General features: G+C 32.7%; 1 protein-coding gene and 1 long non-coding RNA gene across 2 annotated transcripts; one reads left to right on the top strand and one right to left on the bottom strand.

Annotated features, from left to right (window-relative positions):
- The first annotated feature begins 40,371 nt into the window (after positions 1 to 40,371).
- LOC136269637 (microfibril-associated glycoprotein 4-like) lies at positions 40,372 to 66,664 on the top strand. The gene is made up of 5 exons (XM_066071404.1): positions 40,372 to 40,830; positions 62,955 to 63,103; positions 63,561 to 63,657; positions 64,025 to 64,195; positions 65,342 to 66,664. Exons 1-5 carry the CDS (start codon positions 40,515 to 40,517, stop codon positions 65,581 to 65,583), a joined length of 975 nt encoding a protein of 324 aa, XP_065927476.1. The 5' UTR covers positions 40,372 to 40,514; the 3' UTR covers positions 65,584 to 66,664.
- LOC105323479 (uncharacterized) lies at positions 45,503 to 57,159 on the bottom strand. The gene is made up of 5 exons (XR_010709317.1): positions 56,836 to 57,159; positions 50,512 to 50,592; positions 50,163 to 50,245; positions 46,549 to 46,634; positions 45,503 to 46,007 (listed from the first exon to the last, which is right to left on the bottom strand). It is a non-coding gene; the product is annotated as an uncharacterized lncRNA (long non-coding RNA).
- Positions 66,665 to 72,089: the final 5,425 nt, after the last annotated feature.

Here is a 72,089-nt window from a genome sequence, read left to right as displayed (position 1 = left end):
CGACAAAACAAAACACTTATTAGGTTTGTTACTGACTGTTTAAAGAAATTTGTGGGGTCGGTAAAGTCCATAGAAGGCTCGGACTTCCAGTAACAAACCTAATAAGTAATAATGTGCGGTATGGTCAAATATCTGCCCCCGATTTCAACCAATTTTTAAATAGTATCGTATAAAAATGAAATCTTCACAAATCATTGTAAAGAGGATGCCTATAACTTTAATCTTGATTTTAGTCATCATTGCTCACTCGCTGTTTATCTATGACGTCACCTTAATGACCTAATTCCCGCAAATTTGCAAACAAATGAAGATATTCTCATTTTTGCTCTATATTTTGCATTCGGAAATATAGAGCGCAGGTCTGCTCAAGTGCGATTTTAACATATGTTTTTCTTTAGATAGTTATACATATCATACTAAAAAATGTTACTTGAGCAAGCCTGCGCTCGATGTTTTCCAGTCGAAAAATCATCGGAAAACACCCATATTTTGCCACAAAACATCAATTTATCAAAATAATGCAATATTCATGAAGTCATTTCTACATTATGACGTCACTGTGGTGATAACCTTTTACACCTTTATTTCCAATATGATTTTAGCTATCTTTCACCTTATTTTAAAGCTCTTTCTAGAACTTTGATTTTGGGGGGTAAAAATTGCAAAAAACCGCACTTAGTCCTTTGTTAATGATAAAAAAAAAATTCAAAATTTTAAAGGTGAATCTTTATTTTTGAATAAACCCTTTGAAATCACACTAAGATTTTAGTTATCAAACTTGCAATTCACGAGATATGAAATATGAGTTATGGATGGACTACCTTAATATCAACATGGTGTGCAAAATTGATGTATCTATTTCGTAAATGCCCGAATTAATATGCATTGTCAACCCGTGCACACACGGGTTAAAGTCTAGTAATAATCAAATTAGTTGAATATCGTGTGCATTGTAAATCTATGATAATTTGCTCTCCCTGGGTATATCCATCCCCACCATTATTCCTTTAAATTCAGTGTGTTTTACGATTTGATTTGGTAAAAATGAAACGGTTAAGAGAGATTTTAGCCCTGAATTAAAACTCAATAATCAAAATACAGGTACCACTAGCATAGAGTTTGGACGCCTTCCAAGACTTCCTACCACATGTCTAGAATCCAAACATGCAAAGTGTATTGTAGTTTAATACATACCCATTAGTTTTCCTTTCTTGATACTGTCAAATGTTCAGATTGTGATCTCGACGAACTTAATCTTGCTGAAAGTACCAAATAATTTCACTCTATCAATGAATGTACATGTAGGTCAAACCTGGACAGATCGCTTTCGCTGGCGTCGAGTCATCTTCCTCCATCTCTGATGAGAATTATTCAGCTATAATATCAAAATATGTGATTGGTCTGCCAAAGAGAGCGTCCACGTTCGCACTAGACCATCCTTTTTCTGAGCTTTAGCAACTTTTATGTGGCGACTGGTCTTCTCAGCATTCAAAATCAAATCCACGTTTCCTCCGCATTGCCGAAAACTTAACTGATTTTTATGTCGTAAAATAAGAATTTTGGGTTAAATTAAGTCTTATTATCATTTCTATTCACGTTTTATTTTAAAAAGAAAAAAAAACTACGAAATCCTTTCCACTATAAAATTTCTTGTTTAATACCTTTGAATTGAACCAACAGATTCAACGACCACGATTTGGTTTACGTCATTCGGAGTAGATTCAAACAAATGAGCAGTTTGGTCTTTAGTATAGACCTGCTTTGCTTTTGAATCACTTAGATTTTATGAATGTTAAAATTTGATTTCTAGGAATCTTTTTTGAATGACATAGAGTTGATGTTTTTTTTAACATTACCCTAAAACCATCAGGATCATCTCAATTCAACATCATGATATACTCGTGATGCAACTGATTAATTTTCAATAAATGCAGTAATTGGGACATTAAGTTTATGACTGATTTTTAACTCATTAGATTTCGGTGTCGCTAAGAAACTTGATTTTATACTCACCAAATTGTGCTACCGATCAACACCTGTCAGTACTTGCATATAGACTTTAAAATGAATTTTTCTCTTAATAAATGAATGATTCAAAAGACAGAAAAGATTATGATTTAAATATATTATGTCATATATTTTTTTTTTTAGGAAAAAAGTTATTTATGTGAAATACGATGCATCGACTACAAAATAATGACTTGTCTTGAAAATTTAATTAAATATCCAAAGTAAATCAATGTTTTATTTATTTATTATTCTAATTCTTTAATCGTGGTAATAGAGAACTAAATTATAACCAAATCAATTCAACTGGTATCAGATTATTTTTTTAACCTGATAACAAGATTGGATATCTACAATTGATGCACATTGTTTACATCACACTCATGAAAAATAAAATGGAATATACATCCATTTATTATACAGGAATCTAACAGGTAGTTTTGTAACTTTAAATTGGTTCTCACTCTCATCAGATTCTTGTATTTCTTGAATTGGAACAGTTGATCCCTTTACATTCTCAACATCCACCTGAACACGCTATGCCATTTTTTCGACAGCTTCATTTCTTATGGTCGTAGTTGGTTTACAATTGCACTGGATGATTTTCAATAGGAATTCAGGTGCAGGTGGTTTAGAAATTTCAGTAGGCAGAAGTGTGTCAGTTATAAGAGTCCAACCCCATTCTGTAGGATCAAAGTCTGCCACTGATATGTCTTTCCAGTACTGGCAGTGTAAGTAAACTCGCACTGAATGAAATATGGCATTATCAGAAGTATGTGCAAGTAACTGCACTTGGACCACGGCATTCTTTTTAGATGACATTGCTTTTGTCGTGAACTTTCTCCATCTGAGAATGTATAAACCCTCTAGCGATACTTTACCATACAGGTTTACCAATGCTTCTTCTCCTGCCTATATTATATCTTCTTTGCTAAAATTTTCTTGCAAAAATACAGCTTCTTGCTATTTTAGATAAATGTCATTATCTTTTTCAAGGCAGCAGGTTTTCTTATGTCATTCAAACGACTAGTTGTGTAACACCCTTATAAAGCATGAATAAACAAGAGTTGACAACAACTTCCAAGAACTGACTTTGCTTTTGATATATCCCAAACTCTGTTGTTTTGCAGTGGTGAAAAAAAAATTGTCTACCTTCTTTTGCATAAGGCGACAGCAGAACTAGCAAATCAGTGTCTATTCCACATACAACCACCGTGTAATCATCTGCCTTTATTAACAGCTGTCAGATGTATCAACAAATCTGCATCACCCTAATTTGTATAGCTTCGATATTGCTCTCTTCTAGTTCTCGTACAAGGAGTTCAGCAAAGCGTTGCTTGCTTGATATATTCAGAAGAAACGCTTTCTTCTTTATTCTCACTGGCATATTCTCAGTAAGTTATTGAGTTTGTTTGAATTCCTTTGGTGCGCCTCATGTGAGTCATATCTTTAGTTGACGTGCCGATGTAACCATCCATTACAATGATGGGATTTTGAAAGTGCCTTTGACATAATCAACATATTTTAAGCAAATCTTGGAAAATGTCTCGGCTTTGGACCATGAGATCCTCCATCGATTACATTTAATAGATTGGTTGTTGGAAGTTTTTCAGCATGGCAATCATGTACTTCATATAGCTTCACCAAGCCTGGCTTTTTCTTTGATTTAAACATTGGTGACGGAAAGGTTGAAAGTTTATAGTGAAACAACTCAGCTGTTGTGTTTCTGATTCAACAGTTGTCAACCTCTGAAACATTATCTTAGGATCAATTTGCGAGAATTGTGTGACATAAGTGTTCGACGTTCGTTTTATATCAAGTATTTACTGCACACAATGTCTTTTTTTTAGCATTATCATTTACCGGTTTTCCACAAAATGGACATTCTTCTTGAAAACTTAATTGCATTTCTGATCAAACAGATTTGGATGGAATAGGGATTACCGGTGATGTTGATTTTCCTCTAAACTCTTCATAATTATGGGATTGACATAAGAGCGTCGGGATTCCTCATGAAGAATCTATCCAGCCCTAGTAGATATATAATCACCTCTTTCAGAATTCGCATTGTTAACACCAATGCTTCCCTTTTCACGTAATTCAATTGTTTTCCCTGTATCCTGATCTTTCTTGCAGAAAACACACTTTCTATAATATCTTATTCAATTCAAAGTGTTTTTAGTTTTTAAATCATTTGAATTGAAGAATATTATTTACAAAAAATTGTTTCATCCATGTATGTGCATAAATTAAAAAAAATAGACTTGAAGAATTATAAATCAAACTGAATTTCAAAAACTGCTTTAGAATTTGTACCGTGTACCTTATATGCGTATAAATTGCATAAAATTGTCACACTTGGCTCACCGGATTTTTATCAAACATATGAAGTCGATTTTACGTTCAATAAGAAATTAAGCATGGGACTTTTTGGCATCTCCTTTAAAATATTTTATCTCAGATTATGGAACTAATGTTAAATATAAGGAATATGGCACTGGGCGATAATTGTGGTTTGCAAGTTTAGCTAGTTGCCTACTTGTTTGAATTTATGTCGTTAACTTCTTACACAAAGCAGCAAATAAAAAAAAAGTTACCGGGTAACCCAACTTTTATGTACTTATGTAACAGGAATGATCAATGAAGCTTATCTAAAATCAATGAAAATGCTTTTACAGTGTCTCAGCGACTTGTGAAGTGATACGTCACTGACTTGTGTCATCATAACCTCGTAATTTCCTGTGTATAGAGGACAAACCACACAAAACATTAAAATTCAAATTTTACAATTCGTGGTCACATTAAAGATCCCCTTTTCAACGTCTTCAGCAAATGATATTTGTGTGTAGTTTTAATATGTTGTTTACTCTGTAATGTAGTATAACTTAAAGCAGAAAAAACTTTTTGTAGCAATTTTCCTGGTATCATTTTGTATATTGACTAGACTAGGGGACCAGGCAAAATTTATCACTATGGTGGGACTGGTACAAACAGGCATGGGACAATGACTTTTTCATAAAGGAAAAGCGTGTGACCAAAACTTTTTTTTAGCATTAAGTACCTATGGGACAAACGCTTTTTGAAAATGAGTCGACTAAAGAAAAAAATTATTACTTTAAACATATTTTCTTTTTTAAAGACAAAAATCTTTTTAAAAACTTATTCAAGAGGGAGTTACTCCCCTTGTTATCCGAAACCGTCACTTGTTTCCTATAACTTACCTTTAAATCACACTAACATTCTCTGAAACGATATCGTGTCTTCAAATTAGAAAACTTGTGCAATTCTGCGTAAAACGATGCCTCATATTGCCAATTTCATTGAGGTTTAAGAAAAATACGGCCATTTAAGTAAACCAACCATTTGAACTTTTCTTTATTTAAATTAACATTAATTCATAGGGCTCTCCTTCAGTAAAACCTAACTACTTAATCTTTTTATATCAATCGTTGTTCAACCTCCTTTGATAAGAAACCATACATACATCTACATGATATTATCATGATAAAAGCATCACATTACGTAGAAATACCCTTACATGTATACGCACCCCCTATCTTCAGATTTTCATAAAAAAACATTAGTTTGAAACATTTACTTAATATTTTACTTAATATTAGGAAACTTGAGGCAATTTCCTTAAGTCATTTCTCAAATACATATTTGAAATAATCATCACTGATGCTAGCAATTACTATTTTTTTGGTAAATTGGATGATTTGTAGCATTTTAAAAATCACAAATAGATTTACTGTCCTGCATGAGGTTTGTTGTTTCCATTAAAAAGGAAAAAAACAATCGTATTTAGTGAGTACATGTATCATATCTACCAGTTCATATATTCTTGTTTCTAGTCTCCTTTTGTCAAACCATGCTAAAACAGTTAGACCTACAAGTGTGATGCCCGTCGTAACTTAAACAAATTTCAAACACATCCGGGTAGATGGAGATGGATGAGAATTCCATGAGAAATTTACATGTGTTTCTAAATTTTTTATGCATATACTAGCATACAATAAAAATATGTTGATTCTTGTTCATTTCAAAATAAGTAATCACAGCAGATGTTGTTTGTAGGTCAAATGTACATTTACATATCCTACATGTATTGTTAATGAAGAAAATTGGAAAGGGGGTCTTTTTCATGTAAATACATCTGAAATATCACTTTTTGACTGGAGGGAGCATGAACTTGGATATTTAGAGACTTTGTATACTATTGTAATTGCATCTATCTACATATTGTAAGCTTCATTTGAAAGAGAATATTCTTTCCCAAAAATGGGGTTATATTTTTCAGGTTGCTTAATGTCATTTCATAGAATTAAATAGCAAAATTGCTGCAAATTTATAAATTTAATGATTAAATTGTTTAAAACTGTTTCAAAGTATTTACTCTTATCTCAGTAATTAACTTAAGCCTATTAATTGTCACCGGGATATGAAATCCATACTTATATTGCCAATTTACTCACGTTGTGGCCATTCTATATGCATTTAACAGGGAGTTATTCCCTTCCATGTACATTCACTGTACTTATAGTGTATAAAAATAATTGTTTACATTGTACTTCTTGTAATTTTGGTTGCTACAGTCTCCTGAATATGAAGATGCATATTCATGGGTCAGTAACTTTTTTTTAAGCCTACAGGCTACACATATTTTTTTTCAAAGTGAAAGCCATAGGACTTGTCAATTTTTTTAATAAATATTTTTTTGTACGTCTCCCATCTTAGTGATAAATTTTGCCTGGTCCCTAATATTATAAGTATAACAGATTTTTGAAAATATCGAAGACTGTAAATCATCTGGTGTTTAAATAGAAATTATAATTAAAAAAACACAGACCATCTCTTGTCTAATGTGACATGCCACTAATTTCACATGAGGAAAGACCGCAAACTCTTTTTTTAAATTGTTATCCTGTTGTAAAGAAATTATGCCACTCAAAGCAAAGAACAACAGCCCGTAATCGGTTGTTTAGATTTCGAATATGTTCAATATGCCGATGCCGTACAGAAGTTTGACGCTCATCCCACGACAATTGATCAAAAAGATAAATCACCCTGTTGGAAATATACTTGAGTAAGCATATTTCATTTTCTTCTAAGGAAATGATATAATAATACGATCTAACTAATCAGAGTTAAATCCACTTATCAAAGGGAAATCATGTTTAGATTTTATCATATTTACATCTTATTTTATTATCAACTATACATCTCGGCACATATTTCACAACTATTGTTTCCACAATAACCTGCTTCTCCTGGTATTAGCCTTACCATCGACCTTACATTTTGGGCTATTAGCCAAACCTGTGACGTCATTCTGTACTTGCATTAGTCATCCTTCAAAAAATTCAAGAAGTAAGACGTGTTTTTGTTTCAAGTTCTATCCATTTTGTAATGCTAATAGTTATGCCGTCGTTTTGTGTAAATTATTTTGTTACGACAAATTCTAATAAAAATTTTTAATTCTCTTTCAATCGCCGATGACAATTTAAAGTTTAGATTTTTATGGATTTAATCTGTTCGTAATACGGCACATGTAGCCATTGCTTCAAAATAAAACGCAGCACACGTAGCAATTGCTCGATCGTGCACGTGTTTTCAAAAACATCCGACGATTATTTTGTTTTATCTTACAAAATATATATGTTTTGATTTATATTTTTTTTAATTTTCAATGAGTAAACTATGTCAAAGAGGAAAGCTCGAGAGGCCCCACCTGCACCATGTGCAAAGCCGTGCGACCAGAAGCGCGTCGCAACAGACAGCTCTGATGGTCCCCAGCGTAGTGTGAATATTGTTGATTTGTCCACCTCACCTAACCTAGGTAGGGAAACCGTGTCAACCCAAAAGCAAACAGCAGCGCTGAACAGAGAGTAGTTGGATGAGGTGACACGGGCAGTGATTGCCGCCATGTCTAGTAGAGCAGACACCTCTCTTCCCCAGAACGAGATGACCCAGGATGCATCCGTAGAGTATCTAAGTACTGACATCCTACCTACACTAGCAATAAGTAACAATCAAAAGTTACCATAATGACCTTGGGCACAATGTTTCGAATAATCTCAAGCTAAAAATAGCTATCAGCGAGTATGTTAACTTGGGGCTTTTAGTCGATCGCACTAATGAATCTGATCCTAATGACGATACAAAATACTTCTCTATGCAATGTGGCAACATTTCCTTGTCGTCCAAATACAAACCCAAGGTTATTACTGATATTCAGGTATGGAATTTTCATTTCTGGTTTATGCCTCTATATATGTCCTAGCACACCCCGAGTGCAGTACAGCTTTATTCAAGTATATGCATACTATGAGGCTAGGGGCTAGTCGTGCAAAAGTTCTCCGTTGGAGAAATTATGACATAAAATTCCGTTTGAAAAAAGAATGTAATCCAAATATGTCATTTGCTATTGTTGACCAAGAGTTGTGGCTTTTATATATGTACAGCCTTCTGGCTGTTCAAGGGTCTGTGACACAACACACCCCTTAAATGTTATGAATTCAATTATAAAGGTTAATGAAACAAAAATGTATGTCAATACAAGTATGAGTGCATTTTGGGTTCTTTAAATCACCCCTATATCAAATGCAGACGCGGTTCAGGTTTTATTCAAATTACAGGCCAAACAGCGCCCTCAGTTACCTAGAATGCAGTCAACCACGTCCACCTATGCTAGACCTGCCCTACCTCAGCGTCCCATAGCCCCACAAGCAAATCACCAGTTTAGACCTTAGCAGCATTGCGCACTCTCCGGTTAATATTCTAAACTTAAGTAGATATCTCGGTCACTATCCAGATTTTAAATATGGGTTTAAGCTTGGTTACCAGGGTCCAATGGTTGCATCAGATGCTAAAAACCTTAAATCTTTGTATTGTTTGCAGCGGGAAGCTATGCAGTCCGTCAACAAGGAGCTAAGTTTGGGAAGGGTTGCGGGCCCCTTTGTGTTTTCACCACTTCCTAATCTAATGTTGTAACCGGTGGGCATGGTACCTAAAAAAATTGGCCCATTTCGACTCATTCACCACCTATCATACCCATCTGGATCTAGTGTTAATTACTTTATTGACAAAAGTTTGTGTTCATTATCAGTCAAATATTCCTCTTTTGATGAAGCCCTTTGTATGTTAGCTAATCTGGGCCCCGGGGCACAAATAGCTCGCCTTGATATTGAAAGTGCCTTTAGATTGTTATCGATTGATTTTAAGTTGTTAGGTTTCAAGATACAAGACATGATTTTTATTGACAAGTGTTTACCATTTGGCTGCTCTGGTAACTGTGCTAAGTTTAAGAAATGTTCAACATTTTTAGAATGGGTATTAAGGGACAGGTCAAGATGTTGCAACATTTTTTTACTAGCTGGAAAAGCTGGATCACAGGGCTGTGTCTATCTGATGGGTGTTTTTAGGGAAAGAACTATATATGATAAGAGTTGAATTTGGCCCCCTTAATTAGCCATTTTTTAAGTGTTTCGGGTACAATGAAATGTTAACTAATTTTTTTGAAGAGTTGATATAACATATATTTTTCATCTATTTATTTGATCTATTTGCACTCACTGGCAGTATCTGACGTCAGAAGTGACGCCATTTCTATAATGCAATCAAAATCAGCCAAAAATTGACATTTTTCGTATCTATTTACGAATGGGAAATATAGAGCGCATGCTTGAACAAGGAAAATTTTTTTGTCACTTATTAGTCTTGGCTAGATACATCTCTGATTAAAATATTTTATTTGTTCAAGAATGCGCTCTATGTTTTCGGAAGGAAAAACTGCTTGAAAACAAGCTGTTTTACGCTAACAATGCAAAAATGGCGGGAAAAGGTTGTCTTTACAATGTCATTGTTCTAAATTGTGGGCACTTGAACCAAAATGAATATTATGTAAACACATCACATACATATCTGTACTAAGAAAACAAAGAATGATAGTAAAATAATGATGTTCATTTTAGGGGGCCATTTTAGGCCCTTATCATATATAGTCCTTTGTGCAGAGTTAGGAGTCCCATTAGCTGAAGACAAAACTCTTGGTCCTGCAAACTGTCTAGTGTACCTTGGCTTAGAAATTAACACATCTAGTATGACTGTTAAGATCCCCTTGGACAAAATTCAGCAGTTAAAGTTCAAGTTGTTGCATATTTTACAAAAACGCAAAGTTACTTTACTAGAGCTTCAAGAATAAACTGGGTTGCTGACCTTCTGTATTCGTGCTCTCCCAGCTGGTAGGGCATTTGTTAGAAGGATGTATGATGCATCCTGTGGGCTGTCGCGTCCTTATCACAGGTGTAGGGTTACTGAGGATATGAGCAGGGATATTGACACTTGGTTAATGTTTCTTGAAAATTTCAATAGAGTTTCATCATATAGATTGGTCAATTGGTCAAATGAATTTGATCTCCAGTTATATACAGATAGTGCAGGTAATGCTGATTTGGGATGCGGGGCTGTTTTCGGTCATCATTGGGCATACTTGAATTGGCCTGACATTTGAAATGCATCGGATATCTTCTCAGACATAACATTTTTGGAGCTAGTTCCTATAACTATGGCTTTTGCAATTTGGGGCAGCAATTTGTCTGGTAAAAGGTAAAAGGCTAATAATTCATACTGATAATGAAACCTTAGTTTCAATTCTCAATTTAAATACCTCAAAGTCCAAAAGAGTCATGTATTTCCTTAGGCAATTACTTTTGCAAGGTCTGATGCTTAATATTCAGTTCAAGGCTAAACATATAGCAGGGATATACAATGTTCAAGCATATTCTCTTTCCCGCCAGCAATGGAATCGATTCAAGGCCAGTTTTCCAGGAGCAAACAGCCAGCTATCATCAATTCCTGCATCATTTCTGGACATGATTTACAGCTAAGATCCCAGGAGCTTCTAAGTTATGCTTTGTCAAACAATAGCTGCAAACGATATGTAATTGCAGTAAACGCATTGCATTTGTTTTGTCGAGTCTATCAAGGTCGGCCAGTTTGGCCCCCATCTCAGTCAGATTTAGTAAATTTTGTGTCATACTTATCACAGCGGAAATTTTCAGCCAACACAATTAAAACATATATTGCAGGTATTTCCTACCATTGTAAATAACATGGCTTCCCAGACAGGACCAAAGATTTCTTACTTAAAAAAGTTTTGCTGGGCCTGAGCCGCAGCAATCCCCACCATGACACTAGAAAACCAATTACCTTGCAGATTTTAACCAGCATGGTCCAGACCCTCCCAAGCATCTGTCATTCATATTATGAATCTACACTTTTTACAACTATATTTGTTACAGCATTCTTTGGGTTTTTCAGAATGGGCGAGTTAGTACAAAACACAAAGCAGGATGTGGGACATGCTATCCAAGTGCAAAATGTGTCATAGTCACCACTGGACAACAAAATTAAAATTGTCCATCATTCAAAGACTGATCAGGCGGGTAGGGGGGGGGGCTGCTATTCAACATAAGTCTACACATAAGATTGTTTGTCCTGCGTCCTGTATTAGGTTATATTTACAGTTGAGGCCGAAGTGTAGGGGTCATTATTTTGTCATATTTCAGGAAGTCCGGTGACTTGATACCAGGTAGTATCAGTTTCAATATGTTACTCGAGAAATTAGGTTTAGACACAAGGGTGTACAAGACACATTCATTCCGTATTGGTGCAGCATCTAATGCTTGGGCGTCAGGAGCAAGTCAGCAGTCTTTCCCAATTGAGGGTAGATGGAAATCTTCTTGTTTGCTTAATTATATAAGACAGTAGCTCCTCTAAAAAATGTTAAGGTATTGAAGGTGACAGCCTTATCTCATGTTTTTATTTACATGCACGTCACTTTTTTAGATTATACAAGAATATGGATTGTTGGGTCATCCATCATTAAACATGCTTTTTGTCTTGCAAGGAAGTTTTGCGGGGGAACTGATTTACAGCTAAGTAGACACAAGGCATCCATTTTCTGGCGGGCAAAGGGGACATGAGGTGGGGTGAACTTTACTCTAGGTTAAAGACTTTGCTTAAGGTAGAAGATACACCTCAGATATTGGTCATACATTTCGGAGGCAATAATATCCCTATGCAAAACGGGGCTAAATCAATAGAACAGCGATTTAGTATTGTTAAAACCTTGGAAAAACTTTCTAAACTGATGTCATCCACCACTTTAGTTTGGTCCCAGATTCTGCCCAGGGGTGTATGGATGGGTGGGAGGAATCCAGTAGCTTTAGAAGAGATTAGGAAGCAAACAAATAGGGCTGTTGCATCTGCTCTAAAAAAGTTGGGTGGAAATATATAAAATATCAAGAGCTGCGCATTGATTACCCTGGTTTGTTTGCCACGGACAAGGTACATCTTTTTGGCCTGGGAAATGTTATATGTCTGCATTGCTTGCAACAAGCACTACAAATTTTTTTGTCTGACCCTACTGTGTTTGCATCGCCTAGAGTAGGGGAAGAGGGGCCATGGCTGCGCTATGACTAATTGGGTCTTAGTTACTCACACTTGACGGTGACTTCATACTGTTGTTATTTCACCTAGTCCAATTGGTCTCAGTCATGTTGATTTGAGAAACATTTTGTGTAAGTGTTTTCTTACTTGGTCAATTTTCAGACCATATAACTATTGATAAACCATTGTTTTACATAATCATTGCAAGTAAGGGCAGTATTTCACTCCTACAACAAGTAGTTGTCTTATACGCTTATGCCTTTGGGCATTATTCTTCCCTGCCCTCGTGCTTTGATCTCGCTTTCTAATTTTTAATAGCTTAATGGTATGTAATGATTAAATTTCAACCTATAGCCCTCGTTCATGAGTGTAGCTCTATTTGTGGCGCAGACTATGCTGTGCATACTCTCGAAACGACATTTTGGCATACCAGTAGTGCTTACGTCAACATTATCAATTGACAGTTATTTGCATTTGTATTTATATTATGGACTAGGTGAGCAAACAGTTGAGCATATGTTCCCAGGGCTCAAGCTCTTGATTTGCTTGTTTGTTAGGGACTGTATATAAGGCAAGAATTGATGCCTGGCTCCCACATTTTTTAAGCAGCCATGGCCAATCATCGCCAAATAAAACTTAAAATAAGAAAATGTGTAGTTGTTTCTCATTGGGCAATTCCCCAAGCTTGTTTTGTTTTCTGTATTTCATCTTTGATAAATGTATATCAGTTTACAAAGAGGCAGAACTCGCGACTCCTTGTTACAATAATGCGTAAGCAGAGTAACTAAACCTTTTACCAGGTGTATAGACAGTTTTCAGTTTCTAATGAGGATCACAAAGATACACTTTATCTTGCACAATGGAAATTAAGGTGTCTATAATTGCAATTACAGTCACTTTATGCATATGAATTTAATTATACTACGCTATGGTATGTAATTTTAATAATACATTGGTAAAGCTATGTAATGCTTTGAGATCTTTATGCTATGACATGAGAAATTGAAATAATATGGTATGCTATATTTTGTTTCGCTTTGCTATGGAATTTAAACAAAATCTTTATACAGATAAGTAGCAATCATTTCTTATATACACAACTTAAAAGACAGATTTAGCATTGATTTGAAATAAAAGAATTTATTTTGTTAAAAAAGATGACAAAAATTAAAGAGTGAATATAATTGGTGCAGCTTTTGAAAACTTTCTTTTATATATATATATATATATATATATATATATATATATATATATATATATATATATATATATATATATATATATATATATATATATATATATATATAAACAATTGATGGCTTGAAATACCAGTACATAATGAATACAACGGCAAATGTAAAGATTGTTACAAAATTGTGTGTAATTGTAAGTAATCATATTATAACGCAAATCACGAAAATAAATGTTATGTCATATTTCCAAAATTTTGCATGCAAATAGAAATACATCAAATGTCTCATATAAAAGTAAAAAAAAAAAGTTGGAGTCACATCTGAAAAAATTAAGATATGGCATGAACTAAGCAAATTTTAGATAAAAATTGAGTTTTTCTTGACTTCTATGAAATATAATCCACATATACCAAACATATCGATAGAAATTTCGAAATACTGTTTAAAAATGTTTTTAGAACATGAATATATCATAACACACAAACTGAATGTTTAGTCTGCGCTGAAAATTTTGAGGCTAAAATAACAGTACTCTTAAACTATTGATTTATAAAAATTGTCCATTTTCTTCTTGAAAACCTTCTCCGCCACAAAATTTAGTCCCTTACTGAACTCTGTTAATATATATAATTTTCTTTTAACAATTTAACTAATTCAATACGGTTTTTTTGGTTTGGTTTATTTGACATTGTAAAACATGAATATACAAATAGATTTAATACATAATTTTTAGATAATAGGTGACATGAAAAAAGTTACCCAAAAGGAGAGAAGCGAATCTCTTTCAAATGATACCATGCATGAATATTTACACAATATTTAATGAATAGGGAAGCTGTCAATGGTTAGGAATATTGACGTAAATCTTTGAAAAATGTTTGACGCAAGGGTCAAATGTATTTTTTATGGAATTAAAACTTTAAAATTGAGAATTAGGGTTACTATGTGATCGAAATCTACCAGCCTTTCAGATTAGCATGCATTACTTGATTTGATTTTTCATCATAAATTAAAGCCATTAAAATAATTATCTTAAACGAGGCGTGTCCGGTATGCATTGTGTATTCTAAGATACCTCAAAAGCATTTGACTCAAAAAGTGAAATGAACATTACATCTCTCTAGTGTATTCTCCGGAATTCGAAGTACATAATTGATATAATTTATGAATCAATTTCTGACATGCACCACCATACGCCTGTTTAAGTACATATATTATGTACTTTCAAAATATGCTTAATTGCAAAATTCACCAGCAATAGCAAAATATCCAATCGTATATCGGCCATCAGTTTTTATTGTTTCCCTGAAATTTAAGACATTTAAGACATTACCTTGCCTGTTTAAGTCATAGGTGGGCAATACTTTGTTGAATCTTTGACAGACTATGTACCAGTCCTAAATTCTTTCTCCAACTGAAAGAGTATCATCATCAACGAAAACGCGCAAAGCGTTATTGCGCTATGCTTAAATACACATAACATATCAAACAGTCACCGTGGTGGCACAAGATGTAAATGATTTGTGTAAAAAAGCTTAGTTTTGTGTTAAATTTTACTGGTAGGGAGATTTATTTATCTGTAAGAACCAACTCGGTTAAGGCTCATTATATCACAGTTGCTGATCCGTCCAAGCGCTGCAATTCTTTTCTGTTGTATTTTGCAAGATTCACTACACGGTAGAATGGGTATCAAGAAGCATAATCTAATTGTATTAAAAATGTGTTTATACTTTTTATCTTTTACTATCCATATCATTAAAATGAACAAATATTATTTTCAAAGTTTTCAATTTGGTATTTTGGTAATGCTTTAACTGGCTATCAACTGAAAATTCCAAACGTCAGGTAATCGATTTATACCGCATAACATTAAAATTGAGCCATTAAAATAAAAACGACAACAGCTTGTGCTGTATAGTTTTCACTCCTTGTTTTTATGGAACGTCTATCAAATCCGTAATGTTGCAAGATTAATATGTAGCCTCCTATTTAAACAGTCACCATAACTAGCTTTGATATTCGTGTCTATCTGATCGGTTATTTTTCATTATTACAACGCATATTATTATAATGTAGCAGGTTTTGGAACGTAAACTTGGAACGACTGCTTTCTTTATTGATTGAACGACGGAACGTTCATCAGAAAGTGTGTCGTATTATTACGAATAGCATTGTTGCTTTTTTATCTAATCAGTTTCCTCGGCAAGCATCTTCCTAAGACAATACCCTTACTTCATTGAATTTCATAGTTATAGTAAAAGGTGTAAAACTGTTTTAAATAGTTGAATGCACCTATGAAAAATAGGGATCTAATCATATTTAGAATCATTTTTTTATCCGATATATAATATTTTCTGTTTCAATATTTATATCATTTTCCTTGATTAATTTTTATTTTCATTTATTTAAAAGTCTTTAAAAGGAGTCTTTTTTAACAATTTCATTTGTATACTTTATTTTTTTCACTTCCATTAATAACACGATTACAACTTTCTTTTAATACAAGATAAACTTGTAAAAACACTAAGACATAAGTCTGTATTCAGTTTATGGTCTCAAGACCTTCGATATCTAACAGCGTCGAGGTACATTGTATATCTAATATTCAAAATACATGATTCAAAATACGAGATTCGATTTTCAAAATTCAACATCTTAATAAACCAATAAAATCATGAATATAAAATAACCTAGTGACCACAAACTGTTCTTACTAAAGATCATCCAAACTTGTATTGCTTACAAATCAATGTTTTATTATCTGTAATTTAAAGTTGCAGCGACATTAATGTTGATAGGCTAATAGTGTTTATTCGTTCGTTTATCATGCATGATCGTTTATGTATCTCTCTTGCTCGTTCGTGTATCAGAAAGATAAGTTTGCATTTCATACCATTCTTATCATGTGTAATCGTGTGGAGTTTTTCGTTTCGTTTTTGTTCTGAAGAATGGTGACACTTATAAAAAAAACAACAAAAAACAATGGCGAGAAAGTTTAAAAAAAAAACAAAACAAAAAAAACAAACCCACTACCTTTAAGCATTATCAAAAAATGTTTTTGATAATTCTTTGCTTTCCGAAAGATCTAGGTTCGAAATATGTTCCTATAACTTATTTATTGGTTTCATATTTAGATAAAACATTCATTAAAAATATTGAATTAAATGTCCTAAAGAATAACAGCAAACAAACAAATGACAATATCCGCACAAATAGTCCAGATTAGGTGAATTTAAAGTGCTATCGGCTTTACAATTTTTATTACCTTTTGCCATGAGTGAGCTTTGTCCGGCTATGCGTTATGTAGAAGTATATGTACACATACGTTTGTATTGGGTCTTTTGAACATCAATCAACAATTATTAATAGCTATTAAATATTTCAGCAGTTTTGATTCTCATCAGGAGTTGCAATAAAAAATTGTTTTTTGAGGTGAGACCTGAGATCCTGTTGCATTTAAAATTCTAAATATGATATCCTAATACTTTTAAATTATTTTATTTTAAGTCCTTGGGACAATTATTGAATTTAATAACTAATATTTCAGGGTTATGTAATGTTTTAGAGTCTTCTTGAGGATGCTTTTCGCTCGATTTTTTTGTTTGAAATTTGAATTCATTTCTAGAAAAGAGTTACCTTGCTTTGGCAGATGCACCTTAAAATCATCAACTGATGTAACATATTCATAGTTGTAGGGTCGATAGTATTTCTTGCTTGTCTAATGCAATCTCCCTTTACAAAAAAATTAAAACAGTTAGACTGTAAGCACTCCTAGAGTTGATTGTAGATTTCATGAATAACTTTATGTTCAGCTTGAATTTTGTAACCTTTGTAAACGGTATAATTTATAAAGTTTACAAAGTACGCAGAGACTATAAAGTTGAATTGCTTGTGACAATGATGTTAAAAAAAATAATAGTGATATTAAAACAAATCGGAAATGCATAAAAATGGGTCAGTCAAGACAAAGAAACTAACAAGCCTATCGTTGACAACAAACCGTCACTAAAATGTGGCCATCTATATTTTCTATCTCGCAATGAAATACAACGATAAGAAAAATAGGACAGTACTGTGATCACTTTCTTGTCCTATCCTAACAAAAAAAAACTTACATTAAAGACACTACAGAGTTTATCAATGAGAGCCTCACGCCGCCGTCAAACGCCTTATTAATTGCATGACAGGCATGTATACTAACAAAGAAATTCAATCAACTTTCCTTATTGGTGCACAAGGAAAACACGCGGGCTTATAGAATGAATTCGGACGTTCCATATCCAAAATCCAAGGAACTACATCATTTTTTATTGAAAATATTAACTTGAAAATTTTAAAGAATAAAACCATTAGCACAGGCATAGGTGCAGTTTCAAATTTATAAATGTTTGACATATAAATGTGTCAAAACATACGGCACATTGTTACGCAATTTTATTCTATGCTAGCATTTTTTTTTCACGTAAGATACCGTACCGGGATGAAGGTGTCATTATATTAAAAAACGCCGTAAAAAAAGATGATTTTATACTTTGGTATAAGAATGTGTTTTTGAGTGGAGTGGCGCTTTTTCGATAAAATTATATTGTTATTAGCGTTTTTAAGCACTCATTCTTTAAATAGATTTGTGTAAAAAAATCACTAAAACCGGAATTCTCACGTTCGTAATGGGCAATTTATTAGATTGGATGTCAATTTATCCTTTTATATAAAATCTTCATGCTATGTCAATCATTAAAATCAGAAAAAAAAATAATATTGGAAGTAAAAAATATAACCAAATATCTTTTTGATTTAAGATTACTCTAGAGGAAAAGCAATATTAATTTTAGTTTTGATATTAATCAAGTGGTATAAAGTGATATGCAATGTGATTGTTTTTTATTTTTTCATTAAAAAATAGAAAATTGGGTTAATTTGTCGTACCTTGACACTACGCCTCTTCTTTAATAGACTTGATTAATCTCTTTAAGGGGTATGGAACAAATATTCCGAAAGTACCATTCTACACAACACTGTGGCTATTAGAAGTAGTGCTCATTTAAATCAGACCAAATATATGTATACTTATGGACAGGTCATGTGGTCTGATATAGAATGGCATACTGCAAAAATTGAAATACCATATCTGGTGCCTATCATTGCGTATTTGAAAGTACTTAAAGTTTTCCAGCAAAGGTCTTAGAGAGAGAGAGAGAGAGAGAGAGAGAGAGAGAGAGAGAGAGAGAGAGAGAGAGAGAGAGAGAGCACATAATAAATAAACCTTGTACATGTTTTAGTACCTTTTAATCAACTTGCAAAATGGGTCGGTTTCTCAGGGGGTAAAGAGTGCTTAAATTCAGAGACACGCACAGATTTAAATGTGGTATTATTTTTTTTTAAAGAAATTCAAATATGTGATCTAATTGCATTAAATAATGAGCGACATTTACCAAATGTGTATATAATTATCTAATCTGATAAGGCAGAATGAATTGTTTACTTGATCAATATATTATAATACCTCGTATAGTGAGTGACATATAATATCTGACCATAGGGAGTCTAAGACATATTAGACATTTTCATGTTTAGCCTATAACAGTCATCTTTTATCTATTGTAAAATTCTCCTTTATATTCAAAGAATTTAAATATAATTTTCCCTTTTAACATTTATCATGATTGTGAGGTAATTATGCTCGTGGACATATTTGTTATTGAGCACTTTTCACTACTGATAAACAACCTCTTCAGATTCCATGCTTGTGATTTTCGTTGAAAAGGGGGAAACTACCTTGTTTTTATCTGCTAAACTAGTGCAGATGTTAAGGCGGGGGTGGGGGGGGGGGGTTGGAGTTTCTAAGATAGATCAATTATATTCATTGATGAACAAATTGACTTGAGGTACCCTTTTATATTCTCTTTTATTTCATTCAGCCTCTTAAAAACTGATTCTATCTCCCAATCCGGTCGATAAATTATTCAAGAGTCAGAATAAAAAAAATCAAATATATCATGCCATTAATTCAAGAGTTCTTTGAAGTTTGTTAAGGACGATACATGTCCTAAAGAAATGGTCATTTCTTAAAGTTTTAATTAAAATATTTCATTAAATACATGACTGAAATTTGTTATATAAGAATTTGACAAAAGACCATCATAGTAAAAGTCCAGTTCCACGAAATTTTCCTTCTTCAAACTAAACAACTTGCAAAATATTTTATATTAATTTTATAGGAGTTGGTTTTTAAGGATTGTAATTGTTTATAATTTTTATAATTGAAAGTATTTAAAAATTTTTTTTTTAATGAATGAATGAATATTTACATTTCAAATTGACATTTCAAAAATATTGAAATTAAATCTCAGTTTTAATTGTTAACAACAGAAAGTTTGCAAAATACAAGTACCTATATTAATTTTGAGCTATTATACAGGAACGCAATGAGACGACTTTACTGTACACTCAGTTCACCTATGGCGAGCAATGTTTAGAATACAGTAAATGCATGAAGAACAACAGTGACGCATGTAATGCTGTATTAGGAAGTTGCCACTGTAGAACTGTATGGAACGGAAGTGACTGTTCACAAAACGTCGCCGAGTGTGAGGAGGGAGTCAGAACGCGACATTGAAAAGACGCTAGAGGAATTCCAAGAAGATGTCCAGGATTTTCAACTCTCTGCGTGTTGTTTATTAAATTAGGAAGTATTTTGGTGGACTATAAAAACATAGAAGTCAAAAAATTAAGTTTGAATTTGGGGTGGCAAACAGAATGCTGAAAATTCTAAAGGGGGAACACAATTTTCAGATTTTGAAACAAGAAGCTCGTGTCATCGGAGTAACCATGAAGGATACTAATAGATCATCTTTTACTTTTACAACCACTCCGTCGCCTTGTTTTTGCTGTTCTTCTGGGTACCACTGTAAAGATTCTTCAAATGAGGCAGAGTGTTATTGGATGACTCATCTGATATCATCACCATCTCAGTTTGCGTAGGCGTTCCCCTTTTGATAGCGGTCATAATGTCAGTATCATCGCGTCGAAACAAAAGGAAAACTGGAAAACTGAAAGAAGAAATCGACTACGACGAAAAGCTATTTGTGATGCTTACAGGGAATTTTCCACAACTCGAACACTCACCTTCAAGTGAATATGACTTCATTGACCACAATCAATGTATGATGTTTGTTTCATTGATATGTGGCGTATGACTCCCAACTTTTTGGGGGACTTTCAAAAAGATTAATTATTTGGAGCTGACGACGAGTTCCTTGTCAAAAGACAAAATCTTGACCCTGGCATGTATTTTGCTTACTAAGAAGATTGAAATTGATATATCTTTAACTTTTATACCCTGCTAAAAGAAATATAAGGAATTGTTGATATGTGATAAGCGTAAAACTTAATTATTGTTCATTTTATGAAGTTATATAAGATTAATAAATATGAAATATTAAATCAATTTTGATATGATGCCCTTATCCTATAATTCTCATATGAGAATTATATGATTCTCATATGATGCCTACGATATGATTCTGATATGATGCCCTTTTTTTATCTCATATTAGTGCAATTACATAAGAATCAAATCATTTTGATATGAGAATGATATGTGGCGAAATCCCCTTTGTTTGCTTTTTCCATAAAAATAAGCACATTATGACTAGAAATAAACAGTTTCTTAAAGGACAAGATACCCTTCTTTTTCATTCATTTTTATAATAAAAATAAACATTATTAATTTTAATAGAAAAACAAGAGAGAAGAATAACTTCTTAAACCTATAAATAACTTAAAAAGCAATTTAAGTGTTCTCTGAAAAATAAAGAGGTTTTGTATAAAACATCCAAATCCTAATGTACCAGAACACGTTGCTTCTTTAAAACTAAAGAATTTTGATTGAGCAACGTGTTCTCGCAATTGCGACAAACAAATTCTCTGAATTTTAGGTTAAAAAACATTTTTTTGTATAAAATATTCATTGTGTAATGCACTACTCTGTCCAGATCAATTGAAATTGCCTCAGATGATTGTAATGAGAAAAAAAATCTGTAATTTAGGAACAAAATAAAACATGTATTCTGTAATTGACAATGTTTATTTTATAATGTGCAATTACGTGTTAATCAATGAAAATTGCGATGGGGAATTGCAATGGAAGAATTCTACGAATTCAAAATAAAAACATAGGGCATTTTGTATTAAATAGTTATTTTAAATGTATGATTCCGGTAAAACCAATTAAAATTTGTACAGAGGATTGCAATGACTCTCTGAATTCTCTGAACTTTAAGAGTAATAAAAATATTTTATCTATAAAATTTTCATTTATAGTGTTCTATATCGTGTTAAACAATCGACATTGGTGCAAAGAATTACAATCAAATATTTCTCTGAATTTTACATCAAACAAACAGGATGATTGCTATTTCATTACAAGTATATCAATCAGAACAAAACACGAATGACGCAGATGACTGCATTAAAAGACGACCCGGTAATCTAAATAAAAATCACAATTTTTTAAAGACTGCAATTTCAGAAAAAAAAACAATCTAGATGTTTTCCTTTAGATGACGGCATTTGCTACATAATAATGAAAGTTACAAGTTTAAGAAATTAAAAGCAATGTTGACTTCTGCATGTTTCTACAGCACAGAGTTAATTTGAACCAAATCAAATTCAACAACTTCAAATTTTACGTTAATAATGCCATTGTTAATTAATGAAAACGTGTTTTGCTTAAGTAAATACATGTATATGATTGAACAATCTTCAAGTAGTACCGGAAGCGATATATTTTCCCACAATTGAAAAATTCAAATTACATACAGAGACATTGTTATACCTAAGTTAAATGTTAAAAAAAGTGACACACTGAAATGAACATATTTTGAACCAATGCTTTACTTGTCCCCCCTACCCCGTTTAAAAGAAAAAAAGAGATGATTGTTTGAAAGACTGTATATAGTACTGTGTAACTTTGTATAAAGAAATGATCCAAAAGAACAGAATCGGTATTGAAAGGTGTTACCCCTGCAGCGTCCTGAAAGAAAGTGAATTAGTGCATCTTTCTATACAAAGAGAGTCGCTAGAATTCCCGCGTTTAATTTCATTAGTCAAATGATGACACCGACATTACGTGACCAAATAGAGCATTCTCTATGTCTTGATAATACACATTAAAAAATGCGATAACTCGTAAGCCGGAAATTGTAAAATCAATATATATACAAAACATTTTAAGTAAACATAAATGTCCTTTATAGGAGCATGTAAACAATCTCAATGAAAACAGGATATTAGCAATCAATGCAAAGTTGGAATATGATCCATATCGCTCTCTTTGTCTGTCTGTCTGTCTGTCTCTCTCTCTGTCTGTCTGTCTCTCTCTCTCCACACACACTGATAAGAATTTTCTTGATTTACGAAACTCGTTCTTTTTTCGCTTGGCAAGAATGTTTGGATGAGTCTGCCCCCTCCTTTTCAACGTTTAAAAACGATGTTACTTGCGTGTGTGATGACCATAGTTATTCAAAATTACAAATCACAGAGCGGGGCCATTATGGTCATATAGTGTAAACGTATTTGTTGTTTACAAAATCTTCTTTACTACTGGTTAAACTGAATAGAAACTAAATGCATATTAGAAAGACCATAAAGATGAAAATTGTAAATTTTATGTGACTTAAAGTTCTGGCTGTTAAGGGGGCCGGGAAGAGGGTGGGCGAAAAGAATGGCATTTTTTGTAGAAAAGGATAAATAATCCAATTTTAGGTGATAAAAAATGAAGCTATTTATCAGAAATGAAATATCACATCTTTTGGAGCAAGACAAACATTCAGTTAATTTCAATCTGTAGCGCCCGGTCTGAAAAAAGGGTTGACGACCTGTAACTTACAAATTACAATTCCTTTGTCTAAAAAAAATTGAAATAGGAATGCAAGGGTGTAATGAAAACATTTCTTTGATTTTTAAGTTGAAAAGAGTGTTGATTGAAGCAATTTCATTGTCTTATTCTAATCATATTGATTTTTTCCAAGTCTGAAAAATAGTTAATGAATTTTAAGATTGATAGCTAGTGTTGTATTTTCACGGTCTTATGCTGGAAACTAGAATTTTGTACGGAGACTATTACATCATTTCAATTATTATCAGCTCAAACATATTCGTTTTCATTTTTACCTACCTACGTTTACCTACGTTCATTATGAACGCAGGAGCTGCTGCTTCTCTATGTTCATCTCGGTAGTCTCATGATCATCAGACACTACTGAATTCAAAATCCACTGATATTCCCAAAAATTGACTGATATTGTCTGACATCTACTGTATAACCACTGTACCCTACTGTAAATCCACTGTACACCCACTGTACAGAGCTACTGTACCACACTGTTTCCCATTGTACCCCTCTGTACAGAGCCACTGTACTCCACTGTACTTCACTGGACAGCACAGTACCTACCCACTGACCAGCACTGTACCTCACTGTACACCACTGTACGGGGCACTGACCAGCACTGTACCCCACTGTACACCACTGTACGGGGCACTGACCAGCACTGTACCCCACTGTACACCACTGTACAGGGTACTGACAAATACTGTACACCACTGTAACCCACTGTACCTAGTTTTTATTTTATAAGTTATTATGTTTAAACAATGAATTGAATATTTACTTTATTTGAGACCAAAATCTGGATTTGTTTTGCTTCTTTCCTATTGCTTACAAGAGAGAAAATGGGCTTCTATTTCTTTAAGTTCATATATAATTACATGCGCGGTCAGAATTCTTTCCAGGGAAAGGGCAGGGATACTTGTTTTCTGGGGGAGCTTAGACATATTTTGGATAGTTGTACTATGTAAGTTTAAAAAAAATTAAATTATCCTCTGAAACCCCCCCCCCCCCCATCCTCCGATCCACGCATGTATTTATCTAAAAACTCGGAATCCAATTATCATACAAAATATAGCAACTTATTCAATAAAAAGGGGAAAATATTTTTATATATTTCAAAATCAATGTTTTAGTAACTAAATATCTATTTGATTTTTTTTTCGATGAATTTCATTTAATCAATATTGTCAAATAAATATTAGTATATATGTTACATTAAAGTTTTAAAATTAAGAGAATTTAAAACTATGAATTACAATTTATAGATAGTTTTAAATTATCTGAATCATAAAACGTTAATGTAACATATATGTGGAGGAGGGACAACTTTTTAAACGATAAAAAAAAAATCCACCATATTGCTCAACATACTGAGTTTTTTTTCAAAAGAGGGAAGATAACTGGTCTGGACTTTAAAATGTCTTTGAAGTTTTACTTCACAGGAAGATCAGCGAGTCAGTATCTGTGTATAGTATACATACTTTCAGTAGATCAAAAGGTGTGAATGTCCCAATATTCAACCTTGTAAATTGTCAGTCTGACACCTTGTTCAAGATATTATGTAATTCCCTTATAAGGGTATTTGTGGTCTTTAGATTATTAAATCCATTTGAAATATATTTTTTTAAAAACATACCATGTATGAGTAAACGAAATACTCTTTATATTAATCATTTTAGATGCGTTTTTTTATTATTTAAATCAAGTCGGATATTAAATATGTTAAACATTTATAAATCCCCCCCCCCCCCCGCACCAGTCGCTGATATCAAAATAAGTATTGTGTTAAATTAAAAATGAAATATGGTGATAGCGAACAGTGTTCAAATAATATTTCACCCTATTACGGTACTTTTAATTATATACTTTTGAATTTGAACACTGTTCATTATCAACACATGTAATACATATACATGTATCTTCTCTTGCACAGCTAAGAATGTTGCCATGATATACATGTAGTAACAGTTTTAATAAGAAAAAATATACCCCCTCCTTCCCTCCCTCCTCTCTCTCTCTCTCTCTCTCTCTCTCATGTTGTAACTATTCTCCTCCAAAGTCAGGAAGGCATACATAAGCCCCCCCTGCCCCCCCCCCCCCCCCCCGCGCAATATTTTTGCTGCATCACAATTTAATTTTAGCATCTCTTTAATTATAAGCGACACCTTAATTAATAGGCAAACATGTTTATTTTCTCTTTTCGTAATAAGTGAATTGTGTAAAGGTCGGATAAATGAGAAAAATAGTTTTGTTATTCAGTAATTGAAAATACGCAATTTATTTTTGAATCATGTTGAGTGTATATGACCTAATAAATTTCACGACGATGAATGAGCATGCAGCCCAAAACATGCATACACAATTTTCTTTTTTAAAACAAACTTATGAGCTATTAAAGCTGCATTTACTGATTATACACTCAATTGGAACTTGTTGCACGAAAACGTCACTCCATGGAAAACGAACTCCATTTGTTGTCATCGTATAATGGCTGCCTTTACATTCAAGTGAATATTTTTACTGATCGTATGGTTTTCTTATACAATTATATTTGTTAAAATTAACGTCTTTAACAATGTCAAGTGCTAAACACAATGAACTGAGTTAAATCTTTAAAGCAGAATTAGTTTACTGAATTTTTTAGATTGTGCTGTACACACGTGCTCGGACGACATTTCCTTATAAAATCGCTTCGTATGGTCATTAAAACAAAAAGATATTCAAACTATGACGAATTCTGACTAATTATTTATATCTTGTGTAATATTTGCTTCCTGTGTATAGTGATTACCAGCGTTCACGATCGCAGGTAGACTTCCAGCCCCGGAGGCTTTCACACCTCTAGAAATTAAGCCCCGCCCTCACCGGAGATTTACCCCCTAAACAATTCGGCCTTTAAAACGATATTTCTTTTTTTCTTCTGTTTTTTTCTTCATTTACTGAAACCAGTATATTGTATCATAGCAAACATTTCAAATCTTCTATATAATCATTATTCATCTCTCTCTCTCTCTCTCTCTCTCTCTCTCTCTCTCTGCTAACGTACGAATATTTCAGTATTTAAATAAAGTACTACCGGTATCATGTAGTAATGTTGACAGCGGCTAAATCTACATATTGGCATTAAAAAAGTTACAGTATGTATTTATCTTTACTTTTGGGATAATGTCCATGGATTCAAATGGTTTGAAGTTCGTTATTCAATGATTGTCTTAAAAATTATTAATGATTGAAAGTCAACGCTAAAAAGTAATATTTTATATCGACAGAGTACTGTCTCCTTCTTTGTGTATGTCTACAGAAAAAAATCTTTTGTCTGTCTGGGAACAACGAAAAACCCGGAACTAACATAAAGGCTCAGACTATACACACGGCCGGGTGACTGTGTTAAGGTGTGAAAACTGACCACCTGTGTATATGTGTTGGGGCCTAGGAATATGGATGTAAACGTCGGGGAAATACACTGTTAAAAACAAAAAAATCTGAATTTTCACTTTTGATTAAAACAAATCATTATGGTTGCCGGGTGCATTGGGATCATAATCATTTAAAATCTGTCTTAAAAGATTATTATAATTTACTTACATGTAGGACTAGTTTCATGTAATGTTTGCACAAAAGTGGGATTTATTATTTCTATTTAATAGTGATTACACATCGAGGTCAAAATTAAAAAAAATGCATTAATTTTTATAACCGATTGCTTAACATGAATCGTTTCGACATAACACAGTACTGCCAGGGGTATCAAGTGGATTCGGGAAGAAAAAGGGGGGGGGGGTGTGATATTATCGATATAATAACATTTCATTTTTCGACTTAAAGTTTGCAGATATTTTTCTAAAACCACGGAGTTGGTTGGCAACAATAAACGTAAAACATACAGAAAAATAATCGATATGTAAAAGAAGCAGATTAATAGACAATCAATTTCTTATTATTCTAATCAATTTCTGATAAATGGATCTCTCTCTCTCTCTCTCTCTCATGAATTTTCTAGTGCTAAAACTTGAGGCCCGAGTCAGAAAGGTAAAAGCACGTTTAAATCCCCTTACGGCATCACAACCGCCACTTCCAACATAGATTTTATTGTGAACTTTTCTACGCTTGCAAATGACACCAATACAATATTGTCAGAAAGTGATATACCTGAAATATCTCTCTCTCTCTCTCTCTCTCTCTCTCTCTCTCTCTCTCTCTCTCTCTCTCTCTCTCTTCTCTCTCATTATACAAAAAAGTGTGTAGCGTAGGGCATTTTATATATCTTATTTCTTAAACATTTAAAAGTAAATCATATATTACGAAAACTATACACTCAGCTACGCATATTACAAGATGTTACAACCTTCCTTGATTTAAATCCTTCCTTTTATTTCTTGCTGAAATTATAATGATACAGTTAATTACCGCTTAATATGTCACTGATGTTTAACATTTATAATGTATTCTGCAGTAGGTGTTATTTTGTAAAATTAAAACCCGACATTTGCAATGTATATTTAAATATTTTAATCAAAAGAAATCAATTAACAAATGAGCTAGAAACTCGCACGCTATCTTCAAAATGTACCTGTGTAGTCAAGCGGGCAGTCTTGATATTTGGACATGTGTACAAAAAAAAACAAGCATGGATATATTTTGTGGATTCTGTGTTTAATTGACTGTTTTTAGTGGCTTAAACACAGCTTATGGGACACAGAAAATTAACAACCCGATCATTTAATCGAGGGCTTGTCATATATCATCAATAAGAAATGATTATGTAACCTTGCTGGTGGGGGAGGGGGGGGGGGGGTATTTTCGAATGACTGGCAGAATGAACATAATGACATGTACTATTTTAATAATCAGATTCAACATGAATCAAAGTACTGATAGTACTGTTAGACGGTGGCGCCGTTTGAAAGTGGCATATTACATGTATGATATTCAGTAATTATTGATGTCGAAAATCCAAAGCCACTATCCCATACATGTACTAATACTTAACGCTTACTCGCACAACTGGTCGTGAGTTTTCTACATGAATAATTCTGTGGAAATTGTAGTTGTGATCACAATCCAAACTTTACAAATGTTGTCGTCTCTCTTTATCGTCATCTTTTGGGGAAAAACCCATAGATTTATCACAGTAGCCTTTGTAGTATAGAAGTTTGTATCTTTATGTTTGTATCTATATCAGTTGACATTAAAACTCCGTTTTAGGTAATACATGTACTACATGTTTGTATTTTGATTGCCCCAGAATGACTCATTAAATATGTGGGTTGCCACCACATATTGAATGAATAATTAAAATCCAATCCAAAGCGATTTCATCACAGTACGCCCAAATATTTGATTGTATAAAGAAGGGGATTTTTGGGGGGTTTTCCCTTTTGACATTTGGGTTGACCCCGTAAAGGGGAACAACTTTTGAAAAGTGTGGATTGGATATAATAAATGGATAAAATACTTATCAGGTTTTTAATGATTATTTGGTAGACATGTAGTATGTTTATTGTCCCTCTCGACAGCGTTTTCCGTTAATTTCTTCACGGGGAAACAGTTGCAGTTTTGTGAACCATCAACTTGCTTTTGTCTTCATAGTCAGTTGATACATTTAGGTGTAAAGAAAACAGAATAGTTTACAAGAACCTGTTTGATAAAACTGGTATTGCTTGTCATCATGAAACAGAAGAGTCAATCAATATTTTATCTTCGACTTTAGTGGATCCATTTGCTCACAGCGAAAGCGAATAAAAAATTGAAAAAAAAAATATCATACAATAGACAGTCGCGGCAGTTTTATTAATCATTAATTGTATTTAGCTATAAGATTCATTCAAACCATTTGAATGGATTTGGGAAAGTCACATGTATATTTTATCGCTTCTCATTTGTTCACAGCGAAAGTGAATAAAAATTCAAAAAAAATATCATACAATAGACAGTCGCAGCAGTTTTATTAATCATTAATTGTATTTAGCTATAGATTCATTCAAACCATTTGAATGGATTCGGGAAAGTCACATGTATATTTTATCGCTTCTCATTTGTTCACAGCGAAAGTGAATAAAAATTCAAAAAAAATATCATACAATAGACAGTCGCAGCAGTTTCATTAATGATTAATTGTATTTAGCTTTAGATTCATTCAAACCATTTGAATGGATTTGGGAAAGTCACATGTATATTTTATCGCTTCTCATTTGTTCACAGCGAAAGTGAATAAAAATTTGAAAAAAAAATATCATACAATAAACAGTCGCGGCAGTTTCATTAATCATTAATTGTATTTAGCTATAGATTCATTCAAATCATTTGAATGGATTTGGGAAAGTCACAAGTATATTTTATCGCTTCTCAGTACACTTTAACTCGCATAATTTACTTGCTACATTAAACTCTTCTAGTAAACTTACAACAAATATTGATTAATTATTCAAAATTAGTTTTCAAAAAAACCAAACAAACAAAATCCAAGTTGAACGCATGTTTTTCTGACCGTACAGCTGTGTATATAAATATCATTTTATTCTTTGCATGTACTATATACACTATATCTAGGGTTCGCAAATCCCAGCAATATTTCCGGTAAGCTATAGTTCTGTAGCTCAGCGGAAAACAACAGTCATCTATGAAGCACATTTTTTGCCTTCATGTTTCATTATTTATCGCAAATATAGCATGGATGTATACGCTATGGCTGATGTAGCATTTCGTTGAGTGATGACACTTTCTAACCGTTGTGTATTTCGATTGCAAGTCGCAACAAACTGGCGCATTTATATAGAAGGCCTGCCTATTATGGAAACAAATGTCGAAGAAAGCTCATAATAGAGTTGTACTCGCGAGATAAAAATTATTTGAGAACAAAAGGGGCGATATTTACGTACATGTGTAATAATGTAATCTGTTAGTGAAAAAATCCCCCCAAAACCAAAGAAAAGGTTCTCTAATAGCAGAGACGTCGACGGGCGCATATGGATTAAAGTCACAGAATGAGATTGTACTTCGCTCATCAAATTGCGTTATTCAGTTTATTGCGAAAAAATTCGTCAGAAACTGGTTAGTGAACAAAACTATTATCTCTTACATTACTCTTCACAATGTACAATAAATGTATATGGAATATTGCATGAGTTGAACCGATTGTTTTTTCTCACAAAAAAAGCTAGCGTTTGCTGCAAATTATTTTAATTTAGAGATACACGAGCTGACACGCCGTGAAATCCATAAGACGTTTTCAGGCACGTAGCATCGTTTTTGAAAGTGGGGGGGGGGGGGGGGGGCAGACTCATCCAAAAAATCTTGACAAGCAAATAAAAAACCAAAAAAAAAAAAAAAACCGGAAGCTTTTAAGTTTCCCAAAATCTTCAAAATCCTAATCCGTGTGGGGGGGGGGGGGGGGGGGGGACTTTATAACTTCATTTTCACTACTCATTTCCTTATTTTCATATAAATTTTTTACATACTCCCACAAACAAGTGGGGGCCAACTCCATGATTATTCCATTTTTTATATGTAAATTTTAAAAAACTTGCTGCTGCGAAAAAAAGTGGGGGTGGGGGGGGGGGGGCAGGCCCCCCATGCCCCCCTGATGCTACATGCCTGGTTTTACAGCATATGTCTTTAATCCCTTATTTGCTTACAAAAAATCTGAACTGAAAATCTTTGAAACATCGTAAAATGTGGTTTGTTTATATATGTAAAATTGCAAAATGGCGACTCGATTTGCACGTGAATTTTACAATCTGAGGTCGATCGATTAGCGTGTTTGAGAAAAAGTCAGTAGCAAGTAAAGCGTCAAATTCAGTAGTAAATATTGTCTGATGAATATTGAGGTTCCTGTAATAAAATTGATGTTCCTACAGACTGAGTGGGTTACAAAATAAGGTTCATGTAAATCACAGGTCAGTCCAAAATTAAACACATTTGTATCGTAAATTTCAAGTTTTTTGTATGTTTGAAAACACATGCACACTTGTAGAAGAAAGTGTGTCATTGATCGGTTGAAGTTCAATAAAATGTAATTTATGTAATATTTATTGTCAGTATCTGTTGTGAATTCTTTGGAATAAGCTACAACAAAATAAATATTCTGCCTCAACTAAAATTAATGCGTTGAAAAATTGCTTGTTTAAATAGTGTGTTTCTGACAATTGTTTACATCATAAAAAACAAGAAGCGATTATTGTGAAATCTCTTAGCAAATTATTGCAGTGATATAGTTTATGCAGCCCTGATACAGACTTTAACGTCACAACTGGCAGTTGGTGCATAAATTATCGATACCGCGTAAGCAGACAGGGTAACGGCCAATTTAAAATAAAACACAATTTCATAAATATTATTTAAACATATGTACAAAATAATTAGCAGCTATAATGCTTAAAATATCTGATAAGATTAAAATTAGTTCTCATACTGAAATCGACACATAGATAAAACATTGTCTGTAACAGAGTTATCGTTCCTTATCCGCTAGGGTCCCTGTGAGAAATACTCTTCCGGTCAGGACGGTAGCAATAGACCGTGGCTATTTATAGCCACCGTCTAAAAATTCAATACTTTCACCTTATAGCTAGGGAAATTATCATAATTTTATGATCGTAACATTCAATAATAATAGACATTTACTGATAAAGAAAACATATTAAATACATTTAACGACCTGTTGCATTCTTCTGTCAAGTTATCTGTATACATAATGATAATGCTATATACAGCATGATAAAAAAATATCGAAGAAAAAAAATATACTGAAGATTTAAAAATCTGATATTTTTCTCAAATTAATAGTACAGTGCCGTACAGTGGGGTACAGTGCTGGTCAGTGCCCGGTGCAGTGGCGTACAGTGGGGTACAGTGCTGGTCAGTGCCCTGTACAGTGGCGTACAGTGGGGTACAGTGGAAGTCAGTAGGACTGTACAGTGGTGTACAGTGGGATACAGTGCTGTTCAGTAGCAATGTACAGTGGGGTACAGTGGGATACAGTGGAAGTCAGTGAAATGTACAGTGAGGTACAGTCAATGTACAGTGGATGTCAGACAATGTCAGTCAATATTTGGGAATATCAGTGGATTTTGAATTCAGTAGTGAGACTGTGTGATAGCCTGGTCATTTCCTTTAAATGTTCCATAATCAACAGTGTAGTCATATTTCATTGGATGGTTTTTACAATATCTATCTAGTCTGTTTTCGAATGTCTTGACTTTGGTGGCAGATACAACATGTTCAGGAAGGCTGTTCCATGTGTCAGCTACACGGTTTGTGAAGAAGTATTTCCGAACATCTAGTTTACATCTCTGCTTTGCCACTTTCATATTATGTTCCCTGGTGTTACTTGTATTCAAGATAAACATTTGTTTTGTTGTTCTTTTATCATATATCCCAGCTATTATTTTTTATGCTTCTATCATATCTCCACGTAAACGTCTAAATTTAAGTGTTTGTAATTTCAGTATTTCCTGTCTTTCCTGATAACTTTTCTCTGACAGATGAGGTATCATTTTTGTGGGTCTTCTTTGTACATTCTCAATAGATTCAGTGTCTTTACATTTATAGGGGTTCCTAGCTGCAATAATGTAGCCCTCTCCGATTTTTTTTTTATATCTGATGTTTACTGGAGAGGGCTACAATTCCACAGGATCTCCGTAATGGTGCAAAATTAATTTTTTAATGCAGCTGACTTCGGTCTGAAAAGATCGATTTTATATTTGACTTCCTTTAGATAAAATGATTTTTTAATACAGGTTGAACAAATTAACCGTATATAAACCAAAACCAGATAAAACACATCAGCATGTTTACCAGTCGTCTTTTTCAGCAGCCATGACAGTTCTCGCGTGATTTTATGGGATGTACCCTTGGACTTTTGATGGGCCTGATAACGTGAATGTCAGTGTAAATAATCGATCTTTCCTCGTTATATCACTAAAACATCATTTAAAGAAATGGTATATAATGGAAAATTCATATTTACCGCTTTAATTTTGTTTAAAATAGGGGAATTCCTATATTCAGTTCAAGATCCGCTCCTGAATTCTCATTGGCTGTTCAAAAATAAAACCGGTCAAGGTCAGTAAACATGGCGAACAAATACAAATTATGTTGTTGACATACACGAAAAATTATGGAACGCCATAGCTGCCTTATGTGGCTATTTAATATGTAGATGGTGCTTTATTATATTATGCTGTGGTTATTTCATGTGAAGATGGTGCTTTAATATATGAAGATGGTGCCTTATTATATGAAGGTGGTGCTTTATTATATGAAGATGGTGCTTTTTTATATGAAGATGGTGCTTTATTATATGAAGATGGTGTTTTTTTATATGAAGATGGTGCTTTATTATATGAAGGTGATGCCTTATTATATGTAGATGGTGCTTTTTTATGTGATGATGGTGCTTTGTTATATGAAGATGGTGCTTTATTATATGAAGATGGTGCTTTTTTATGTGATAGTGCTTTTTTATGTGATGGTGCTTTTTAATGTGAAGATGGTCACTCGGAACTTTATTTTTGAAGACTGAGTTAAACATTTATTATCTCGAAATTTTGAAACTAGAACAAAATTGATACAGTTAAAATCCATTTAATACACAATTGCTAGTTTCTCTTTTTTAGCATAATAAGTATTTTTGTTATACTTTCATGTTAAATACTGAAATCTGATTAGTTTAGACGCAGTTCATAATGTGTCCTATTACCCTCAGCGTTAGCAACGCACTTAGCAACGGGTAACATTAAAAATTGTTACATGCGCGAAAATCATGCGCGTACGGTTCGCCTTAGAATTCACGTTATTCCTACCTAAAAGCAGTGATGTTTTCTTTAAAATTGAGACATTCAGTATAACAAAATAAATAGTGGCTGTTTGGGAGGATAACAGTTGAAATTGACATCCCTCGAAAACCATTGTCAACCTCCGCTTCGCGTCGGTTGACAATGGTTTTCTCGGGGTGTCGGTTTCAACTGTTACCCTCCCAAACAGCCACTATTTATATAATGTTATGAGATGAACTGTCCGACTTAATCTCAACAGAATTGACAAATATGATTAATTGAATAATACAATATTTTGTCATTATTTCTTACAAATTTCTTTTGCCTTTACCACTTATAAAATGGCCTTCTTTGAGCTATATTATAATATAGTAGACCTTTCCCTGTGACTTTCCCTTACTTTATCTTCAAGTCAAATCCTATCACCTAGGGCATCAGTCTGTTTAAAATCAGATCCTCAATCCGTTCCTTTATTTGTTTTTTTTTTATAATGTTTTGTTTTGAAACACTCAGAATGTGAGATCTTCCTCCAACTCACCACTTAGGTTAAAGAGGAACGGTCATCAATGACGAAGACTGACTGGGCGATGACAATAACAAAATCAAAGTACTGAAGAACTGACGAGAGTAATAGAAAATTGTATGGATCCAAGCAATATTGAACTGTATAGTCTCGTTCAACCAAACGCTCGGCTGACACCGCAAATCTCCGACAAGCAAGGGAGACTCTCTGCTTGTCGGAGATTTACGGAGACAGCCGAGCGTCGAGTTGAACGAGACTATATTGAACTCTGGCGTAGGAATACATACGACTACAAAAAATATCTAAATTGTTCGTACCATATAAAATCTGACTATTTTCAAGCTATTTATAAATAAGTTTCCTTGAACAACAATTATTTAGCATACATTACATCGAATTTATCAATTATGTTCAAGAACTAAGTCTCGTCAGCAGCGATGATTTGTGATGAGGTCCAAACACTGTTTCACTTTCGGTTTGTCTGAGTAACTGCATAGGAGAGTTGATTAAAATAAACTCCCAATTAAGAGCGGATCAAAGATCTTATTTTAATCAGATTGCTAGGGCATAACCTTCGCTTAAACACAAATAATTATTAAATTCAATTTTCTGCTTTTCAGGATAATGTTACTAGGCTTTAATTCTTGTAATATTCCGTCATTATATAGTTGTCACTTAATAGATGTAAGTTCGGTTGGGGTAAAGTCGTACACGGCTAGATCTTCTCGATAGCTTATATACTAATTGTGCTAAAAAAAGAGGAACTAGCAATAGTGTATCAAATGGATTTTGATCGCATAAATTTGTTGTTTGACTTTCAATATTTCGAGATAATACATAAATGTTTAACCTAGTATTCAAAAATAAGAGGAGTTCCGAGTGACCACCTTCACATTAAAAAGCACCATCATATAAAAAAGCACCATCATATAAAAAAGCACCATCATATAATAAAGCACCATCTTCACATAAAAAAGCACCTTCACATATAATAAGGCATCATCACATAAAAAAGCACCATCTTCATATAATAAAGCACCATCTTCATATAATAAAGCTCCACCTTCATATAACAAAGCACCATCTTCATATAAAAAAGCACCACCTTCATATAACAAAGCACCATCTTCATATAAAAAAGCACCATCTTCATATAATAAAGCACCATCTTCATATAATAAAGCACCACCTTCATATGATACAGCACCATCTTCACATGAAATAACCACAGCATAATATAATAAAGCACCATCTTCACATGAAATAGGCACATAAGGCAGCTATGGCGTTCCATAAAAAATAACCGATATATGGACTATACTTGATATTTTTGGATTAATTTATGCCATATACATCTACAACGTTTGAGTTCAGGTAAGAAATGCAATTGTTATTGTAATTTATAAACGATTTGAGACGAAATCGTTGCGGGAGTGAATCACTCCCGCACTTGCACCATTATGGAGATCCTATGGAGTTGTAGCCCTCTCCCCAAAAAAAAAACAAAAAACGGGAAAGGGCTACATTATTGCAGCTAATGGGTTCCATACACTGTTCGCATATTCTAGATGAGGTCTCACCAATGCCTTGAATAATAAACAGAATGATGTATAATCTAGTGAGCAGAATGTTCGTCGGAAAATGCCAACTATTTGATTTGCCTTGTTAATCTGTGTTTGAATATGTTTATCAAAACATAAGTGACTATCAATGTTGACCCCAATATCCTTTTCTGATTCCACTGATTCTAGAGTTGTTGTGGTTCCATCAGACTTCTTCATGATGTATCTGTAGTTGTCTTTTTCTTTCCATTTGTTGTGAACTTTCAGCACCTTGCATTTGTCTGGGTGGAATCGTAACATCCATTCAGTACTCCAGTCAAAAAGATTGTTCAAATCATGTTGTAAGGTTTCAACGTTTTTTTTGGTTCTAATGTCACTAAACAGTTTGGTGTCATCAGCAAATAGAAACACTTCTGATTTTACACATTCAGGTAAGTCATTGATAAAAAAGACGAACAAGATAGGACCTAGGACAGAGCCCTGCGGAATCCCACTTGTGACTTTGTGCCATTTCGAGTAGTTTCCAGGGATGTGTACTCGTTGTTTCCTTTCACTTAGGAAGCTCTCAATCCACCGGCATGTCATTAAGCTTATACCATATTGCTTTAGTTACAAAAGGCGCCTGTAGGGGACTTTATCAAATGATTTTCATAAAGTCCATGTATATGGAGTGAACAGTTCCTCCTTTATCTAGGATTTGTGTCGATCTGTCAAGAACATTTAAAAGTTGTAATGAGGTGGATCTGCCTCCAATAAATCCAAACTGTTTGTCGCTGAATAGATTTTGAGTGTTCATATGTTCTACTATCTTCCTCCGGATTAGTTTTTCCATAACCTTGCATAGAACACTGGTGAGACTAACTGGTCGGTAATTGGACGGTGAAGTTTTATCTCCTTTTTTGAATAATGCTGATATCTGACCAATTTTCCATTGATGTGGTACAATTCCGCTACTAAAACTTTCGTTGAAAATCAGGCAAAGCGGGGCATCAATAACATCTGCCAATTCAAACAACACTTTCGGATGTACTAGGTCTGGGCCAGGTGATTTGGTCGTGTTTAGTTCTTTAAATATCTTATTTATGTCTTCTCTGGTGATGGGCGCATCAGATGATGTTTCATTACAGTAACTCTTTCCAGAACCAAGTGGGTTTTCTGTTTCTGACGTGAATACACTGCTGAAGAATTCTGCAAGAATTTCTGCTTTCTCAGAGTCTGTTGTAGCAACGAAGGGAGTTCCGTTGACTTCAGTGTGTAGCTCTGATATGCCAGATACGGATTTGCGTTTTTTGAGTTCACATATTTCCAAAAGTTTTTACAGTTAGACTTGGCAGTTTCAGCAATTTCTCTTACCTCATTTTTCGTTCCTTTCTCGTTACTGTTTTTACCTTGTTCCTCGCTTTACAGTAATCTCTGTGGTGTTTACTGTCTCTAGTTTCCATATAACGGGTCCACAGTCTGTGTTTCCTTCTAATACAATTTCTAGTATCATTTGATAGCGGCATCTTTCCTTTTTCTTTTTTCTTTTTTTTTTTACCACGTTTGCTCTTTGGGATACAGGTGTCCATTGATTTCAGTAGTCTCTCCATGAATATGTCTATCATATCCTCAGTACACATTCCACTCAAAAGATTTTGCCAATCAGAGTCTAATTCATTCCTAAACTTATCATAGTCGCCTTTGAAATAATTGTATTTCTCACTTATGATAGATTCATAGTCAATGTAACATCTATAGTCAAATTTAAGAACACAGTGGTCACTGGAGCCCAGTGGATTGTCAAATATAATTATAGATACCCGATTTTTACCAGTATAAGGTCGAGGACTGACGGTTCCTGGTTTATTCGATATCTTGTAGGTTTATCAACCAACTGATCAAAGTAACAATCCCGAATACATTCAATAAACTTCATGTCTATTTCATCTTTTCCTCTCCAGTCTGCCAAATCAATTTTAGGGAAGTTGAAGTCTCCAGTTATTAAAATATGACTGAACCTATCCTCTAGTTTACTGGCTTGGTTTAGTAATTTTTGTAAAACCACTGTTAATAATCAACTAAGCTAATTAAAATTAGATCTTAGATGCATCACAATGTTTTCTTGATGTAATTGAAATGCAGTCCTGGTTGACTAAGTATTATCCGGATTTCATTAATACCTTGCCAGCAGACAAACTACTATTTTGCATTTCCATTAATGTGTACTATCGTGTGGCCAGTTTACGCCCAGTACAATGTCTCACCAATGCATTGTTATATCATTTTATCCACAAGTAAAATTACATACGATAAATGACGTAACATTGCACTGGCGGGAAATGGTACTTGGCAAGAACTAGTTGAACGCCAGTAGTTTCTTTGTGGCAATGCACTTTTACAAAAGTTACACCCTTTGAAAAAATGTACAAAGTTTATTAAAATGTGGGCCCAAATTAATCCCCATTTAAAAAAGTGCGTTAATAAATACCAAGTGAACCCACCTGGAAGAAAATATTTATTGAAAATAAAAATTCCAAGTATTACATGTACGACCATAGCCCGCACATTTTTATAGTGCCTTAATAATGACGAACTCCACGAAACAATAGAATTATTTTTATTCAAAGCGCGTTAACTTGATTTTAAAGACCGGGTCTGGGGTATAAATAGCAGCCATTGAGGAAAATGGAAGTTTATATTTCTTGCCACTTTCCACATCAGAGAAGAAATTTCTGAATTTACACTTTAATCAGCAAAAACAATAAAAAAAAATTTGCCATGCAACTTAAGTAAACTGAAAGGTATTTCTAGATAGTAAATTAGTAATTATTTATGCATTACTACTTAGGAAATTCTTATTAAAAATTAGAAGTCGAGAAATTTAAATTTCCTCTAATTGATTAACAGATGAGAAATCGGCATTTTGTTTACATTCTAACCGGAAATGCCTAGTGGTGAATGGCGGGGCAGCTTGTCCTACCTCAACACTAAATAACACTAACAAAACTAACACTAACACTAACAAAACTGATAACACTAAGTAATCCCTCTTAATTGATTTATTACTGTTTCATCACTGGTAATCATAAACAAAGAGAAAGAACACACACTTGTGTAACGATGGAGAGTCAGTCCTGCAGTTTTACTCTCAAGTTCACTTATCTGTTTACGCATGGGGCCAAATTTAAACTTGAGCTTGTAATGTACTACAGTGAACTACAGTGTGAAACCTTAAGATTTGATTTAATAAATTGTATGTGAATATTTTTTTTAAATAATTTTCTAATAATCAAAGATAAGGCCCATATGGAGAATCATCAGGTAAATATAGTTTTTCCTCCCTGGAACCTCTTTCACATTTTCAGATTTGGAGGCTGATTTATTAACATTTGGCGGTAGGGATTCCCCTTTGTGTCAGAGCTCATGTGCATTAGCCTATTTGACCTAACGCACATTGTTGTTGATAAGATTTATTCTGACCATTGAATCGATTGTTTGTTTTGTTTTTTTAAGTTTAAAGTATTTTCTAAATAATTATATGTATGTGAAGAAACGATGCTTACTATGATAGATGTTTCATCAAAGCTCTAGATGATAAAAACAAAACAACATGCTTGTGTTGGCAGTGATCAATTAAGAAGTACATGCATGTTTAGATGCTTATAACTTAAAGTACGAAAGGCAGGAACAAGAACTATGCTCACCGTTTCTTTATTAAATGACCCTAAAGATTATGTAGTTCTCTGATCATCACGTGATTCTGGTATGTAGCTATCTATTAATAAATTCTTGCTGCATTGTTATCAATTTGGAGGAGGGGCCTGCTTCCTTTTATGCTTAATTGCCGTCTGTGTTAATATTCAACTAGGTCAGCCCCGGTCTTTAAATTTACCAATGTGCAGAAGGCGTTTTCACCAATAGACACACTATACTTTGTTTATATGTTGTGTTATCATTAAAAAGCTACTTTAATGTTCATTAAAATTACCTCATTAATTTAAATGATATATCCATTACGTTGGATTTAGTTGGTGCTAGTTAGAGCAAATACAGACTTCAGTGTAGACTGGGTTCGACGATTACTTGAAAAGCTGTATCGAAATAATATAAAACAGTTATATTAGGGAAATCATGACACCCGTCGTCGATGGACTATGTTTGCTGTTTTCGTTTCTGTCGATATCCGAGGCCATGATGTGCCAACAATATAGAGTAAATCTTGAGGTTGACAACAAAGTATCTCAACAGGCACCTTCTGAAAACTTACACGATGTTTCCTTCGCGACTTGTTCCCGTTCGTGTATAAAGGGATGCGAATGTTTTAGCTTTAACACTCAGTCAAATATGTGCAGATTTTTTATGTATAGCAGCTCATGTGATCCCTCTAATATGACGGTCAGCGAAGCCGGGTGGAGATCATACACAATTTATGAAACAAAACCACCAGGTAGGACATAAGTATATCTCGTATTTATTTCAGTATATCATAAATGTGCAATAATAAGTACATATTTTTTTGAACACCTTGATTCTTATCAAACAGTCTGTTCAAAGTTTATTTATTTCATTTTGAATTGTTTTTCTTTTTTACACTAATTTGTCATTATGTCTAATGGTCAAATCTATCAATCATTTTTTATAAATATCAAAAACAATAATGTTTTAAATGAGTGTAATAGTCTTGTGTAACGTATACATGTAATTGATTACATGTACTGTAAAACAATGTAAACAATTATATACCAAAGGTTTCATAAAAAACCTATTAAAATTTGATATGCAACAATTTTGGGAAAAAATATCACACTAGCTAGACGTATACATCTTACATTTATTGTCAATGTTTGGGAACTGGCAACATTTCTGATTGATACAAATATATCACTGCTTAGTTATTTTACTTTAAAATCAAATATTCAGTTAAAGAAGAGTTCACTACACTATGCAAAATACCTTACAAATAAATGAAGATCTTAATGCATTATACATTCTTGGTTTCATAAAATTGAATAAAATACATTCAAGCAATGCCGAAATTTGCATTAGGTAAAAATGTATAAAAATGTTTATTTAAAAAGAATAGAATTCAAATTGTCACCTAAATATACATTTGCCATCTGGAGTCGCGAAACGTGATAAGATAAATGGCTGAATTAAAATTTATAAATGGACACATTTTGATCAATCAGGAAGACATTTAAAAAAACAACAATATTTTATATTGGAACTTGTTTAGAAGAACATTCGTAGTGAAATAATTTATATTTTTGAATAATTTGAAATGATATCAGCAACTTTATATTTTCAGTTACTCGCTATAATAAGCTATGAAATATTAATCTAGAATTACATATGGTATAAATATAATAATGTGCATATCTCAGGATATCGTACCGATTTATGGAATAGAGCTGAAATTACTTATATATCTCTGGGAATTTTAGTGCCATATTTCAATATAAAGGTACATTAAATATTAAAGCATAGTAAGTTTTAGTAAAATATCATTTTTCCAGTTGGTACGTTTACAATGCTTCAGTTCGGCATTTTAATTAAGTAACCAAAAGTTAAGTGTCATTTGTTGATTTATAACCGCGTTACGGAGCTTACAGTTTTTCGCATTGTAAACAAAGTTTTTTTTAACATTTTGAATGCTGAAGTAAAAATTCTAGTTTTAAGCCTAAAATGAATGTGTTAAACGTTATGAAATGTTTATGTATGCTTAAAATGAATAGCAAGATAGACAAATCAGATTGATCAGATTTTTACTGGTATATCGAACCATTGTAAACAAAAACAGCGCATGCGTTGTAGCAACCTCTAATGATAGACCGTCCACTAATGATATACTGTTGCATTAGTGGTCAGGATGTTGACCACTGATGATATAATTTTATCATTAACAAACAATTTAACCATCCGCTAATGATATAATTTCAGATTTATATCATTAGAGGTCAAAAACCGTAACCTCTAATGATATGGAAAAAAAATGAGAAATAAGTACTACCTTGACCACTAATGATACACATTTGCAAACATTTTCAATTGCATCAATTGATGGATTTGCAACCTTAACTACTTAAGAAAGTATGAAAAAGATCAGCTACATTATAAACATTTCGTTCACATTCTCAAAGAAGGTGTTGATACTGACGCCGATCGCTCTAAAGTAATCAATCGACTGCCAACTTCACGCCTGATCAAGGTATTTAGCGAATCAAAATTGACATCCGAGTTAATAAATGAAAATTTGAACCCCCGTTGTTAACTCGTACTGCACTTAATATTCAGATTCGAATATTTTATTAAAAAGAGATAAAAATAAATTTAAAATAAAAATTAATTTAAGAAATTATAAAAAAGTGATTTAGTTATAAAAGGTAGTAAAGGAAACTAATAACTGAAAGAGGCGCAGTTGACAGATTTGATGAAATTACTATGTGGGTGTCAGGTGATGTATGGCTATGAGACGTTCGTTTTAGTGAAGTCCATTTGTTTGTTCATGCCATTAGGTCTGAATGATTTGAATCTGTGCATCCATAACTTTTCCTCGCTTTTCCTATCTGCGTCTGTTCAATGAGGATTATGGTCAATAACCAATACTGTCATGTCTTCCCATTTGTGGCCACTTGTATTTAAATGTTCCCCGACGGGCTCCTTGAGTGTTTTTGTCTTTATGGTAGAGCGGTGGTTATTGATCCTTCTGCGGAGGTCACATGTTTCACCAACGTATTGCTTAGAGCAGACTTTGCAACTGATGAGATAGATGCAGTTGTCTCTGCGGCAAGAAGTGTTGCCAAATATCTTATAGGTGCGACCCGTGATTGGGCTTTTAAAACTGTCCGATAAAAACATTTAAAGAAAAGCAATTTTACGATCTTAAAAATTATTGTAAAACTTCGAACATTGAGACCAAATGTCGTGAAATTAATACCCGGGGTCATTTTTCAACAGCTTGAAAAATGTTTTTCAAACCTCTTATGACATCGACACGTTGAAAATTGACCTTGTCAAAAATTGACTCCGACTTCAGAGGTTTGAACTGTCTTTGAACAGAAGTGTAACTTGCTCCTTACAGTCTAACTGTACATGTATGTACTTTGAGGTTTCAATTTCAAAACTATAATTCTTTCATACTGTCCGCTATATTTGCCGACTTTGATGATTTGACATTTGTCTGTAGCAAGTAAATACTTATATTATCTTTTTATGTATTTACTTTGCTTTACTATGCAAAAACATGAACGTTATATAATACACACTAATACACACACACACACACACCCACACACACACACACACACACACACACACACACACACACACACACACACACACACACACATACTCGTAAAGACATGAAACTCACTACACATGACTTTTCACCAGAAAGTCACTACACTATTTTCTAAGGGTCGTGAAGAAAAAATTTGAGCAAATTTATAAAAGACTGTCTACTCTTATTAGCCTAGGGGGCTGATAATTCGTAAATTCATTATATTAAAAATTTGGGTTTTCCCCTGAACTCCACTACATCAGACCACGTGACCCACCAGTTAGACACACATGATTTTCACTACATTGTCAGGTTTGAAATACACACATGAAACTGACTACTTACATTAATTTTACTTATTTATCCCATCTTCTCATTATCAAATGATTTGATACACCATATATTCTTTGTACAGTTTCTAAAGAATTATAGCACACAAGTTTTGTGATTTATAGTGGATTTTAAATAACGTATGTGGCAACGCACTTTGAGAAAAGTACACACTTAAAAAAAATAAAACGCGTTAAACTTAGGACTAAGCTAACGCAGTTTGAAAAAAAAAAATTCAAAGTGCGTTATGAAGGAACTTCAACATTTTTTATTATCGAAACACTTAACGCACTTTAAAAAAATATGTTTAAATAGAAAAATGTGGAATTTAATTTCTAATTTGCTGATTGTATGATGAATTGTTAACACTAGTAAATCTCATTAACCGTCTTTAAGAACGGGGGTGGGTGTGGGTTAGCCAATCATACAGGTCAATTACCAGTGCATCATTTACTAGTAATTGATTTCAGGAAGAAGGTTGCCTACCCGTTATCTTTCTATCCAAAACGTATGATATGCAGCAACTTGAAGTAAACGTTTCTGACATAGCCCAATGTATCAGTTAAGAAGTACATTAATTTTGCTGCATAGACAAAAAAGGAAAAGGGCAATTGCTACGCGATGCAGTTTATGTCATATTTGGATAATTTAAAACTCCTGATTTGTTATTGTGTAAATTGTCAAACTACGTAAGCTTATGAGAAAAAAAATTCTAATCGAGAAACTGTTTATAAAGTAAGCTGAGAATGCATTGGATTCTTTTTTAAAAAAAATATATCCCATTGAGCTAAACAATATCAAACCAAGGTTAAAACAATCAGTTATTGTATGTCAATAAAAGTATCAATTATTTGGACCAAATCCTGAACAGTTTTTTATAATATCGACGATATCAACGCACTTTGAAAAAAAAAATAAAAGCGCGTTTAACTGGTTCCAAAATTACTAGTAACACACTTTGAATTTTTTTCAAAGTGCAAAATATTTCAAAGTGCATGTAACAAACCTATAAATCTTTGAATAAACCCAATTATTTGTTTTTCAATTATTTTTTTGATTTTTGAATAGCTAAAACCGAATGTTGTTATTAGAACAACTAATGGACCATGGCAGTTTAGTTATTGAAAGAGAAAAACTATCACAGGCCCCTTCTACCTACATGTACATGTATATCACACGCATATACAAGCATCCATCATCTTTCATTTTCAGCCAAAGCTGTATGGTTATTTAAAGACAGAATGACGGCACAACTTCTGAGTAGAGCACTAGTTTTAATGGTGAAATTACAGATTATGATATAAAAATTCATGCAATTATTTACACCAAAATGCTCAATCACATTGATTATTTCTACATAATATTGCAAGGCATATACAAAAACAATATCATGCATTAGCTAAGCTTATTTCATGCTAGGATCTAGAGGGAGGTCAGGGGGGTCTGAACCCCCCCCCCCCTGCAAAATTAAAATTTCTTTAAATTACATTATAAAATTACCAAAAATATGCCTTGGACCCTCCCCCCGACAAACTCAAATAACCGTCCGACCCCCCTGGAATTCTTTTTGGATCCGCGCATGTATTTTTTGACGTAGTGATGTTGATACATTAAATAAAAATGAATATCAATGATTATGAAAGTAATTAAGACATTACATTAGACTCTGACTTTTTATTGAGTATTACTAAAACATTTAAATATTAATATGAACAAGGCAATATGATCGTTTAGGAACATTAAAACAGCAAAATATGTACATTATAAACCCAACTTTCAATGCTACTGAATTTACACGTACATGTACACGTAAAAAGTGTATTAATTCTCTCATATCTTCATTTTTGGGAGAATACATGAAAACCACACGATCAATAAAAAATGTACCAGAGTTTCATTATCATTTCTAAACCAGTATTGATTAAAGCAATATTCATGGCGTAGATTTTTTTCCGTTGACACTATTGGTCCTCAATCGTCTATCTAGGAAGTTAACCTATGTCTGAACACTGGTGCTGCAACACAAAAATACTTGTCAAAATATAAATTCTGAGAATGTGTTTCATCTCTGTAAAGCAAGACTTTTAAATGTACTTTTTTCAGATTTTATGCAATACTAAAAGGTATCACTACTCACTCTCTCTCTCTCTGTAATTCTCTGTCTCTCTGTCTCTCTCTCTCTCTCTCTTTCATAACTATCAATGAAAAACACATGTAGAGGCATTAAGTTAAAAATTCACTTTACACTTTAAATTCACACACTATCTCCCTCTCTATCTATTTTAACTTTTCCCTATCTCTCAATTTTTTTAATGCCTTATTTCAGTTTCATGCTGTTATCCCTATTTTACACACATCTAGTGACATTCAGGAAAAGTGTATCAATGATGAATTAACTTCATATTGATAAAAACTAATAGCAGTTTTCTCTGTATTCTCTTTCTCTTTTTTTTTTATTTCTCCCCTCTCTCTTCATCTATCTTTATTTATTTCTCTCTCTCTCTCTCTCTCGTGCTTATTTCTTTTTAAGAAATAACATTTAATTTATACATTTACCTTAATATGTATAATCTTAGACAATGGCTTTTCCATGTGAGACAAACACTTTTCTCAGGAAACCTCATTTAGCTTGGATATTTTTCCTGAAAGCATAAGACAACAATAAACATAAAAAAAATATTTTGTTTACTTTGTTTTACTCTTTATAAAAAAAGGTTATGTTTTGTTATACAAGGAAGTTTTTAGAAATGTATAATTGACCTTTATAAAAGTGTTCAAATATTGCTGCTGTTGTTATGTTCTACATGATCTATCTCTCTCTCTCTCTCTCTCTCTCTCTCTCTCTCTCTCTCTCTCTCTCATTTGAACACATTTCTTTTAAAAGTCTCTAACTCCCTCTCTACCTTCTGTGGCATTCAGGTAAAGTATCTCAATAGAACAAAAATCCCTTGATTTAAACGAAATCTTTTAATAAGTCCTCTAACTTCCTCTCTCTCTCTCTTCCGCTTTAATTTCTTTATCTTTAACTTATTTTCTATCAACTTCTTTCTCTCTTTTAAATGAACATTACTTTTCATTATTTACACACACATAGTGAAATTCAGGTAAAGTATCTCATAAATAAAAAAGAAATTACCTCCTTTGAAGAAAAAGCTGTAAAAAGGCCTCTCACTTCCTCTCTCCCTTTCAATCTAATTATTTTATCTCTTAATTTCTATCAATTTCTCTGACTTTTTCAAACAGACATCACATGTTGTTATTTACACCCATGTAGTGACATTCAGGTCAAATATCTAAATTGAAAAACATGTTTTACTTAAACAAAATGTTAATAATTCCTCTCTCTTCCTCTCTCCCTTTTGATATAATTCCTTTAAATCTAACTTAACTCTCTCTCTCTCTCTCTCTCTCTCTCTCTCTCTCTCTCTCTCTCTCTCTCTCAAATTGACATCACATTTACTTATTTACACGCGTGTAGTGACATTCAGGTAAAGTATCTAAATAGAAAAAATACTTCATTTATACAAAACCGTTGTATTAAGTCTCACTTACTATCTTTCCTCCACTCTGCTTTCTTTATCTTATATGCCCTCTCTCTCTCTCTCTCTCTCTCTCTCTCTCTCTCTCTCTCTCTCTCTCTCTCTCTCTCTCTCTCTCTCTCTCTCTCTCTCTCTCTCTCGTATTAACATCACATTTAGTAATTTACACTCATGTAGTGATATTCAGGCAAAAAAATTCAAAAGAAAAAATTGCTTCATTTGAACAAAAAGTTTTAATACTTCCTCTATCTTTCTCTTTCTCTACCGAACTGATTTCTTTCTCTCTTATTTTCTATCAAATTCTGTCTCTATTTTCCAATTGACATTTCATTTAGTTATAAACACACATGTACTGACATTCAGTAAAAGTATCTCAATTAACAACAAAAAATTACCTCCTTTGAAGAAAAAGTTGTAATAAGTCCTCTCACTTCCTCTCTCCCTTTCGATCTAATTCCTTTATCTCTAAATTAATATCTATTTCTCTGACTTTTTTCAAAAAGACATCACATTTAGTTATTTACACACATGTAGTGACATTCAGGTCAAATATCTAAATTGAAAAACATGCTTTATTTAAACAAAATGTTAATAATTCCTCTCCCTTCCTCTCTCCCTTTTGATCTAATTCCTTTAAATCTAACTTAGTGTCTATCAACCTCTCTCTCTCTCTCTTTCAAATTGACATCACATTTAGTTATTTACATGTGTGTAGTGACATTCAGGTAAAGTATCTAAAGAGAAAAATTACTTCATTTATACAAAAAAGTTGCATTAAGTCATCTCACTTCCTTTCTCCCCTCCACTCTGACTTTATTATCTTCTATTTCTTATTGACATCTCTCTCATTCTCTCTCTCTCTCTCTCTCTCTCTCTCTCTCTCTCTCTCATATTAACGTCACATTTAGTAATTTACACTCATGTAGTGACATTCAGGCTAAAAATGTCAAATGAAAAAATTGCTTCATTTGAATAAAAAGTTTTAATACATCCTCTATCTCTCTCTCTCTACCGAACTGATTTCTTTCTCTCTTATTCTCTCTCTCTCTCTCTCTCTTATTCACTCTCTCTCTCTCTCTCTCTCTCTCTCTCTCTCTCTCTCTCTCTCTCTCTCTCTCTCTCTCTCAAATTGCCATTCCATTTAGTTATTAACACACATGTAGTGACATTCAGGTAAAGTATCTCTATAGAAAAAAAGTGCTTCACTTAAACAAAAAGTTGTAATAAGTCCTCTCACTTTCTCTCTCTCTTCTAATCTAATTCTTCTATCTCTAAATTTATATCTATTTCTCTGACTTTTTAAGTACACTTCACATTTACTTATTTACACACATGTAGTGACATTTAGGTAAAATATCTAAATTGAAAAAAAAATGCTTTATTTTAACAAAATGTTAATAATTCTTCTCCCTTCTTCTCTCCCTTCCGATCTAATTCCTTTAATTCAAGCTTAGTTTCTATCAACTTTTCTCTCTCTCTAACTCTCTCTAACTCTCTCTCTCTCTCTCTGAAATTGACATCACATTAAGTTATTTACATGCATGTAGTGACATTCAGGTAAAGTATCTAAATACAAAAATTACTTTATTTATACAAAAAGTTGAAATTTGCCATCTCACTTCCTATCTTAATCCCTGTACTCTAATTTCTTCAACTTTTATTTCCTATCAACTTCTCTCTCTCTCTCTCTCTCTCTCTCTCTCTCTCTCTCTCTCTCTCTCTCTCTCTCTCTCTCTCTAAAATTAACACCACATTTAGTTATTTACACTCATGTGGTGACATTCCGGCAAACATTTTTAAAGAAAAAATTGCTTCATTTGAACAAAAAAACATGTCCTCTATCTTCTTCTCTCCCTTCCAATCCGATTTCTTTTTTCATATTTTCTATTAAGTTATCTGTCTCTCTTTTTCAAATTGACATAACATTTAGTTATTTACACACTTGTAGTGACATTCAGGTAAAGTATCTCCATAGAAAAAAATTGCTTCACTTAAAACAAAAAGTTTTAATAAGTCCTCTCACTTCCTCTCTCCCTTCCAATCTAATTCCTTTGTTTCTTATTTTCTATCAAGTTTTCTGACTTTTTTTCAAATAGACTTTACATTTAGTTATTTACACATATGTAGTGACATTCATGTATTATATCCAAAAAGCAAAAATGCTTCATTTTTTCCCACAATAATTCCTCTCTCTCTCTCTCTCTCTCTCTCTCTCTCTCTCTCTCTCTCTCTCTCTCTCTCTCTCTTCCTCTCTCCCTTCCAATCTAATTCCTTTAAATCAAACTTAGTGTCTATCTACTTCTCTCTCTAACTCACTCTCTCTCTCTCTCTCTCTCTCTCTCTCTCTCTCTCTCTCTCTCTCTCTCTCTCAAATTGACATCACATTTAGTTATTTACACGCATGTAGTGACATTCAGGTAAAATATCTAAATAGAAAAATTACTTCATTTATACAAATTAGTTGTATTAAGTCATCTCACTATTTCTCCCCTTCAATCTAATTCTCTCTCTCTCTCTCACTCTTTTTCTCTCTCACATGCACACACACACATAGCATTTCTCTTTTTCTGTTATTATTTGTAATAGTTAGTTGTTATTAATTACAATAAGTAACAAAAATTATACTGATACCTTCAAAAGCATCATTTTAAACATCTGCATCAAAAAACATATCAGTCATTGTCTGCAGATGCTTTCCATATTGGGCCATTTCTCTTAAAAGAAAATGTAGAAAAATTTCAGATATGCATAGTATCATTCACAATTAATTGTTCATTCTTAATTTCTTAATAATCATATATATTGTATACAGTAATATGTAATTATATAAAGAATTTAATTCAGCTCACTCAGATCAAATGTAAAAGTATTACTCATAGACACTAAAGTACAAATAAAGCTTCTTTCTCTTCTATATCCCTCTTTCTTTTTTTCCCTTAAGCATGTGTTTGTTTACAGTAAGAAAAAAATAGTTCATTACCTGGAAAAGCACAATATCCAACATCTACATCATAAGGCACATCAGTCACTATTTGCAAACAAAATTTTTGGTTTTGAGTCTCTAAAAGAAAATGTAAAAAAGAAGAATAATATTGGTTACATGTTGAGTTCATTAATGCAACGAAATAATCACCGTGAGTATATAAAATAATCCTTTTGTAAAGTATTGGACCCTCATGGGGAAACCAATATCTTTTGCTTTTAACTTGAAAAAATCAGTATACATCATGTACATGTAATTGATTATTAAAAAAAAAAACCTATATCACCATTATAGTTTAAATAAAAATCCTTTCCTATTGAACTAAATAGACCTCCATGAGGACACCAATGCTTTTCATTTCAACGTTAAAAATTCAGTTTACTTATTCACTCCAAAAACCTCGTAAATATTCTTGGATCTTTACTTCTACCCTGATTTGTCTTAAATTACATTAACACTAAGAAATATTCACCATTAGTTTAAGTAAAAATCCTTTCCTGTTGAACTTAAAACCCCATGACTAAATTTATACTTTTAATTTTAACGCTACAAATTCAGTATACTTGATCACTAAGGAAACTCCCTAAATTTATTTAAATCAATATTTGTACCCTTATTTATCCTAACTTACACAAATACTATGTAATAATTACCATTAGTTTAAGTAAAAATCCTTTCCTATTGAACTTACACACCCAGGAGGAAAATCATTCTTTTCATTTTAACATTATAAAATCAGTAAACTAAATCACTTAGGAAACCCCTTAAATCATTTTCAATCAATATTTGTACCCTAATTAATCCTAAATTACACAAATACTAAGAAAAAATAACCATTAGTGTAAGTAAAAATCCTTTCCTGTTGAACTTAGACCCCCATGAAGAAACCCACACTTTTCATTTTAACGTTCTAAACTCAGTATACTTAATCACATAGGAAACCCCTTAAATCTTTTTCAATCAATATTTGTACCCTAATTTATCTTTAATTACACTAATACTAAAGAATTATCATCACTAGTTTAGGTAAAATCCTTTCCTGTTAAATTTAGACTCCCATGAGGAAACCCATAATTTTCATTCAACGTTCTAAAATCAGTATACTTATTCACTTCGGAAACCCCCTAAATATTTTTCAGTCAATATTTATTCCCTAATTTATACTTTATTACATAAAAACTAAGAAAAAATAACCATTGGTTTAAGTCAAAATCCATTCCTGTTGAACTTGGACTCCCGTGAGGAAACTCATACTTTTCATTTTAATGTTATAAAATCAGTATACTTAATCACTAAGGAAACCCTTAATTCTTTTTCAATCAATATTTGTACCCTAATTTATCCTAAACTACATAAACACTTAGAAATAATCACCATTAGTTTAAGTAAAAGTTCTTTCCTATTGAACTTAGACCCCCATGAGGAAAACCATACTTTTTATTTTAACGTTCTAAAATCAGTATGTTTTTACTTAAAGGAAACCCCTTAAATTTTTTTTCAGTCAATTTTTGTACCCTAATTTATTCTAAATTACACTAATGCTAAGAAATATTCATCATTTGTTTAAGTAAAAATTCTTAACTATTGAACTTGGACTCCCTTGAGGAAACCCATAATTTTCATTTTAACGTTCTAAAATCAGTATACAGCTTATTCACTTAGATAACCCCTAAAATCTTTCTCAATCAATATTTGTACCCTAATTTATCCTAGACTACATTAACACTAAGAAATAATCACCATTAGTTTAAGTAAAAGTTCTTTCCTATTGAACTTAGACCCCCATTGAGGAAAACCATATACTTTTTATTTTAACATTCTAAAATCAGTATGTTTTCACTTAGGAAACCCCTTAAATTTTTTTTTAGTCAATATTTGTACTCTAATTTATCCTAAATTACACTAATGGTAAGAAATATTCATCATTAGTATAAGTAAAAATCCTTTCCTATTAAACTTAGACTCCCATGAGGAAACCATAATTTTAATTTAAATGTTATGAATTCAGTATAGTTATTCCCTTAGGAAACCCCTTAAATCTTCTTCAATCAAAATTTGTATCCTAATTTATCCTAAATTACACTATTGTTAAGAAATAATCATCATTAGTTTAAGTAAAAATCCTTTCCTATTGAACTTAGACCCCCATGAGAAAACTCATACTTTTCATTTTAACGCTCTTAAATCAGTATACTAAATCACTTAGGAAACCCCTTAAATCTTTTTCAATCAATATTTGTACCTTAATTTATTCTAAATTACACTTATACTAACAAATAATCACCATTAGTGTAAGTTAAATCCTTCTCTGTTATATTTAGACTCCCATGAGGAAACCCATAATTTTCATTTTTACATTATAAAATCAGTATACTTGATCACTTAGGACACCCCTAAATCTTTTTCAATCAATATTTGTGCCCTAATTTATCTTAAATTACACTAATACTATGAATTAATCATCATTAGTTTAAGTAAAAATCCTTTCCTATTGAACTTAGACTTCCATAAGAAAACCCTTAATTTTCATTTTAACGTTCTAAAATCAGTATAGTATTTATTTAGGAAACCCCCCCCCCCCTAAATTTTTTTAATCAATATTTGTATCCTAATTTATCTTAAATTACACTAATACTAAGAAATAATCACCATTAGTTGAAGTAAAAATCCTATTTTATTGAACTTAGACTCCCATGAAGAAACCCATAATTTTAATTTAAACGTTATGAATTCAGTATACTTATTCACTTAGGAAACCGTCTAAATCTTTTTCAATCAATATTTGTACCCTAATTTATCCTAAACTACACTAATGTCAAGAACTAATCATCAATAGTTTAAGTAAAAATCCTCTCCTATTGAACTTAGACACCCATGAGGAAACTTATATTTTTCATTTTAACACTCTTAAATCAGTATACTAAATCACATAGGAAACCCCTTAAATTTTTTTTTAGTCAATATTTGTACTCTAATTTATCCTAAATTACACAAATACTAGGAAATAATCACCATTAGTGTAAGTTAAATCCTTTTCTGTTGAATTTAGACTCCCATGAGGAAACCAATAATTTTCATTTTAACGTTATAAAATCAGTATACTTGATCACTTAGGACACCCCCTAAATCTTTTTCAATCAATATTTGTACCTTTATTTATCCTAAACTACACTAAAACTAGGAAATATTCATCATTAGTTTAAGTAAAAATCCTATCCTATTGAACTTAGACCCCCATGAGGAAACTCATACTTTTCATTTTAACGCTCTTAAATCAGTATACTAAATCACTTAGGAAACCCCTTAAATCTTTTTCAATCAATATTTGTACCCTAATCTATCCTAAATTACACTAATACTAAGAAATAATCACCATTAGTGTAGGTTCAATCCTTTTCTGTTAAATTTAGACTCCCATGAGGAAACCCATAATTTTCATTTTAGCGTTATAAAATCAGTATACTTGATCACTTAGGACACCCCCTAAATCTTTTTCAATCAATGTTTGTGCCCTAATTTATCCTAAATTACACTAATACTATGAATTAATCATCATTAGTTAAAGTAAAAATCCTTTCCTATTGAACTTAGACTTCCATAAGGAAACCCTTAATTTTCATTTTAACGTTCTAAAATCAGTATACTATTTATTTAGGAAACCCCCCCTAAATTTTTTAAATCAATATTTGTATCTTAGTTTATCTTAAATTACACTAATACTAAGAAATAATCACCATTAGTTTAAGTAAAAATCCTTTTTTATTGAACTTAGACTCCCATGAAGAAACCCATAATCTTAATTTAAACGTTAGGAATTCAGTATTGTTATTCACTTAGGAAACCATCTAAATCTTTTTTCAATCAATAGTTGTACCCAAATTTATCCTAAACTACACTAATGTTAAGAACTAATCATCATTAGTTTAAGTAAAAATCCTTTCTTATTGAACTTAGACCCCCATGAGGGAACTTATATTTTTCATTTTAACGCTCTTAAATCAGTATACTAAATCACTTAGGAAACCCCTTAAATCTTTTTCAATCAATATTTGTACTCTAATTTATCCTTAAATAACACAAATACAAAGAGATAATCACCATTAGTGTAGGTTAAATCCTTTTCTGTTAAATTTAGACTCCCATGAGAAAACTCATACATTTCATTTTAACGTTATAAAATCAGTATACTTGATCACTTAGGACACCCCCTAAATCTTTTTCAATCAATATTTGTACCCTAATTCATCCTAAATTACACTAATACTATGAATTAATCATCATTAGTTTAAGTAAAAATCCTTTCCTATTGAACTTAGACTTCCATAAGGAAACCTTTAATTTTCATTTTAACGTTCTAAAATCAGTAGAGTATTTATTTAGGAAACCCCCCCTAAATTTTTTAAATCAATATTTGTATCCTAATTTATCTTAAATTACACTAATATTAAGAAATAATCGCCATTAGTTGAAGTAAAAATCCTTTCCTATTGAACTTAGACTCCCATGAAGAAACCCATAATTTTAATTTAAACGTTATGAATTCAGTATTGTTATTCACTTAGGAAACCATCTAAATCTTTTTCAATCAATAGTTGTACCCAAATTTATCCTAAACTACACTAATGTTAAGAAATAATCATCATTAGTTTAAGTAAAAATCCTTTCTTATTGAACTTAGACCCCCATGAGGAAACTTATATTTTTCATTTTAACGCTCTTAAATCAGTATACTAAATCATTTAGGAAACCCCTTAAGTTCTTTTCAATCAATATTTGTACCCTAATTTATCCTAAATTACACTAATACTAAGAAATAATCACCATTAGTGTAGGTTAAATCCTTTTCTGTTAAATTTAGACTCCCATGGGGAAACCCATACATTTCATTTTAACGTTATAAAATCAGTATACTTGATCACTTAGGACACCCCCTAAATCTTTTTCAATCAATATTTGTACCCTAATTTATCCTAAATTACACTAATACTATGAATTAATCATCATTAGTTTAAGTAAAAATCCTTTCCTATTGAACTTAGACTTCCTTAAGGAAACCCTTAATTTTCATTTTAACGTTCTAAAATCAGTATAGTTTTTATTTAGGAAACCCCTTAAATCTTTTTTAATCAATATCTGTACCCTAATTTATCTTAAATTACACTAATACTAAGAAATAATCACCATTAGTTGAAGTTAAAATCCTATTTTATTGAACTTAGACTCCCATGAAGAAACCCATAATTTTAATTTAAACGTTATGAATTCAGTATACTTATTCACTTAGGAAACCGTCTAAATCTTTTTCAATCAATATATCCTAAACTACACTAATGTTAAGAACTAATCATCAATAGTTTAAGTAAAAATCCTTTCCTATTGAACTTAGACCCCCATGAGGAAACCTGTACTTTTCATTTTAACGCTCTAAAATCAATCTGTACACTAAATCACTTAGGAAACCCTCTAAATCTTTTTTGATCATTATCTGTACCCAAATTTATCTCAGATCGTACTAATACTAAGAAATAATCACCATTAGCTTAAGTAAATATCATTTTTTTTGAAATTCAACCCCATGAGAAAACTCATACTTTTCATTTTAATGATAAAAATCAGTATTTCCTACTAAATCACTTTTTTAAAGTAACTTTTCCTAATATGTTTCTATTAATATAATTATGTTACGTAATTCATCCGTATTTTTAATGAAATTGTACAATTGAAAAGGTATATCAATCAAGTACATGTATGTGGAAACAGCATAACGATTCCACAGAACACAGCATTATGATTTTTAGAAAGATAGAGGAAATTAGGATTAAAAGTTGGCAATGTTTACAGAATGTTTTTAAACAGGTATTATGATAAAAGCTATGCTGATTGAGGTTAAAAGATCACATATTTTGCTTTTAATACATATTATTTATTTAAAAGAATTAAATATAGACTCAGTGTTAACCAGTTGGGAAAAAATACCGCTAAATTGAGGAAATATCACCTATTTCTGATTAGGAATAGGGCCGAATTTCGGCCACTAAGAAGGTACTGATATATCCCTTAAAATATAAGTAATAATCTGTTCCATAATTAAATAAATCTTGAAATAAAATAGACACATTTTAATTCTAAATAAGTTACGATCCCTTCTTTGATTATGAATATGGTATTCGCATGATGTCAAAATTAGATCTCGTGTTCTCTTATCAGTGAAAAACTTAACAGAAAAGACAATGCCTGACCTTGTTATAGTCGTTTACCAGATTTATCTATTAGAATAGAATGATATAACTCCCTAGATATCGAAGAAAAAATGATACTTACTGTAAACAATTATTTCCATCTTCGAGTAGGAAGTTCCGATTGCGCATGCGCTATTTACATCCAATGGAGGAAAGTGTGTAAAGTACTCTTATGGACTCCACGATGCGTGTCAAAAAATTCACATACACACCGGAAACCCAAACATAGTACGATTTTATATTTTTTGAATCAAGTACGATGAGAAATAACGTTTCCGAACGATTTTACTTCCCACTACACGGGTGCATGTAGTGGGAAGAAAAAATGTAGTGGGATAAAACGTGTGTATTCATACTCGTGTAGTGGTATTCAGGTGCTTACAAACACACACACACACACACACACACACACACACACACACACACACACACACACACACACACACACACACACATATATATATATATATATATATATATATATATATATATATATATATATATATATATATGACAGACTATGTTTTCATTTATTCATTCAAAGAGGCTAGGCTAATTGAATACGTCGATATTTAATAACTGTCTCGGCGGTTAGGTCTTTTATTAATAGTAACAAGTAGTAGAAAATCAATTGAGAATGAGATGATAATTCACAGGGCGAAAAAACATCTTTAAGCAAGTCCTTAAAGGTGGCTTAAAGGTGACTTAAAGGAGCTTAAAGGCTATATAACCTTTAAGCCGCCTTTAAGTCACCTTTAAGCAAGTGCTTATAGGTCCTTAATGTCCAAACTTCTTTAAGCCACCTTTAAGCCACCTTTAAGCATCTTTAAGTGGCATTTACGCTCTCTTTACACTGCCTTTACACTGTCTTTAAGTGGCCTTTAAGTCAATATTGATCAAGCTGAACAATAAAAACATATATTAAATGCAAAAGCTCTTTTATAGAGATGGGAGGGGGTCATCCGAGTGATAATATAATTTCCAAGGAAGGGGGGGGGGGGGGGGTGTATGGAGGGTAATCGTGTTCAAAAATCCAGACATGTAAACTTGTAAATCCGAATATGCAATCGTGTTGATGTGTGAGCCTGAGCATGAATATGTGTAATTCTGATCGTGTAACCTATAAAACTCGGGCATAAACACGTGTAAGATTTGACTCAGTTCCTTCGCATGATGCACATTTTGCAACTTCATTGTTTACATTAGTTAATTAAACCTTCAACTTTGCACACTTTCAATCCGTAGTTTCTGCATTTGTAACTTCAGGCTCGGCAATAGCACATCTGACATGATACAAATTGACAAATGTAAAGTCTACAAGTTTGTCGAATTTTGACATGACCTTATATGGAAACAGTGACGTCACTGATAGAAAAAGGCTAGCTGCAGGTAAAGGCATGCCGTAATCGCCGGAATAGGGACGGAATAAATAAAAAAAAATATTAGGTAAGCCTATAATCATATTATCTCTGGATAACAACATTTCATAGAGTATTATTTTTCGGAAAATTAAATTATGAGATTGGTGTACATTTTATCAAGAGAATGTATAAAAGATGCGAGTAAAGAATTCGATCGGCTTCAGATATCCTCTTAGAACTGAAAAAAAATTACATTTAATGATTTTATTTGAATACACGTGAATAAAGATAAATACGCATTTTTATTCATAGGCGTCTGAATTGGGGGGTGAGGGGGCTAGGGGGGGGGCTTACCCCACCCACTTTTTTGCCAAGTTAGACCTAACAATTAGAAACATAGCAACAGGGAGGATTCACCCCCCCCCCCCCACTTTCTCGCAACAAACAAAATTGTTCCTTAAAAGACCTTAAAGAGAATGAAATATTAATAGTGATATTGAAAATTAGAGTCATAGTAGATATACTAGCACCCCCCCCCCCCCCCCCACCCCCACCACCACCACCACGGATTAGGAATTTCATGATTTGGGGGGAAAATTGGGCAGGTAAGATTGGAGTTATTGGTATATCCTCCCCCACGGATTAGAATTTTCATGATTATGGGAATTCTTGTCAGTATTTTTCATGATTAGTTTAGCCCCCCCCCCTTTTCAATTTGCTTCCGACGCCACTATTATTAGAGTACATGCAACAAATTGTTAAAGTATAGGCCTCGGCTGAATCAAGAAAATGTCTCCAAATGCATCCTTATTGCTACCACAAAGTTGTGACAAGACCCCCCCCCCCCCCCCCACACGCGAAAATTTACACGGGGTCCATCAGCTGAGTTGCAAAGTTATCGATAAGAAAAACATACTATTTAAAGACATTGGTTTTGAGATTGTGATTACCCGGTAATATGAGACATAAGAAGCGACACCCTCTTTAAAAAAATGACTAAAAATTCCAAAGATAAGGTTAACTGTCGTGAAATTAAAATGTGTATAAATTATTTTAAAAAATGTTTCTTTGCATTGTCGGCAATATATAGGAAAAAATTGACATTTTTAAAAAATTATTTTAAGCAATTATTACGGGATTGAGTATGACGTCCTGAATGTCGGTTCAATACAGGCTCACTTTGTGAAGTTGGCTGATAAAAATTTTCTGGAGAGCTAGTATAATACAGCTTTACAGCCACTTGTGAACTAGCTGCAGGTCTGTAGCTCCCTGTCTAAAAATACAGATGGACGATCTTTGAGCTACAGTGCCTCCCATAGTAAAACTTCAATTTACGGCGCACAAAAAATATGCGCTAGTTTTTTTTTTATTATTTTTGAAGATTGTGTTATTATTTATCTTTCACTTACACAACAACAAAAAGTATAAATACATGTAAAGTAACATAAATTTTTCCGCGAAAAATTACCAAATCCTTGCAGGTCGTTTATTCTAACTAATTCAGAAAAATAACAAGAGTAAAAATGGGGTACTCTATATGCAATGTTTTTGCCCAAAAATGACTAAGTTCAACAGCTGATATTTTTATAAATTATCAAAAATCAAAATCCTAGCAATTTGCATACTTCTGATATATATGTATAAATGATCTGCAAAAGAACAACTTCCTATCTTGAAAACTGTTCGAGGAGTTATCGGTACAATAAGGGTACCTTTTTGACAGCCACTCGCCCGTCTGCAATTTTTACTATTTCAATAATCGGAAATCCGGTTAAAAATTCACTCTCAAAATTCTTAGAATTCAGAAGCAATGGAGTTACATGGGACCTCACGGCGGTCTTCGAACCCCATGCCGCTCAAAATATATTTCTTGATCCGTCTCATTTCTAGAAAAGAGTACGCATTTACTTATATTCCAGTTTAAATAACATGTCAATTTTTTTAGGAGATATAAGATATTAGGCATTTCCTTTTATAATACCATGAGAATTATATTACGGAAATTTGCGCAATCGTCACATCGGCAACGTTTTTTTTTTCTTCATCAACCTCTTCCTGTTTGTTCGAGTTTCAATCATACCTCAATTTTTTTTTCTTTTCTAAAAATAATACCCGTGTTTTCGATAGAAAATGTGTCGTTCATTAAAAGCTTATTGCAACAGTTTAGCTGAATATTATGTTTATTTTTCGTTCATTCTGGTCCGGCGGTTACGGCATGCCTTTTCCCGCAGCAAGGCAGTTGCCATATAAGGTCATTTCAAAATTCGACAAACTTGTAGACTTTACATTTGTCAATTTGTATCATGTCAGATGTGCTATTGCCGAGCCTGAAGTTACAAACGCAGAAACTACGGATTGAAAGTGTGCAAAGTTGAAGGTTTAATTGACTAATGTAAACAATAAAGTTGCAAAATGTGCATCATGCGAAGGAACTGAGTCAAATCCTACACGTGTTTATGCCCGAGTTTTATAGGTTACACGATCAGAATTACACATATTCATGCTCAGGCTCACACATCAACACGATTGCATATTCGGATTTACAAGTTTACATGTCTGGATTTTTGAACACGATTACCCTCCATAGGGGTGTTCCAGGCGGTTTTAATCGTCGCTCCGTTAAACACAGATCGCTATCATCAGCACTGCTCCGATGGACACTGATTGCCGTTATAAAATTCTTTATAATTTTTTGGGGGTTTCAAAATTATTGTAGGGATGAGTGCAGTCTCTGTATCTTAATATGTGCATAAAACTAATTAAAGTATGTTTGTTTCCTATTATAAATTAATCGGTGAAAAAATCTCTCTTTCTCTCTCTCTCTTTCTCTCCATCTCTCTCAGTTCATCCGGTTATTAAACAAAATAAAGATAATGAACCAAAAATGCATGATTTAATTTGATAATCGGTTTAAGGTTTGTATTTTTTTTTCAGTTTTCATTATTTCTAACTCTAGATCTGCTAGATACATGTTAAAGATGAAAAGACTCTCAACTGCCTTTGTTATATCGGGCAGGATATTACTGCTTTGTTTGTCTAGACATAGATTTGTTCGTTTGTGTATATCTAATTAGAGTCTATTGTTTGTCCAACTTAAGAAAAGCCCTGGAACTAACACAGAATATACAAGATATACACAACAGTTGTGTCGTGTGCCCAGGTGCATGTTTGTGTATATCTAATTAAAGTCTATTGTTTGTCCAACTTAAGAAAACCCCTGGAACTAACACAGAATATACAAGATATACACAACAGGTGTATCGTGTGCCCAGGTGCACGTCAGGGTTTCTAAAGGCGTTGAATCTTAATATGTACGAGTATACGATAAGTCTAGTGAATAAAAGTTAATTTACATTTGTAATTCATTTTCAAAGTATTATTTCCTAGCTCTGGGTTTCAAAGATGTTACGTCTACAAATTAACGATACATGTATGTAAGAGTAAAATCTTGAGGCTAATTAATTAATGTACCGGTGATCATAAATAGGGGTTGATTATTTAAATATATGTATAAGGGTAAATATGTCAAATATACCCGGCCTGGCACATCATACAATTGTATGTACAAGTCATTTGCAATTGCCACATGCAGTAAATACGTCACCGGTAATTGGTAATTTTGTTTGTTATTGAATTGATAGTTTAAAAATCATGTACATACAATTACATGTAAATATTTAAACATATTGGAACGGCGCCGCGATCATGAAAACCGGGAAATTGCGGGAAGTTGAACAAATACCCTAATAGTATCAATCATTTAAAAAAAGAAATGATTTCATTTTCTTTCTTACATTTTTATAGCTATAAATTAGATGAACGTATATCTATTCGGTTTAAATTTATTAACTAAGAAAGCCTACTATAGTGAACCTAACGGTTTCCATTTAGGTATAATATATTTTTGTTCACTGAAGACCAAGTTCCGTATTTCATTCTAAATACATGCATGCATGAAATTTATAAATTAGAAATAATTGCATGATTGTTACAAACTGAATGGTTTGTCAAAATCTTTTCAAGTAAACACATTCAATACAGTGATTACATATCCACTGATATATAGGATATAAAAAAGCTCATATATATGCAAGTTGCCGTGGCGCAGAGGAAGTGTGGTGATGCTAGTAAATTAAGGGTCCCGGGTTCTATCCTCGCCGTGGCCTTTTTTTTTTTTTTTTGGTGTTTTTTTTTTCATTTTTCTTTCTAGAACAAAAACCGTTTTAATACCTTTTCTTTCATAAAGTTAATACACTTTGTTGGAAATTAAGCACACTATTGATTTAAAATTTTTTTAATGGCTTAAAGGTGGCTTAAAGGTAGCTGCTTAAAGGTGGCTTAAAGGTGGCTTAAAGAAGTTTGGACATTAAGGACCTATAAGTTGTCCTTAAAGGTGGCTTAAAGGTGGCTTAAAGATAGTCTTTAAGCTGCCTTTAAGCCATCTTTACGCTTTTTTAGGCCACCTTTAAGCAACACATATAGCTTAAAGGTGACTTAAAGATCGTCTTTAACCTACCTTTAAACACCTTTAAGCTATCTTTAAGGAGGACTTAAAGATGGTCATTCATCCTGTGATTAGACGAAGACATTAAGAACACATACTTTATTTTATTAATTTACATATACTGATCATTTTATATATACAATCACACGCAAAATCAACACTTCCACAATATAATAACATTGATCCTTCATATGATAAAAAAGAAAACAAAAGTCATGTATATTACATTCAATTCCATTGAAATCTTAATATTATGATTATTGACTAATGATAAAATTTGTTCTTCTTTTATCTATTTTCACATGTTTTATAGTTTACGAGTTTGTTTTTAAATAGAGGCATTACCACTGGACTGCAAGTCACTATACATGAACGGGAAAAGAAAATCCGGAGTGTACACTATTTACCCTTGGGAGAGGTCTGACCCTAATTACCGTCCTGTCCAGGTCTACTGTGATATGGAGACAGACGGAGGAGGATGGACGGTCAGTATATAATAAGAAAATCAGTGCTATACAATAAAACAGAAAGAAATATTAAATGACACTGATTTTGGCTATGCATGAATTACATAAATAACAGCACATCAGTTTAAAAAAAAAACAACAACGGTAAAATGTGTTTTGCCAGTCATTGAAAAGAAAATATATTCCGTACATGGCTTTGGTATTTTGTTTTTGTATAGTCTATACACATTACACTTTAATAGAGGTATTCAATATTAGCATACAACCAATATATATCTTATTTATATTTGTTGATATTTCTACTCGATAAAATCAACTATTAGATATTGAAAACATGATATATTTCATATTCTTGAAGTCTTTATCCGTTACATTTTATCATTTGAAATGTTTTACTCTGAATATAATAAACAAAGTTAACACTAAACAGACACTATTATTCACTGTGAAACAGAGAAATAAATTATTTCTGTAGGCAATACAAAGACGAGTTAACGGAGAAGAAAGCTTTAATCGGAATTGGACGGAGTACAAACTCGGATTTGGATCACCTAATGTTGACTACTGGATTGGTAAAGAAAATATATTCCATTTGATCGCGTAGTAGACATTATTGTCACAGTACATGCAAACGCCCAAACTTATGTTAATGCAGTGATAGGTAAAAACTGATTCCAGAATTTAAGCAACGGATGTTGTTCTTTAAGAAGCTTGTAAGTGTCAATTTTTTTTTTCACTAGTCTTAGTTCACTCAATTTTTGTAGATTTTTTATTGTTTGCATGCAGTTGGTGATGCAAATGAAAATTGCGTTTGTATGGCACCAACGACAGCATCTGGGTTGATACTAATTGATCTTTATACAAACAATTTACAGTTTATTTGTATCAACTGTACAGTTTATCTGTATCTTGTTCGTATGTAAATATTTACCATTTTAGGAAACGGTGCCATACATCAGCTAACAAATGGACGAAATTTGTCATTGCGAGTCACAATTACGCCAATGAACGGTGGTTCTGTATCTTTCAAGATGTATCATCAGTTTTACGTTTTTGGCGAGGACCTGAACTATACACTTCAACTTGCACTGCCCGGAAATGGAAATTTAGGTAAATCAAATAACTGACTTTTTTATAAAGCGTGGAAATTCCCTCGTTTATATGCTGAACTTCGAAGAAACGACGTTTTGAAATAATTAATTTAGATAGAAAAATAAGACATAGGAATATAAAGTGTTATTTTAATCTTTAGAGAAGCAACAATATTTTAAAATAAGTTTGACAACAAGTTGCTGTCCTTTAAAAAAGGACTACAATACATGGACCATTTGCATGTGTTTCCGACGAAAACATGAAAGCCTTAAGATTATCAGAGATTCAACCGACTCTAGCCCTCTGCTTTTAACCACTAAATTTGTACGTTGTATTACGTATACATGTATGTATAGCCCTGACCTTTTATCTCAGAATTCAAAGGATTCACACTTCTAAAATAATTATGATCTATCTATGAATGAAGTTTGCATGTATAGAATCAGGAATTCGGTGATTTCTACTATTATCGCACACATTACGATTCGCACTACTTTGTTAACTATGCAGTGACAGCTTTGTGTAAATTAACAATTTCATATTTTGATGCATTTTTCTTGAGATTTAAACTTTTATAGCGACATAATTATTCAATCATACTTAAATGCTTAAAACAATTTAATCGGGAAGTTCTATAGCCTCGCCTACTATTGTGGTAAATTTAAGTTACATGGGTATTCGGAAAACAACAAAACATTGCAAATTATGCTATTTGATGCATGTTGTAGTTTCGGCATAATATTAACTTATTTCATAATACTGATAGTTCATATCACATGCCAATCATTTCTTGTTTCTGTACTGTTTACCGACAACTATTGCAATTACAGCGCCTTTAAACTTATGTGTGCATATGTCATGGAATTCCGATCCCGGTTCAGATAAACGTGTGCTAGCCTGGTTCACTGAGCTATCCACTACACACAGGAACCCGGCTAGCTCATGCGCAGGCTGAATTTTCCCCATAGCATCCGGTTTAACCTCGCTTATATATTTTCTGCGTGGACCTCAGGGTCCACGCAATTAGGGACATCTTCCAAAAATGCATAATATTTTTAAAAAATTGTCTTAATATTTTTTAGCCGATTGTCTGCTATATCATGCCAATTATAAGTCTACAGATGTTTGATAGCTAATATAAATACATCATCTTGTCTATTTTAGATGATGTTCTGTTATATGGTGGCAATGCCAGGTTGACAGGAATGCAGTTTAGTACATTCGATGTCGACAATGACAAGACTTCTTTTAACTGTGCAGATGGCTACTATGGGGGCTGGTGGTTCGATAGTTGTCATTTGGCCTATCTCAACGGTCCTTGGCTCTCGAATGACTGGCATAATCCTTGGTCTTCAAAATATAGTACAGGAATAGACGTGAATGGAACATCAATGTTGATAAAATAACTTCAAAGTCAAGAATAAATATCAGCAAACAACATACTTGCCCTTAATCTTAAAATTGCATTAATGCTTATTTTCTATATACAAACTTGTTTTGAAGTAAACGGCAAAATATGTCTCTCATTGAAATTTTAAAGAGCATATTAATTTGTATTTTGGCCACTTATAATCAACAATTACGTAACACATGACTGTAAGATGAACATTTTCGAGTCTGTATCATAACAAACATTTTTCTCATTGTTTCTGTTTTGAACCGGTTTTGTTGAAACATGTCTTTAAAAAAGAATTTCTTATGCCGGATAAATAATTCATAATAGTAGCTTTTCTCGTTTATATCATAAGCGCACTGTACAATTGTAGTATCTGACTGTATCAATTTTAAATTGTTATCTTAAATGCATTGAATACTTTTCAAGTTTCTTACAGTATCTGTTATGTCTCAATAAATTTTTGACATGCACATAATGTGTATGCCATAAAGTTTCCACATACATTTATGATCTAGTGATAAACCTTCACTTCTATTAGCTAAATCCTATTTCACGTATATCTGTGATTTATTTTGAACGGCTTACCTGGATCTTAAATAAACTATGTGTTCTATTGCATCATCATTGAAGAGCCGGTAGCGTACATCTTTACGGCAAAAAACCTTCAGGTTATACAATGACAGCTAAAAGAGCATTAAGAAATAAAATTCAAGACATATGTTTATTTCATAGGAATGGTTAAGTATAGAAAAAAAAGAAGATCCGAAAATAGCATTCACTAAAAAAAAAGTTGCATCTCATTCACGATTCATCAATAATCCGCTTTGGATTAAATACCTTGTTTTTGAATAAGGTGGCTACGCTGTACGATTGTAGTTGAAATTTGATGTGAAATTCAAATTGTAAATCGAAAGAGAAATCGCCTCTTGTAATCAAATCTTCATCAAAACTATTAAATCATTCACGGTAATAAACAGTATATGAGATCTGAAAACAAATTGAAACTTACATAAGGTCATCTTGAAGAGATTTAGACACGATTTGAATTCAAAATATTAAAAAAATCTTCCATTTGTTATTTAATTTCAAGACATCTGACATTATTGGAAATCAATATTTCTTGATTAGAGAATTTAGGTATTGAACATTTTCTGGTTTAATGATGATATTGACTTTTAATAAAATATATGCAGCATTAAATAAGCTTTTAAACAACCCCTCACCTGTATACATTTTAAAGAACGGTCACATAGAAAGTTAGAAAGAAATGAAAACTGCTTTGAATATATAACTATTTCCCTGACACTATCAATTGGCATTTTGGGTAAACGAAAATGCTGAAGAATATCAAGAAAAATGCTTGTGTGTCACTGGAACTATCACGTTAAAATTTCCTTTTGAAACGGACCGCAATTTTTTGAATTTCTTTTTAAACAACAGTCCCGTAGGCCCGAATGTCACCTTAGTACTATTAACGGCGTGTTACTGGTTTTCGCATATTTTGATAATTAGGTACAGAATCATAGGTATGAACTGTGTTTTGATAACGGTTATAGTGTACTTCTTATCTGAAATTTCACGTTTTTTTTAACAAAGCATGTTAAAGATGAATTTAGTGTATTATGTAACTTCATAAGATTTAAAATATTCAAATACTTTCATTTTTTTAAAAATTCGTTTTGATTATTAAGTAATATTGGCATATTCAGCTACTGAAATACACCTGTAGTGGAACCAAAAGTTATCTTTCTCGATGTTGTACTGTACAGACGAGAGTTATTCCTCTTTCTGTTAAACTCTTCTATGTTCAGTTTTTCACGCTGTGTACATGCGGTCCCGCCGCAGTGCTACACATTTTCTTCCCTAACATATTTCCATGTTTCATTCTTGTCCCCTCAAATTGTAAGTATTAGAAATATGAAATACTCATTCATTTATTGTTTTTGCCATGACATGTTTATAAAAGCAAACATAAAGCACCCTCGTAATGACTGATACTGTAGTAGGTTGTAGGCGCCATATTTTCTCGTGTTTACCTATCTTGATGTTAAACATATAAGGATACCTTCATCATTTATATGATTTACTGGTCATTAATTAAGTACACAGCACACCTATTAAGTGTGGATTCTATGTTTATATTTTTCAATTAAACTTTTCCTTTTTTTTACTTGCATTCCATAATTTCCCTCAGGCTACTGTATCAATACTCGGTGCACATTTTTAAATTCGTCTATTTTGATAATTGTCAATTTATTTCTTATGACAACTATGATATATATACATATATGATATAAATGCATTATTGTGTGAATTGTGAAAATGCCAATTTGCAAACCCATGTATTCATAAATTGTTTTAATTTGTTTCAGCACTTTACCATCAGATCTTCATGTATCTGCTTTCAATAAAGATTTCATATTGAGTATTCGTTATACTTGCTGTTCAAACAGTATAACACCAGCCACTAGCTACTTGCACTTATGAATTTTTATTCGCAATGGGATGCACAGAAAATGGAAGTGGTAATTGTAAAAAAAATATCAATAAAAAATAACCATTCAAGATTCACGACGCATCAAACTATCTTATGACATAAAATGGTTACAATATATAAAATATTGATATAGCAAATTGCATTCCTTTTTGTAGCTTTGAACTTAGTATTGAACTAAAATGAAGCAATATTTATGATACAGTCCATAACATTTAGGTTATAATCTCATCTCGAGGAATTCTCATTCTGCACACATTTTTATACTAGATTTTTAAGTTTGTGAAAAACATGAACATATCCGATAAAACAACAGCATTAGGTTACCAAAGTGACTGAAGCGACCTAAAAATACATGTTCACTATATGGGTATATAGTGACCCCTCCTCCAAAATAAAAAGCCTAAACCCCCGCCCAAGTGTCAATGAATTTCAAAATTTGAGGAAAAACATTTAAGATACAATAGCAAAAAATTAAGTTAATCTCCCATTAAGAAAAAAATATACAATGTTTAATTATTAGTTCTACATAAGGGCTTGAACCTCTAGCCCAATGTTCATAATTTCACAAAATAGGTAGAACAATTTTAGAACATCATAACCTTGCATACAGTTTACCTCCTTTCCCTATGGAAGTAAAGAAGACATGTTTTTCTAAGATTTAATACATTTTCAATGTATGACTATATTGGCCCCACCTTAGGGTCTAAATCCCTGACCATAAATTTCACATTTTGGGGAGAGGGTTTCATGAACATTATCATCAATTATTCGGGTTTTCTCCCACTACTGTGGAAGTAAGAATGACTATATTGTAAAATTTAGTACGTTTTCAATGCATGGCCATATTTGTCCCGCCTTAGGTCCTGAACTCCTGATTCAGGGGACATTTATTTTAAAATTTTGGTAGAGGGATTCATTACGCCTTAATCATGTATTTAGTTTTCTCAAATATAAAGGAGAATAGGGAATTCTCAAGAGCCATCAATTTACCAATTTGGCAGCAGGCTTTATTCGTGGACTTTTTTCTACATGTGTGGGAGTAGAGAAGAATATTTTTGAAAAGGTGTCTTTTTTGGAAGATTGGCCCTGTCCATAAGGCTCCGGGATAGTAAGATCATAAATGTCACAATTTAGATTGCTCTTACCATAAATATGTTTCACACCAAAACTGGTATCAATTGGCCTTGTACTTTTTAAGAAGATGTTAAAATGTAAAATAGGAAACGGACAACGCACGCGATGACCGACGAAATTGATATGCATTTGGTCACCTGAGTGACTCAGGTTACATGTACCTAGAAATTCACAAAGTTGCATTTTATGCTGCCAGTCCGAAGCATCAAGCCTTTTGGTAAACGTTCTATCAAGTCAAACAATTTTCATATTTCCCATTAATGTCAGAAATTTGTGATGACAATAACAAGACAATATTCACGCGTAACGCTCGTCTGACAGACATACAAATGATCTCTTTTTAAGGATCACCATCATTAACAGTATTTGTAGCTGTATTATTGGTATGTTAACACTCAACAAAATATCTTAGGTAACTAGGTATATCTATATATATAGGTAAAAATTATGAGAAAAACCAGCTATTCCCTTGTCTTCTCTTAAAATAATCAAAATTCGTAATTATAGCTTCATGTACCTCCTGATTCATTACATCGTGTTGGTATAATGTAAACAGGTATTTTTTGCGGCTCAAAATCTTTTTAGAGTTTTAAGATTTAAGTTTTGTTTTTCGATGAATGTTTGCTATCACTTCACGTCATTAATAAAGTTTGTACAGAAAGCATCAATTTTTCACACTAATATTCATACATTAGTTTATTTATGAAATTGGTGGATTTTTAAAACCTACTCAACCCTATGTTTTATTGAATATTAATAGTATAAGATATGAAATTTGAGATTGGATGTTTAATATCTAAATTAACCAATCAAATCATGAGTATAAAATCAAGTTTCTTAGCGACACCGAAATCTAATAAATTAAAAACCAGTCATACATGCTCTCACCTACAATAAAAGTTTTATAATTTCTCATTAAATGGTAACGAAAAAGTTCAGAAATAATTACTAAATTAGTTGAATCGTTTGCACTGTAAATCTACGTTAATTTGCTCTCCCTGTGATTATACATCTTCACCCTTATTCGTTTAAACTCAGTTTGTTTTACGATTAGATTTCAAATTGGTAAAAAAAAAACGGTTAAGAGAGATTTTAACAATGAATCAAAATTCAATAATCAAAATACAGGTACCACTATAAATTATAGAGTTTAGACGCCTTACAAGATTTATTATTGCAAGTCTAGAATCCAAACATGCAAAGTGTATTGGAGTTTTATACACACCAATTAATTTTCCCTTCTTGATACTGTCAAATTTACAGATTGTGATCCGATTGTGAGCCGGATCGTCTTGTTGCCAGGTGCGGATAATCAGATCAAACTCGACGTCTCGCGTGTATTTTGATCTGATGATCTGCGCCTGGAAATTCGACGAGATCCAATCCTTTGGATAAAGTTACTGTTTTGATAATAAATATATCCAAATGAAGAGTCCAAATTAAAAAAAATATATCAATTCAGAAATCAAAATGATGTAGTACACACTCACAATACAAAATATTTCTCTACAGCTGTAGCTGATATTTATGGATTCGATGACAAGTAAATTGTTAAAGATCAGATAATGAAAAGCTAATCAGTGGCGTTGTTGGGATGGGTGTTTCGATTTTACGTAACAAATATACGAAAATAAGGAGCAGAATTGCATAAAATGATAATATAAGGAAGTTAACTACGTATATAATGGTAATGTTAAACTAATTCATAATAAAAATAAAAAGCAGAGAGAGAGAGAGAGAGAGAGAGAGAGAGAGAGAGAGAGAGAAAGAGAGAGAGTAACATTTCTTTCATCAATTAACATGAAATCACTTTTTATGTTCGGTGTTTCCGGTAAAAAACATGAGAATAAAGGACAGTAAAGGTAAGTTTTTTGCACAACCTGTCCTTTTTGCTCTGAAAAAACTTCTGCCAGTTATGAGTGATGTAGAAGTATGTAAATATATTTGCTCTGCATCGTGAAATAAGCACCATCAATCAACCAGACGTGTGAGGGATTAGTTGTTACCCGACACTTCAAACCACATAGAAAGTATGAATGCTTTTTTTGCTGGGGGGTGGGGGGGTTGCATAAATAAATCGCAATTTAAAATAAGTAAATACTAAGTAAGTACTAATAGCTGTAAAATGTTTTTTTCGGTTATGAGTCTCACTAGGGGTCGGCAAAGAATTAAATTTATTTTTATGTGAGACCTGACTCAGATAGAATTCCTGATATATCCTAATACTTCTAAATTCTTTTATTTTTACTGTCCTTTAGTCAAATATTGAATTAAGTAAACAATACTGTAGAGCTAGGTAATGATTGCTGTAGAGTGATTTTAAGGATGCTTTTTGCTCGATTTGAATTTAACATTTATTTGAAAATTGTGTCCATTTTTATGGAAGAGTAACCTCGCTTTTTCAAACACCCTTAAAATCATCTAGTTTAAAAGCATTCATAAGTATTGGGTCTACAGTATTTATTGCCTGTCTAATACATTGTCCCTTTACAAATCCTTTAAACACAGATGGGTTCTGAGCTAAAGGCCCATGAACGATTTGAATATTAATGCCAACTATTAAAATATTGGAATTGGCAAATTTTGTAAACTGTAGAATAAACAAGGTATACAAAAGACGTGGAGACTTCAAAAGTAAATCTTAAATGTTTGTGACAATTATTGCCAATGTGAAATATATCCTTTATTTTCTTTAATGTGTGATACAAAATAATTATATTTTTTTCTCCCGGTATCTTACGAGTTTGCGTTATCAAATAACGTAACAATGTGCTATGTGTTTTAGAACTTAGACTTGCACTTATGCATATTCTAATGATTTGCTTGTAAGACAGAATTTGATAAAAGGGTTAGTTTTTTTGACGTGGGATTTAGAATTTCTAATT

Source organism: Magallana gigas, chromosome 9 (genome assembly GCF_963853765.1).
Source record: "Magallana gigas chromosome 9, xbMagGiga1.1, whole genome shotgun sequence".
In the NCBI taxonomy this organism is placed as follows: domain Eukaryota; kingdom Metazoa; phylum Mollusca; class Bivalvia; order Ostreida; family Ostreidae; genus Magallana; species Magallana gigas.
The sequence above is the reverse complement of the archived record's forward strand: the minus strand, read 5'-3'. Positions and strand labels throughout refer to the sequence as shown.

Coding starts and splice junctions, on each gene's coding strand:
- LOC136269637 (XM_066071404.1), top strand. CDS start 40,515: ATGACACCCGTCGTCGATGGACTATGTTTGCTGTTTTCGTTTCTGTCG. Junction 63,658..64,024: donor TAATGTTGACTACTGGATTG/GTAAAGAAAATA, acceptor TTACCATTTTAG/GAAACGGTGCCATACATCAG. Junction 64,196..65,341: donor GCCCGGAAATGGAAATTTAG/GTAAATCAAATA, acceptor TGTCTATTTTAG/ATGATGTTCTGTTATATGGT.